The 72,089-nt window shown below is 37.7% G+C and overlaps 1 protein-coding gene and 1 pseudogene across 1 annotated transcript; one reads left to right on the top strand and one right to left on the bottom strand.

Moving 5' to 3' along the window:
• Positions 1-5,317: 5,317 nt before the first annotated feature.
• LOC101411618 (GTPase NRas pseudogene) lies at positions 5,318-5,885 on the top strand (annotated as a pseudogene).
• Positions 5,886-26,865: 20,980 nt separating this feature from the next.
• On the bottom strand, positions 26,866-56,796 carry RAB21 (RAB21, member RAS oncogene family). The gene is made up of 7 exons (XM_004462019.4): positions 56,236-56,796; positions 44,635-44,694; positions 43,768-43,875; positions 41,715-41,778; positions 34,427-34,481; positions 33,871-33,959; positions 26,866-29,712 (listed from the first exon to the last, which is right to left on the bottom strand). The coding sequence occupies exons 1-7, from the start codon at positions 56,383-56,385 to the stop codon at positions 29,570-29,572; spliced, it is 669 nt and encodes a 222-aa protein (XP_004462076.1). The 5' UTR covers positions 56,386-56,796; the 3' UTR covers positions 26,866-29,569.
• Positions 56,797-72,089: the final 15,293 nt, after the last annotated feature.

The following is a 72,089-nucleotide window of genomic DNA, read 5'->3' as shown; positions in this document are numbered from 1 at the left end:
AATGTAGCTTACAGACAACCAGAGCAATGTAAGAAAAAAATAAGTAAAAGCACCCTGGGTCAAAGGATTATCTGATTTAAGTCATACAACTGAGCACCCAGGAGGAGGAAAGGGTTTATTTCATATGGAGTAGAGGGGGCATTTGAATTCATATAAACTGAGGACCACTAAGGCCATAAGCAAGCACAAGCCCCAGAGAAACACAAGTTCAGAAGAGAGGGAGAATGCCCTGTACTTCATATTTGCTTCAGGCTGATCTTGACAGGAGGGCAAAATTCTGAAGGAGGGCACTGGCCAACGAAGAAACAATTTGCAAAGACTATGAAAGGTGTTTATGTGTGTGTGTATATGTTAGTTTTTGTTAGCTCCTGGCACTCAAGGAAATCTCTCATATCACCATCTGGATACAAACTAAAGGAACAGACAATTTGGGGACTAAACCCCAGTGTTAACACTTCAAAATAATAAAATAAACAGTGTCTAATGAAAGATTACAAGACAAACAAGCAGGAAATAACGGTCCTCTCAAAAAAAACAAGATAAAAATCCAGAAACCATCAGCAAAGAAGAGCAGAATTTGACATACCAGACAAAAGATTTTAAAAAGAAACCACTACTTGCCTAGCAACTCAGACTGATGAGAAAGCAGCAAGATGAGCAAAACAAAACTAGCAAAGAGAAAATAATTTATCTTTTGTTCTCTTCAAGAGAAAATGCAAAACTTAGTGGCTTCCTAACATGGACACTGGCCAATGAAAATGTTTATTTCATCTGAGGGATACAGTTCTATCGGGAACCACAGGATACAGCAGTCCTGGCATCCAAAACAAGACAGTATTGCTGTTGAAAACAGTACATACATCAGAAAGCAAATGAGGATATCTCTTGCTGTGTGCAGCAGTTTGATATTATTGATGAATTCCAAAAAGAAATATTGGATTATGTTTGTAAATTGGCCTTTTCCTCTGGGCATATTAGAGTGTATTGGATTCAGAGGTTTTACTTTCACTTGATTAATATGATTAAGGCTTTGATTGGGCCATGTAAGTAGGACATTTAGTCCCCACAGAGAAGGGAGGTTGGAGTTTTGAGCTGGAGCCCTGGGAAGAAAGCACACAGAGGAGCAGAACAGCTGAGCCTGGGGAGAATCAAGCCCTGGAGAGAGAGACAGAGCTGTTCACCTGATAGTCTACAGCTGCCTTGTGGAGAAAACAGAGGCTGAGCCCAAAGAGAAACAGTGCCCTTGGAAGAGAGGAACCCAGGAAACCTGAACTCTTGGCAGACATTGGCAGTGTATTAGTCAGCCAAAGGGGTGCTGATGCAACATACCAAAAATGGTTGGTTTTTAAAAGGGTATTTATTTGGGGTAGGGGCTTACAGATACCAGGCCATAAAGCATAAGTTACTTCCCTCACCAAAGTCTATTTTCACATGTTGGAGCAAGATGGCTGCTGACATCTGTGAGGGTTCAGGCTTCCTGGGTTCCTTCCTTCCTGGGGCTTGCTTCTCTTTCTCCTGTGAGCTTACTTCCTGGAGCTCCAGCTTAAGGCTTCAGCATCAAACTCCAACATCAAAAACCCTGCAACTCTGTCCTTTGCCATGCCTTTTATCTGTGAGTCCCCACCCACCAAAGGGTGGGGACTCAATGCCCTACTGGCACAAGAGGTTTACATAATTACTTAATCAAGTAAACCTATGAATCCAAAATAATCTAATATGTCCAGAGGAAAAGATCAGTTTACAAACATAATCCAATATTTCTTTTTGTAATTCATCAATAAAATATCAAACTGCTACAGGCAGCCATCTTGCTGTAACATGTGGAAATAGACTTTGGTGAGAGAAGTGACTTATGCTTTATGGCCTGGTAACTGTAAGCTCCTATCCCAAATAAATACCCTTTATAAAAGTCAACAGATTTCTGGTATTTTGTATCAGCATCCCTTTGGTTAACTAATACATCATGGTATCAAAAATTTCCAGTCTTGTGGATGCCATCAGCTCAAAAAAAAGAAGTGGGGGCATGACCTGCAATGTGACCTGAGACATCAGTGAATAGAAAGACACATGATTCAATGATAATTTTAAAATAAATGTTCTGGCGGATTTAGCCCAGTGATTAGGGCGTCCGTGTACTACATGGGAGGTCCACGGTTCAAACCCTGGGCCTCCTTGACCCATGTGGAGCTGGCCCATGCGCAGTGCTGATGCACACAAGTAGTGCCCTGCCACGCAGGATTGTCCACTGTGTAGGGGAGCCCCACGTGCAAGGAGTGCACCTCATAAAGAGAGCCGCCTAGTGTGAAAGAAAGTGCAGCCTGCCCAGGAATGCTGCTGCACACACGGAGAGCTGACACAACAAGAGGACACAACAAAAAGAAACACAGATTCCAGTGCCGCTGACAACAACAGAAGCGGACAAAGAAGACGCAGCAAACAGACACAGAGAACAGACAACCAGGGTTGGGGGTGTGGGGGGGGAAGGGGAGAGAAATAAATGAATAAAATAAAATAAATGTTCTGGTCATTTTGTTCTCAGGTTCCCACTAAATGATGTGGCATCATGAGAAATGAAAAGAGAATTAAAATGCAGAAGATGTTTATTTAGTGGGGGAAAAAAAGGAAACAAACAGAAATACTGGAGTTGAAGAACACAATACCTGAAATAAATAATTCCCTACAGAGTTTCAATAGCAATTGAAGCTGGCAGAAGAAAGAATCAGTGAGCTTGGAGAAAATTGAAATATTTCAGACTGGGGGGCAGAATGAAAAACAGCAAACAGCTTTAGAAATCTGTGGGACACCATCAAGCATTTTGATATATATGTATTATGGGACCCCAAGGGAGAAGAAAGAGAGAAAGAAACAGAAGGAATATTCAAAGAAATAATGGCAGATAACTTCCAAAATTTAATGAAAGACCTGAATATGCATATTCAAGAATCCCAGTGAACCCCAAACAAGATAAATTCAAAGTATACCCAGATATAAAGAAGTCAAACCATCGAATGCCAAAGACAAGAAGAGGGTTCTGAAAGCAGAAAGAGAAAAGCTATATGTTATGTACAAGGGAGTCTCAATAAGATTATGTGTTATTTCACATCAGAAACCATAGAAGCAAAAAGGCAGTGGTATGAAATAATTGAAGTGCTAAAAGAAAATAATGGTCAACCAAGAATTTTAAATACAGCTAGACTTTCAAAAAATGAAGGACAGATTAAGACATTCCCACATAAATAAAAGCTGAGGGAATTTGTTGCCACTAGACATGCCCTACAATCAAAGGTAAAGGAGTTCTTCAGATTGAAAGGAAAGAACACTGCACAGTGATTCAAAGTGGCATAACAAAATAAAGACCTCCAGTAAAGGTTACCATGTGGATATGATAAATGCCAGTAACTATTGTCTTGTATTTTTTAGTATGTAATTCCACTTTTTACTGCTCACAGACTATAAAATGCAAATGCATAAAAAGTGATGACAAATCTATAGTTTGGAACTTACAATGTATAAAGATGTAATTTGTTACAAGTACAAAAAAGAGATGGGGGTTTGCAGATATATAGGAATAGAGAAATGTGTGCTCCTGAAATTAAGTTGGTATCGAACTGTGTTAAGTTGGGTCACAACTGTGGCAGGGGAGGATCACTTGTGCAGGGTATCAGTGATGGGGGGATGTGCAAAGAGGGGTGCACCTGGGACATGCCTCTGTGGAATATGAATATGTTCAAGTGATCATGGGATATTGTCTTGGTGGGTGGAGACCCCACAATAACTGAAAGAATACTGAATTCCCATCCTGGGAAGTCCTGCTATATTCTCTATTAGAGAGGCAAGAATCCCCAGAGTACATGGGCAGTGCCTAGCAAAGGAGGACAGACCATTATGCCAGGCCCTTGATATTGAAGGTTGTACTTATGAACCTTTTCTTGTGAAATTGCAACTTAGCCTAGTATTATATATTGTCTAAGAATTACCTCCTGAAAGCTTCCTTGTTACTCAAGTGTGGTCTCTCTCTAAGCCAAACTCAGCATATAAATGCACTACCACCTCCCGGGTATGGGACATGACTCCCAGGGATGAGCCTCCCTGGCACCAAGGGATTATTACCAAACACCAACTAGCGATGCATTTGGGAAAAAACCTAGACCAAAAGGGGGAAATACTAAATACTAATGCATTTTTATGTATTGGAGAGTTCAAAGTGAGTGAGGAGTTCATTCCAGAGATTGCACATATGCACATCTCAGCAGGATCTCATTGACTGCCACAGTAAACAGTGTCTCAAACAGCCAGGTTCCTAAGGGCTCTAGAGATGTCTAGACACTATAGGCAGGACAGACAACCTCAGGAATTTGGCACCTTGTCAGTGGAACTTACTTTGCAATATATGCTTCCCAGTGTAACAGAGTTAGACTCATTTATAATTTCCCTACACATTGCTCTTCTGTCCCTTTTATTTGAACCTAAAATTAGCACTATACTTGTTAAATATTTGTACTAGAGACTTAAATCTTTGGTGTCTGTTTATATGCCAGTTGAGTCCAGAATCTCAGCAGGGTTACAAAACCTACTCTCAAGTTCATTGGATTCACTTACAACAACTAACAAAAGGCTGATGATGGACAACACCCATGCCAAAAAAAAAAGAGTATTTACAACTGCAAGCAAGACAGTTCCATCCATCTTCCTCATGGGATCTAAGCCCCCTCTCAGTCGGAAACAGAGTGGATATCGCCACCCCAAAATCCTCAAGATTGAGGAATGAAAAGACATAAGGGGGGAATGCAACTTTGGATTAAAGTAGACTTATTATTATTGCAACAATGGAAGAACTTGTATAATTCATACAAAGGCAGTGGCTACCAGATGTTCTGAGGGCAGGGAGAGGGAAAAATAGGTGTAACATGGGGCATTTTAGGGGCATTGGTATTGTCCTGCATAACATTGCAATGACAGACACCGGCCATTATATATTTTGTCAAAACCTATAAAATTATGTGGTACAAAGTGTAAACTATAATGTAAATTATAGTCTATGGTTAGTAGCAATGCTTCAATATGTGTTAATCAATTGTAACAAATGTACCACACTAATGAAAGATGTTAATGGAGGAAAGTATGGGAGGGAGAGGGGATGGGTTATATGGGAATCCCCTATATTTTTTATGTAACATTCATGCAATTTAGCTATTTTTTAAACTACTATGATTAAAATAAAGTAATTTTGTTTTTCTTTAAACCATTTTTTCCTGGTTGTAGTCCTGAACCTGTCTGAAGTGGAGGATGTGAAGCTTGAGATTCTTGCTGTTGTGAAATGACTTAGTAAAAACTGGTGGTGGTTGGAGCAGGTGGTATTGTGAAAAGTTCACTGACAATCCAGCTAATCCAGAATCACTTTGTAGATGAATATGATCCCACTATAGAGTATTCTTACCAAAAACAGGTGATTATAGATGTTGAAACCCGTCTGCTGGATATACGGGATACAGCTGGACAAGAGGAGTACAGTGCCACGAGAGAAAAATACATGAGGACAGGGGAAGGTTTCCTTTATGTTTGCCATCAATAATAGCAAATCGTTTTCAGATATTAATCTCTACAGGGAGCAGATTAAATGAGTTAAAGATTCATTTGGTGTTCCCCTGGTGCTGGCAGGAAACTAGTGTGATTTGCCAACAAGGACAGTTGACACAAAACGAGCCCATGAACTTGCCAAGAGTTAGAGGATTCCATTTCCTGAAACCTCAGCCAAGACCAGACAGGATGTCAAAGATGCCTCTTACATACTGGTAAGAGAATTACATCAGTACTGAATGAAAAAACTCAACAGCAGGGATGATAGGACTCAAGGTTGTACGGGGTTGCCATGTGTGGTGATATAACAAAATATCAATACTTATACTTCCACTCATATTCAAACTTGGGTCACACCAAAGAGCTCTACATTTGCATGTGTTCCGGTATTGTAAAAATTTGGAGAATAATAAAAAGAAAAGAGAAAAGAAAAAAACTTGAGTGCACTTTTAATAGGTGTGATCAATTATTTTCAGCCTGAAAAGCAGTATATTAACTAACTAAATTTTCACTGCATGTCATGGTATCTTGATGATGTATATAAATGTTGCCCTCAATCTCTTTCTCATCCCATCCTGTGCCCGTCACCCCACATCAACCAGTACTTGATAATTATTTCAATTGAGTAAAATATGGTGCTAATGAACCAGGGCCAGAGTTTCAAAACTTGAACGAGTCAGTTAGCATACACAAGGAGAAATACTTCCAAAGTAGCACGTTGCACCAGTAATTCCAGCTAGAAGTTTTGCCAGAGGCATGCTGTTGGCTCTGCAAGGAAAGAGGCCAGTTAGCGCAAATCCTTCACCATGACTTGGTATACTAAGGAGGGTCAGTCTAGAATTCTTTATGAATAAAGCATTTAGACCTTTTTTTAAAAGCCACATAGAACCTCTAAATTAAGCCAATAGTTTTTTTCATCAAATTTTTTTTTGAGAATGATGATATCTCAAATCAAAACTAAAAAATTTTCTTTATACATATTGTTCAATGAAGGATTTGAGACAGAATTTTAATTAGTCTCTGCATATCAGGTAATCAAAGCTAATAAGTTTGTTAAAAATAAGTAGTCTTCAAGTTGAAATTGCTGTTTGAGAAAATAAAAAATCAATAAGAGACTTGGATAACTTTGTTTAGATTTTTATTTTACTCTATTTTTCTTTATCCACCCCTCCCCCAAATGATTCTCTCATCTGTCTGCTCATTGTTTGCTCGCCTTCTCCAGGAGGTACTGAGAACCGAACCCAGGACCTCCCACATGAGAGGTGAGTGCCCAATGGCCTGAAACACTTCTGCTCCCTGTCGGTTGCTGTGGGAGCGGCATCTAGCTCATTGCAGTGGGAGGTGGCATCTGCTCATCTTCTTTTAGGAGGCACCAGGACCTGAACCTGGGACCTCCTATGTGGTAGGCAGGCACCCAACTAGTTGAGCCACATCCACTTCCTGACTTGGATAACTTTGATAAAAAGAATAATTCCAAAATGGCCACTCTCTGTTCTGGTCTTCTAAGTCTAAATACTTACTGAAATCCTCCATCTTCTAGTATGAACCCTCATTTGTTAAGCAAACTCCACAATACCTTGAAAGGAATTCAGAAGAGAGGAAGAAACAGATTGTGTCCAGAGTACAATAAACCCAGGGAGTTATGTTCCCTAGTGCTGATTCTGGGAGCTCTCTCAGTACTGTAATCACCTGTGAACAGAAATTCTCTCCCTTGTTTCTCCTCCTTTATGGACATTACTCTGATGTTTTCCTGAGGCTAGATTGAGGCTTACCACCTCAACCAGTCGTTTTTTTAAATACTTTTTAAAAAATTTCTCTCCCCTTCCCTGCCCGGCCCCCCCCCCCCCCCATTGTCTGCTCTCTGTGTCCATTCACTGTGTGTTCTTCTGTGTCCGCTTCTATTCTTGTCAGCAGCACCTGGAATCTGTGTCTCATTTTGTTGTCATCTTGCTGCGTCAGCTCTCTGTGTGTGCGGTGCCAAATCTGGGCGGGCTGCGCTTTTTTTCGCGCTGGGTGGCTCTCTTTACAGGGCGCACTCCTTGCATGTGGGGCTCCCCTCCTCGCGCACATCAGCACTGCACGTGGGCCAGCTCATCACACGGGTCAGGAGGCCCTGGGTTTGAACCTTGGACCTCCCATGTGGTAGGCAGACGCCAAATCCGTTTCCCAAGTCTTTTTTTTTTAAGTGTCCATGTGACAGGTACCTTGGCTCTTCCTAAAATGTCTATTAAATTTAATGTCAAATTAGGGAGAAAGAGATAGATCCTCATCTCAGACTCTTCGCTCATATCTCCTTATAACTTTCTCAGAACAGAAGTATCTAAACAGGGTGAAAATTCAAGCTTGAAAATGTTCTATTATCATCTTAAGAAGCTGAACTTATGTTTGAGTTTTGGCACAATAGGGTAACAAACTACAGTTTAAAAAAGTGCTGAATAACTTCAGTTAGTGTGGTATAAAATGTGGCTTTTAGAATATGTTTGTGATTGCTGAAAACAATTTTAGATTACCTCAAAATCTGAAAGTCTCTTCCCCCAAGTTAAGTGCCTGGTTGGCTGTCAAAAATTATATTATCCCTATTGTACATTTTGTGTTTTTTTTTTAAGGTTGCAAGTTGAAGAGTGAAAATAAGATGTTTTGTCTATCTAAATGCTACCATGACTAATCTGTAAATGAATCTGTCAAAGGCTGTATTTGCTCAAAGTTTACTATAGAATGTTAACTTGGTAATAAAATATCATACTTATGACAGTTAGGACTTTAGGAGTGTAATAGGGAAAATTCATCACTATTTTATTTTAGTGAGCCCCATTGTCTTTCACCATCCTTAAACTGCTGTGAATTTTTTGTCTTGACTTGAAAGCAAGGACAGAGAATCAGTTTAAGGAGATTTTTTTTTCCATTCCTTAAACTGCAAACATAATCATATTTTGCTTCATCTATACAGTCACAAATGCATTAGCTGGCAGCTATTACCAAAAAGCAAAAAATGGTGCATTCTGCTTCTTGTAATTCATCTTTGCTAGTAAATTACAGGAATCAAGAATAATTAACTAGGGAAAATATTTTATTTCAGTGGTGGCGATAAAAAAGGGACTATAATTCTAGTACATTATTTTTCATCTTTGCTAAGTTTCTTTATGCTAACATACCACAAAATTATTTTAAGATATTTTGTTTGCTATATGAATTGTTTTTAAAATGTTCTCATTATCAGAGTAGTTGTAGAGATATTTCAAAGTCTAACATGAATTTTCAAAGTCTAAAAAGTAATTGTATGAATTCTATTCTGGAGGGGAAGGAGGCTCTCAATGGAAGTTGTTTATGACTCTTATATTTCTGGGCCATCAAATGTAGGTAAAATATCAGGTATGCAATTCTGTTGTTTAAATGGAAACAATTGGTCTCCTTGGCCCCTGTATTAGTCAGCCAAAGGGGTGCTAATGGAAAATACCAGAAATTGGTTGGTTCTTATAAAGAGTATTTATTTGGAATAGGAGCTTATAGATACCAGGCTATAAGCATAAGTTACTTTCTTCACCAAAGTTTATTTTCACATGTTGGAACAAGATGGCTGCTGACGTCTGCCAGGGTTCAGGCTTCCAGGGTTCCTCTCTTCCCAGGTCCTGCTTCTCTCTGGGCTCAGGTCCTCTATTTTCTCCATGAGGTGAGCTGTAGACTCTGAGGCACTCTAGGCTTTGCCTCCACAAGATCAGCTGTATACTATCAGGCAAATGGCTCTGTCTCTCTCTCCAGGGTTTCTGCCATGTCTAAGGAACCCTCTCTATTCCTCTATATTTTTCTCCTGGCATACGTCCTTTCTTCTTGGAGCTTGCTGCTCTTTCCTCTGTATGCTTATTTCCCAGGGATCCAGCTTGAGGCTTCAGCATCAAACCCCAACATCAAAACCCTCAACTCTGTCCTTTGCCATATCTTTTATCTGTGAGTCCCCACCCAACAAGTGGTTGGGACTCAATGACCTAATGATGTGACCCACTCAAAGCCCTAATCATAATTTAACCATGCCCAGGTACAGACCAGATTACAAACATAATCCAATGTCTATGTTTTGGAATTCATAACCATATCAAACTGCTATACTCCATCCTCTTATGTCCAAAAAGACATTACAATATTCAAAAAAACCTTAGTAACAATGCAAGTACTAAATCATATTGTTGTGAAAGCAGAGAGATTCAAGGATCACGTATTGAAGGCCAGGATTCAGGAATATTCTGGAGAAGGAAAAAATTTATTATGACCAGCCAGGCCTGGGGACTCCTGTCCAAAAAGGCAAGCCCTGAATTGGATTTCTGGGTTCCTTTTATACAGAGATGTAGGAGCGGGAGAATCAAATGGTGCTTTTATGGAAAAAAGGACTTTACTTTGTTAGTTTCTTAGAGTTTTAAGTGTTTGAGTAGCAGATAGGTTTTGAATGAACATGTCTCCCACATTCCAGGTAAGCTTGAATTAACATATCTCCCACATTCTGTCTGGATGTAAGTTCGAATACACATTCTGTCTGCATCTTCCCTGATTATCCAAAGCCTATAGAGCCTATATCACTTAATTGGCTTTCTGGAAACTAGGCATACTTGGATATAGAATAAGATAAGTTTGAATTCATGCACAGGTCATATTACTTCACCCCTTTGAGGCAAAGATTAAGTTCATTAAGCTTTGGCATCTCCAGTTCCAGAGTTATGAGGTGGGCCACTGTCTGTGTTTTTCCTGTATTGTTTATGAGTAAGTACTCTAGTTATGATCACAGGGAGGAAGGAAGGATGTATTATGAGAGCATGGGAGGAGTTTTGGCTGTTTGCTGTTTTGATTGATTACCTATCAATCCCCCAGTGAGGGCCCAACGATAAGTTCCTTGGGGAATATCTGGGGGCTTTTCTTTGCTCTCAGAAGTCTTTGTTCTGGATAGCAGAATCCTGGGGGTGGGGTCTTCCAGCAGCCATCTTGGGGGTTGCTCATGTCCACGTGGACTCTCTGCCAGGTTCCGGATCTGTCTATTGATTCTCTATCTTACTAGCCTGCTTTATTCCCCCCTTCAGAGAGTTTTTAATTTTAAAGGGGTGCTGAAGGGAGATGATCTTTCTTCTGTAGCTACTTCCTGCTGGTTATGGGCTATATTCCCTACCTGACAAGGTGTAAAAAACCCTGTTATTCTGTTTTGATTGGAGGAAGATAGATCTGGCATCCTGCATGAAGCTGGATAAAGTTTTCATATGGCTAACAAGATGTTGTTTCTGAAAGAAATAAACTTGATTAGTATTTTGAGAATATATGGTTCTTCTAAGAGGACACTGGACCACAGAAGTAGAAAAGGTCAGGTGCCTGCAAAGGTGGCAATTTCTTAAAGTTGGTGGGAATATATATATATATATATATATTTTTTTTAAGTTACTTTATGCTGTTGGTCAACTTCAGAGAGAAATTGCAATAGACAACAGGGTTAGGTACAAATTGTCAATATCAGTTTTTACAATAGAGGAAAGGAATGAGAAGAGGCATTTCTCTTTTCAGTTAAGCTAAAGTAGATGAAAAAAGGAAAGGTTTTTAAAGGGAAGCCTGGTTTGCCTTTTTCCTAGCAATAGGCATTTGGGCTAGAGTTAAAGGAAACAGTTGATTTTGACAGACACTACTTAGCTTTGTCTTTTGAAGAGTATCTCAGGCTGTCCAATGACTGGCACTCATTGTTTTTCATCAGGTGCTTCTGGTGAACTGGCACTCTTGGGTAGTTGACTTTATTCAGGATTAGTACAACAAGCTGGACATTCCTTTAGCCTTAATAGCTGTGGGAGTGATCAGAACTACAGAGTAAAGTTTTTCTATTTTGGCTTTAATTGAGCAACTCCTGATAAATTTTTTTGACTGTTTTTACCAGGCTTTATCTTTTGAAAACCTATTTGGCTAAGCTGGTTAGGGCATTCCTCCCAGATGACTGCCTTGGTGAAGTTCATGAAGGGCTTTTCACTGCACTGCTCCTGGCAGGTAGACCTGAGCATTTCCAATAAGCCACTCATCAGTTTCTAGGGTGAACCCCAAGCTAGCTGCCCTGGTTTGTCTACCCTGGGTACACTGTGGAACTTTAAGTACTAGTACAGGTGCTGGAATAAGGGGTAGGAGACAAACCTGGGTTGAGATTTTGACACACCCTTATTTGCACATCAGGGGTTTCTAGTAATTGAGCCTGGTATTAATTAACCAACTACCTGTAAGCCACTTGTGGCCTGGGCTCAAGCACATTCTTTACCTGGTGTGGGGTGAAGACTGTGCGAGGTTACCCTCAGGTTAATTTGGTGGCTTTTTCAATTAAAAAGCTGTTGACTCACTGCTTTTAGGTAAGGTAGCCATTTTTTTAATCTTATAGACATGTTCATTAACTACTCAGAAAATGAAATTGATCAGGACTTTTAATACATGTTCAATGTTTTTCTGCATATGATTTACTAGAAGTATTACCATAGTTATCAGACAAATATCTAGAATAGGGTATAGGTACAGTATGTAATACTAATTAATGTACTACTCAATGCATAAGTCTTTTCTTGAGCTGCAATTAATAGCTTTAAGCTTCAGGTTTGCAATACCATGCAGGTTATTTCTCCATGGGAGCAAGCTATAGCAGCAACTGTGTTTAAGTTCTGCTCACAGTACTCTGGTATTCATTGCTCCACTTAGTATGTTCTTCACAGAAGCTGCAGCACTGTTGACCCTAGAGAGAAACTAGGAAAGTAAATTTTACCAGCCTGGTGCATAGCACTCTCTGGCACTATGAAACAGTGCCAGTCTGGAGAAAATATCCATTGTACATTTGGCTGTACTGAGCCACAGTTGGCTGCTGCAGGAGTTTAAAACTACAAAATAGTTCCCATCCACTTCAGGAGCATTACTAGAGATATAGAAGATACTTTGATTGTTTTAGGGGTGAGTGACCAATCTAGCCAATAAGTCACATGAAGAAGTACCCTGCCGTGTATTGTATGCCTGGTTTGAATGCACAAAAGAGTTTGACAATACTGAAGTTTATCTCTTGATTTTTATATATCTTTTAAACATTTTTAGTGCAATATGTTATATATTAAATGAACTTTTAGTACTTTGCTTTTAACTTTTACCATGAATACATTAATTACACAGGTATTTTATTTTGGCAGTAGAGGAAAAACCACTGTTTTCTATTTTTAAAATGAAAAATAAAGACTCCCAATGGAATCAAGGTAACTTTTTATTACTACCACTTGAATATGCACATTGAGGTGACTTCTAGACAGGTTTTATTGTTATGAAGTCACTTTTTGCCATTAATACTAATTTAGATTTTTAATTAATAATGGTTTTTTAGAACTAGCCATTCAAATGCTTTAATTTGGAAGATACTCTTACAAACTTTATATACTTAAACACAATTACATAGACTGGTTAATTTACCTTAGATTACAATTAGTAACCAATGGATTTTACTTTATACATTTAGAAGAGAGCAGATTTACATTTCTTTAACTCAATTTCATTAAACATGAACCTACAGTCTTTATCATTTTAAGAAACCAATACATATAATGTTAACCTATTAACTGGTATCCCATAAACCAAAGAGGTAACACCCAAACTAAATAAGTTGAAACCGTTATTGTTTAAACAAAGAATGTTGGGTTTTTTTCCCATTTTTTCTTTACAAGGGCCTAAAACCTCTTGTTTTGATAAAATTCTAAAACTGTGAATAGTCTTAAAAGCATACTGACTTCTAGGCTCTGTAATATAATTACTTAATTTGCTTTAATTATAATTTAGTAAGGATTTTTTTCATAGCTTTTAAGGACTTTTCCTTTACTTACTGAAATTTGGTAATAGATTAGTAATTACCCTTATTTAAGGCTGTTAAAAGGTTTAAAATGGGGAACTACAGGAAAAATCGACTTCGTTTCCCAGATTAGAAGACAGAGTTTTATTCTGCCAAAACTGGCCATTCCCTCAGAGTTCTTGCAAAGAGAAGGCCCTGGGGACTAGGCAGGTCAAAGAGCTCAGAAAAAAAAATTTTTTTCTTTCCCAATAGCTTTTATATTCAGATTTCTATATGATCTTTCCATACCACTTAGCCTAATTTGGGTTCTAGGAATATTTATTACATATATAACTGCATATCCTAATATATATGAAAATATATGCTGAGCAAATAGGCAGACATGAATAGGTTGACATGGAAACACAACTTAGTTATTTAAAATTTTATTTTTGTTTTACAAAACAAGTTTAACTGTAAAGCAACACTTGAAAGAATTTCCTGAAGGCTTTCCTTTGCTGGCTTCTCCAGTCTAAGGGTTCGCAGTTTCTCCACTTTGTGGCTTTCTTAATTAATGGCTTATAACTAAAATATTTCCAATGCTATGATACAATTTTTCTTTGATTTAAACAGAGGCAAGGGGTGGGCCCAGACTTGCAGTAACCATAAGCAAAGGAAAACTCAGTTTATAATTACCATCAGAATAGTTGAAGTCTAGGGGTAGGTGAAGTTACTTATAAAATAACCATAATAAAAGGTAAGTTTAAGTTATAATTACCATTACTATAGTAAGCACTAGATAGATTTGAAGTAGCCATACACAAAGGTAAATTAGTTTAAGATTACCATTATAATAGCTGAAATCCAGGCTACATCTATTGTAATAATTTCAGTTATTATTTTTTTTTACTGTTTTATATATAAAGGTACTTATACAGTGATTTCAACTCTTAGTTTCTAGAAAGTTTTTACTTTAAATTAATTTGGGCACCTTTATTTATCAACTATGCAGTCAAAACAATTTTATTAATAACAACTTTGTGCAGTTCTTCTCCTTTTCCAACAATTAATAAATTTCACTCATGAGTTATGCATTAAATCCACTAGCAAGACAGTATTGCCATTTAAAGATTCATTTTTCAGTTACCTTTCACCGTTAACCAACTTGTAACAGGTGAATCCCAAATCTGATTTCCTAGGCACAAGCAAACTGACAAACTTAAATATAGATTTCAAAGTTGAACACAAGGTTATGCAGAGATTAAAACAGAGGAATTTTGTATATTTAGCAGTTCTAGGAATTCTTTGATCTTAATTGATGGCACATGAGGTTTTTTTTAATTGATCACTATTCATACCTTTTATAGGCATGACTGAGATTAAACTGAGAAGTTTGAGGTTTATTTCCTCTTTTTTTTTAAGGAGACAGGACATGAGGTTTCTATGTTTCAGATCTAGCTGTTCCCCCTCCCCCGCCTTTTTTTTACACCGGTTTAACTGGAGTTTAGGGTTACACAGAGGCTGCTCTGTGGCCATGTGGACCAGCAGCAGGCAGAATTTCCTGATTCCTGAGAAGAGACTCCCATGGGGAGCCCACTGGCCTGCCAGAAGCCATGCTTATCATTCTAGAAAGAATGAAGAGACACCTTTTAGTCAACTGACCTAGCGTTCCAGAGTTCCAGCCTAACCAAAGTTCACCATTTCACATAATTCAGTACCACCATCCAGAGGCATGAAAACATGCACTGGCATTGAATAATCAGACAAACACTAAAGAGCCACAGCACACAGACAGAAACACAAAGCCCATCAATTTGAGTCATAATTTCCATTTCTCTGGTAAGGCCGTTTTTGAGCTACAGCTTGTTAATTATTGCAACCTTAGCGAGGGGGAACTTCTAACAGGACTTTTTTCCTACCCTTGCTGTTTACAAAACAAGCTCATTTGCAATCCAGCACCAAAATAAAGACCTACTTCTGGCCAAACCTTTTCACTGCTCAACTCATAATCAGACCAAGCTTCATTACAAAAACCAATCCATTTTTCTGTAACCAAGATCTTCCAAATCCAGACCAATTTTTCAGGATGCATCCCAGTGGAAAGCACTGGGATACTGATGCCTCACTTCCTATGGTAATGGAAAGAGAGAGGAGGAGAGAGAGCAGCCAAAATAAAGGTACAAGAGGCAGCAGACTTTTTTTTCCTTTTTTTAAAGTGAGGTAGGGAGCATGACTTAAACCCATCAATGCCTCTCCCACTGTAACAAAACCTTCACTGTCTTAGTGAAGACAAAACCAGATGCCAACCCACAGTTAGCTAGAATCAAACATCAGGCTTTTTTTTTTCTTTTCTTTTCAGACCTGGAGAGGATGGCTTCCCACCCCCAACTTTTGGGGTACTAGGGTCCTCTTTGGGAGCTGATCAGGCCCCTCTTCTAACATTTACAGTTAGACTTTTCTTACACATTGCCCCAGGGGTTTTACCTGGCGTGATGAAGTTATGATTAGGGCTTTGATTGGGCCATGTCATTAGGGCATTGAGTCCCCATCTCTTGTTGGGTGGGGACCCAAAGATAAAAGGCATGGCAAAGGACAGAGTTGAGAATTTTGATGTTGAAGTTTGATGCTGAAGCCCCAGGAAGTAAGCACACAGAGGAAATAGAAGCAAGCCCTGGGGAGAGAGGACCTGAGCCAGGAGAATGCAGAGGAATAGAGATGGCTCCTTATACATGGCAGAAACCCCAGGGAGAAAGACAGAGTCGTTCACCTGATAGTCTACAGCTGACCTTGTGGAGAGAGGCAAAGTCTGGAGAGGCTCATAGTCTACAGCTGACCTTGTGGAGAAAACAAAGGAACTGAGCCCAGAGGAACCCAGGAAGCCTGAACCCTCACAGACTTTGGCAGCCATCTTGCTCCAACATGTGAAAATAGACTTTGGTGAGGGAAGTAACTTATGCTTTATGTCCTGGTATCTGTAAGCTTCTACCCCAAATAAGTACCCTTTATAAAAACCAGCAAATTTCTGGTATTTTGCATCAGCACCCTTTTGGCTGACTAAAACACCACGCATATAGTAACCAAAAAGAAAGCTGGGGGAGCGGATGCAGCTCAAGGGTTTGCACGCCTGTTTTCCACAAAGGAGGTCTGGGGTTCAGTTCCCAGTGTCTCCTAAAAACACACAAAAAATCAAACAATAAGCAAATAAATGAAAAAAATAAAAATTAAAAAAAACCAACCAACTCAGGGGAGCTGATTTGGCTCAGTGTTTGAATGCTGGCTTCCCACATACAAGGTCCCTGGTTCAATCCCTGACCCCAATACCTAAAAAAAAGGAAAGAAAGCTGGGGTAGCTATACTAATACCACACAAAACAGACTTTCTTTCTAAGTAAAAGACTGTTAAAAGTGACAAAGAAGGTCACTATATACTGATAGAAGGGTCAATTCAAGAAGAAACATAATTATAAATATATATGTGCCTAATGGCAGAATCCCAAAATATATGAAGCAAATGTTGACAGAGTTGAAGGGAGAAATAGATGGTTCTATATTAATAGTAGGAGACTGTCTAGGAATAAAGACAGAATATCAAGTCAATAAAGATTTGAATAACACTATAAGCCAATTATTCCTAACAGACATATATATAGAACACTTGACCCAATAGCAGCAGAATACATATTCTTTTCCAGTGTACCCAGATCATTCTCCAGGATATGTCATATGTTAGGTCACAAAACAAGTCTCAATACATTAAAAAATATTGAAATCATACAATGTGTCTTCTCTGACCACAATGGAATGAAGCTAGAAATCAAGAACAGAGGAAAAACTGGAAAATTTACAAATATGTATAAGTAAATGACATACACTTAAACAATAAATGAGTCAAAGAAGAAATCACAAGGGAAATGAGAAAATATCTTGAGCAAATGAAAATGAAAACACAATATACCAAAAGGTATGAGACATAGCAAAGGGAGTGCTGAGAGGGTAATTTATAGGTCTAAATGCTAACATTAAAAAAGAAGACTTCAGATCAGAGACCTAACTTTCCAACTGCAGGATTTAGAAAAAGAAGAGCAAACTAAACCCAAAGTGAGCAGAAGGAAGGTAATAGCAGTTATTAGAGCAGAGATAAAAAGCGAATTAAAAAAAAAAAAATAGAATCAACAAAACAAAAAGTTGGTTCTTTAAAAAGATCAAGAAAGGGGAAGTGGCAGTGACTCAATCAGTTGGGCTCCTGTCTACCACACGGGAGGTCCTGGGTTTGCATCCCGGGGCCTTCTTGTGAAGGCAGGCTTGCCCGCACAGTGCTGAGTGCCACCTGGTCCACAAGCGCCATAGAGAGACAAATCAGCAAGGCGATGCAACAGAAAAAAGCAGGGAGACATGTAAAAACACAGAAGAGTGCACAGTGAATGGACACAGAGCAAAAAAACACCAAGCAAGTCGCAAGAGGGTGGGGAATAAATAAAAATTTAATAATAATAATAAGTATAAGAGAGCATGGAATTTATTTTTTTAAAAAGATCAAGAAATAAACAAATCTTTAGCTAGACTGACAAAGAAAAAGAGAGAGGACAAAAATAATTAAAATCATAAATGAAGGGGGGACATTACTATCAACCTCAAAGAAATAAGAAGGATTATAGGAGGATACTATGAACAACTGTGTGTCAACAAATTAAACAACCTAAATGAAATGGACAAATTCCTAGAAATACACCAACTACCTAAATTGACTCAAGAAGAAAGAGATCTTAACAGACCAATAACAAGTAAAAAGTTTGAATAAGTAATCTAAAACTTCACCAAAAATAAAAGCCCAGGACCATAGATAGCGTCACTGGTGAATTTTACCAAGCATTCCAAGAAGAATTAACACAAATCCTGCTGAAAATCTTTCCAAAAAATTAGAGAAGTAGGAATACTCCCTAAATCATTCTGTGGTGCCAACATCAACCTATTATCAAAGCCAGATGAAGACATCACATACACACAAAATCATAGACCAAAATAGACCCAAATGTCCTTAATAAAGCACTAACAAACTGAATCCAGTGGTAAATTAAAATAATGCACACTGGGAGCAGAGGTAGCTCTAGTGTTGAGTGCCTGCTTCCCAAGTATGAGGTCCCAATTTCAATCAAACAAATGAAAAACCAACTCTTTTTGGGGAGCAGATATATCTCAACAGTTGAACACCTGCTTCCTATGTGCAAGGTCCTGGGTTCAATCTCTGGAACCTCCTAAAAAATAATAATAATATACAACATGATCAAGTGGAATTTATCCAAGACATTTAAGGACATTTAAGTTCAACATAAGAAATTAATAACAAAATCAATTGATATAAGAAAATCAATTAATGTAATACATCCCAGTAATAGAAAAAAAGAAAAAACACATCATCATCTCAATTGACATAGAAGAGGCATTTGACAAATCCAGCATCACTTCTTTTTTTTTTTTTTTATTTCTCTCCCCTTCCCTGCCTGCCCCCTCCTCCCCCGTTGTCTGCTCTCTGTGTCCATTTGCTGTGTGTTCTGTGACCGCTTCTATCCTTATCAGTGGCACTGGGGATCTGTGTTTCTTTTTGTTGCATCATCTTGTTGTGTCAGGTCTCCATTTTTGGTCAGGCTGCACTTTCTTTAGCATTGGGCGGCTCTCCTTACAGGGCGCACTCCTTGTGCGTGGGGCTTCCCTACGCGGGGGACATCCCTGTGGGGCACGACACTCCTTGCGCACATCAGTACTGCGCATGGGCCAGCTCCACGCAGGTCAAGGAGGCCTGGGGTTTGTGGTAGGCGGATGCCCTATCCATTGGGCCAAGTCCACTTCCCTCAGCATCACCTCTTGATAAAATCACTTAGAAAACTAGGAATAGAAGAAAATTTGCCCACCCTGATAAAAGGCGTGTAAGGAAAAACTCACAGCTAACATCATATTCAATGGTGAAAGACTGAAAGCTTTCCCTCTAATATCAGGAACAAGACAGGTATGCTCACTGTTACCATTGTTATTCTACATTTTATTGGAAGTTCTAGCCAGAGCAATTAGGCAAAAAGAGAAATAAAGGCATCCATCCAATCTGGAAAGAAGTAAAACTTTTCCTATTTGTAAATAGGATCCTATATATGTTATCCTGAAAAATTCCCATGAAACCTACGAAAGCTAATAAACAAATTCAGCCAAATGGCCCTGTAAGGAGAGCCACCCTGTGCAAGAAAAGTGCAGCCTCCCCAGGAGTGGTGCCGCACACACACATACCTGATGCAGCAAGATGATGCAACAAAAAGAGACATAGATTCCCAGTGCCACTGACAAGAATACAAGCAGACACAGAAGAACACACAGCGAATGGACACAGAAAGCAGACAATTGGGGTGGGGGGAGCATAGGGGAAGGGGAGAGAAATAAATAAAAAATAAATCTTTAAAACAAACAAAAAGACTTATGCATGGAAAACAGCAAAATATTGCTTGAGGGAAGTCAAAGAAGACATTCTGAGTTCATGGAGTGCAAGGTTTAATATTGTTAAGATGTTAATACTATCTAAAGCAATTTCCAGATTCAGCACAATCCCCACCCCACCCCCCCAAAAAAATTCCAACAGCCTTTTTGCAGAAATAGAAAATATAAACATCAAATTTCTGTGGAAGAGTAAGGGGCCCAAAATAGCCAAAGCCATACTGAAAAAGAAGAATGAAGGTGGAGGACGCACACTTCCTAATTTTTAAACTTATTACAAAGCTACAGTAATCAAAAGAGCATGGTACTGGCACAAGGACAGACATAAACCAATGGAAGTGATTTGAGAGTTCAGAAATCAACACTCATATTTATGGCCAATTGATTTTGTAAACCAAATCAATTTTATTGATACATATTAATAAAGCATAAACCCATCCAAAGTGTACAATCAATGGTATTTGGTATAATCACATATTTGTGCATTCATCACTTCAATCATTATTACAGCATTTTCATTATTCCGATACAAATAATTTTAGAAAACAGGCAAACATAAAAAACCTCTTCACCTATCAATCTGTTTCCCCTGCCGTACATGGCTGCTATTGTCTCTCTAGTTTGTTTGTATTTATGTTTTGTAAAAACAGCCTTATATATGCAATATTACCCTTATTAATATTTCACATGAGGTGTCGCTATGTTATACAGTCCCATTTACAGTTTAATAGCACTGCTAGTTAGAAACACTATGACATGCTTTCACCATTTCTATTCATTTCCAAAGATTTTCAAATAACCGTTTTACCAATTCTGCACAGATTAACTCTCAGCTTTCCATTCTCTACCTTCCTACTATTTTCTGGTGACCTATATTCTAGTTATTAAGTCCATGAGTTTTCATACATTGTATTTAGTTCATTCAAGTGCACTCATTCAGTATTTGTCCTTTTGTGTCTGGCTTGCTTCACCAACATGATGTCCTCCAGATTCATCCATGTTGTCATCAACTTCTTGACTTCATTTCTTCTTACAGCTGCATAATAATCCATTGTGTGTTGTGATGGTTAGGCTAATGTGTCAACTCAGCCAGGTAATTGTGTCCAGTTGTTTGCTCAAGCAAGCACTGGGCTAATTGTAATACAAGGACTTTTATGGACTTTAGTCATCAATGAGTTTATTGCATAAATGGCTGATTACAAGCAACCAGGGAGATTACTGTCAATAATGAGTGACATTTTATCCAATCAGTTGAATGCCTTAGGGGGAAGCGATTGCAGCACTCAGAATTTCCAAGCTAGTCTTTGGACAGTCAGTCTCCCAGAAACTCATCAGGGATCTTCATTGGTCTTTCATTGGAACCCCTGTTTTGCAGCCTGCCTGCAGAATCTGAACTTGAGTATCCCCACAGTCACATGAGAGAATTTTATAAAATCTCATACTATTTACAGATATCTCCTGTTGATTCTGTTTCCCTAGAGAACTGTAATACATATGTATAGACAACAATTTATCCATTCATCAGATGATGGACATCTGGGTTGTTTCCCTCTTTTGGCAACTGTGAATAATGTTGCTATGAACATTGGTGTGCAGATGTCTGTTTGTGTCACTGATCTCAGTTCTTCTGGGTATATACTAGTAGTGGTATTGCTGGGTCACCTAGCAAGTCTATATTCAACTTCCTTAGGGACTGCCAATCAGTCCTCCACAGTAGCTGTACCATTTTATATTCCTGCCATCAGTGAACAAGAATTCCTATCTCTCCACATCCTCTCCAACACTTGTAGTTTTCAGTCTTTTTCATAGTGGCCATTCTAATAGGTATGAAATGATATCTCATTGTCATTTTGATTTGCATTTCCCTAATTGCTAGTGATGTTGAACATTTTTTCATGTTTCTTTGCCATTTGTATTTCTTCTTTGGACAATCGTCTTTTCAAGACTTTTGCCCATTTTTAAATCAGGTAGTTTGTTTTTTTATTGTTGAGTTGTAGTATCTCTTTATATATCACGGATATTAAACCCTTATCAGATATATGATTGCCAAATATTTTCTCCCATTGAGTTGCCTGCCTTTTCACCCTGTTGAAAAGGCCCTTTGAGATGCAAGTGTTTAACTTTGAGGCAGTCCCATTTATCTATTTTTTGTTGTTGTTTCTCATACTTTGGGTGTAAGTTTTAAGATATTACCACCTACCACAAGATCTTGAAAATGTTTTTTCCTACATTTTCTCTAGGATTTTTATGGCTGTAGCTTTTATATTCAGGCCCTTGATTCATTTTGAGTTAATTTTTGTATAAGGTGTGACATATGGCTCCTCTTTCTTTTTTTTAGATATGGATATCCAGTTCTCCCAAAACCATTTGTTGAACAGACTGTTCTGGCCTATCTGGGAGGGCTTAATAACCTTGTCAAAAATCACTTGAATGTAGATGTGAGGATCTATTTTTGAGTTCTTTATTTGGTTTCATTGGTTAACCTTTCTTTATGCCAGTACCATGCTGTTTATACCACTGTAGCTTTGTAATATGCTTTAAAGTTGGAAAGTGAGAGTTCTCCAACTTCATTATTTTTAAAGACATTTTTTGGCTATTTGGGGTCCTTTACCCTTCCAAATAAATTTGATAGTTGGCTTTTCCATTTCTGCAAAAAAGTCTTTTGGGATTTTTATTGGGATTGCATTGAATTTGTAAATCAGTTTGGGTAGAAATGACATCTTAACGATATTTAGTCTTCCAGTCCATGAACATACATAGAATGTCCTTCCAATTATTTGTCTTCTTTGGTTTCTTTTAGCAATGTTTTGCAGTTTTCTAAATATGGGTCCTTATATCCTTGGTTAAGTTCATTCCTAAATATTGGATTCTTTTAGTTGCTATTGTAAATGGAAATTTTCTCTGACTTCCCCCTCAGATTACTCATCAGAAGTGTATAGAAATGCTACTAAGTTTTGCATATTAATCTTGTGTCCCGCCAATTTGCTGAGCTCATCTATTAGTTCTCGTAGCTTTGTTGTGAATTTTCCAGGGTTTTGTAGATATCTGTTCATATCAGCAAATCAAAGTTTTATTTCTTTCTTTCCTATTTGGGTGCCTTTTTCAACATAATTGCTCTAAACTAGCACTATATTGACTAATACTGGTAGGCACATGAAAAGATGCTCAACATCATTAGCTATTACAGAAATGCAAATCAAAACCACAATGAAGTACTACTTCCAAGTCAGAAAGTTAAGTATAGAATTATCATATGGCCTGGTAATACCACCTCTCGGTATATAGCCAAAAGAATTCACAGCAGGGGCTTGAACTAATACTTACACATCTATATTCATAGCTGAATTATTCCAATAGATGGAAGCAACCTAAGTGTGCATCAACTGATGAATGGATAAACAAAATGTGGAATATTCTTACAACAGAATATTACTCAGTTGTTAAAAAAAGCTCTAATACATGCAATATGTAAGGCATCATGTTGAGTGAAATAAGCTAGACAAAAATGACAAATATTGTATGATGTCACTAGTATGAAATAATTAGAATAAGCAAATTATATAGAGTCAGAAATTAGAATACAGGAAACCAGGGGCCAGGGAGAGGGTAGGGGATGGGGAGTTAATGCCTAATTGATGCAAAATTTGTTTGGGGTGATGGAAGAGTTTTCTAGTGGATGGTGGTAATGGTTAAGACAATATTGTTAGTGAAATTAACACCACTGAATTATATATTTGGTTGTGGTTTGAAAGGAAAAAATTTTAGATTGTATATGTTACTAGAGTGAAAATTAAAAAGACTGTACAAGTTACTGCTGATGCAAAGGAGATAGAGTTAATAGTATTATAATAATATTCTTTCATCAATTTTAACAAAGTTACCACACTAATGCAAGATGTTCATATAGGGAAAACTTTGTGTTTGGGTAGGTATAAAAGAACTCCATATTTCCTACATGATATTTCTATAAACTTACAACTCCCATTTTTTAAAAAACTACGAAATTAAAAAGAAAAAAACCTAGCTATTCAAATAAGCAAAAGGTATCTTTCTTCACTGCTACCATAAAATCTGGAAAACAATCTCAGCTAGAAGGCCACTTAACTGCTTCTTTTAACTAGATAACAAGTTATTCCATTTTAATCTGGCTTGGAAATTTATTATTTCCCAGCTTTCCCTCAAATGCACTGTCAATTTCAACTATTGTCATTCTCACTACTATCACCCCAGAAGTTTCACTGGTACATAGCTGATCAAATATAAAGTACATACACAGTGGACATTATGAACAGATAAAGATAATTTCACTTTTAACTACTTACAGCTTGGAATATGGCCAATAGTCAGTTCTCCATCTCTAAGCTCTAACTATATAACAAGGCGCTTAGGCTGTCTGGCTCCCATTGTATCTGCACTGGGCACACAGCAGACAATAAGTAAAACTGACAGAGCAATTGTGATAAATAGAACATGGCTTACATTCTTTAAAGGACTGTATTAACAAAATAATGTAATTATATGCTTAACTGGCTCTGTGAGTTTTCATTAAATCAACTTTGAATAGACTCGTTTATCCTGGAACACATATATTTACCTTAGTGTCAAGGCTCTCATATGCTAAGCTATAGCTTTAAGAGTGTGGAGGCACTCCTATAAAGTAGTTGTTGAGGACACTACAATGCTTTCTGAGTAGGGAAATAGGCCAAGAGAAAGAGCCCACGCCAGAGTTACATGGATATTACAGAGCTTAGAATTCCAAGCTCCTCTATCCCAACCTTATTTCCACAGGATATAAAGCAAACAATCTGATATGACTTTCCCAGAATGTTACAATCACTCTTTAAGCTTGATTTATGATCAATACAAGGTATCTAAGAGCTAGGATTTGTTTAAAAAAAAAAAAAAAAATTATGCAGTTAGCTTCTAGTTCCAGAAGAGTCACCACTGAATTTAACCGTCTTTAAAGATGTACAATCCTAGTTTCTTCTTGCTAAATTGGTCAGTTGATTGAGGATGGAATTTAACATAAGGTAGAATTTTCTTTCAGGGAACCGAAAAGTTCCAAAGGCCAAATATAAAACATTTATTATAGATACAGATTACAAACCAAATTTTTAACACCACTGCTAGGTGGGATGTGGAAATGGGAGGGAGCTCTGAAAAAAGACTTGTATTTTTTACTATCAAATGCAAAAATCTTTTAACAGAAGTCTGAATTTTTTGGTAGCATGAAGTCCAGAGTTATGTGAATAACATTTATGACTACTCAGTTATGACTTTTTTTTACTCTGCACTCTTTACGCATCAACTACACTTACCATCTTTTTCCTTATTCTCTCAAATGAAAAGTATTTTGAATAAAGACTCTGCTAAAGTTAATCCCTGGATTTTATAATCAGCCAACCATAGACCGAAAGTAATGAACTTCAAATAACTGTAAGTGGATCCCTTTTTGCTTTCAATCAACACTGCGTAAGGGAGTCCCTGATTCTTTCGAAGGTATGCACTGGCTAGCATTGAAATTCTATACTACTGAAATCCACATCCGCTCCCCCTCTCTTAATGTGATGCATTTGGAAGTATGTATAGGCTTCTGAAGAGAAGATACTTTAAGGCTAAGGTTCATGCTGGGTGTGCTGTGTAACATTAACTTGTCCATGTTCACATTTGTCTACTGCAGAGAAAACATTGCAGTAGAAAAATTAATACTCAAAAGCACACTGAGGGGAGCTGGAGTGGTTCAAGTGGTTGAACACCTGCTTCCTATATGGGAGGTCCCAGGTTCTCAGTGTCTCCTAAAAACAAGCAAGCAAACACACGAAAAAATCAACTCAGGGGAGTCGATGTGGCTTAGTGGTTGAGTTCTGGCTCCCCACATACAAGGGTCCAGGTTCAATCTCTGTCCCCGGTACCTCAAACACACACACACACACACACACACACACACACACACTCTCTCTGAACTCCTTCAGAAAAGAAGTAATAGATAAATCCTGGACAGCAAAGCAGTACTAAAGGTCTATTAAATTAAAGCAGTATTTGTTCAGAAGAGAAGCATTTCTGCTTCAAATTGGAAACTCTTTTTAAGAGTATTTCTAAATATTTTTCATGACATATAATACTAAAGTACTTACATGTAAATTTTGCTCTAAATATATGACGGTCATCTTGAAAAGGCCAAAATCAGACCACATGAATGAAATTTTGTCCACAGCACCTAACACTGTTATGATGATTAAAAATATCAGCAACACCTTAGAATCAATGCCTACTATGAAATACTTACTCAGTGAATCCCAGCTTTTAATTATTAAAATGTACATAATTTTGCAATTCAGTAGAGTCCTTAGGATCTACTCAGTATCTAGACATGATTGTAAGGCTCCTGCTGATCTCTACTACTATCCACTTTACCAGTTCTCAGTAGCTCAAATGGGCAGATTAGGTATTCCCTCTGTCACAAGTATTACCTATAAAGAAAACTGAAAATTCTCGAATGTCAAACAGAACTTAAATTTCAAAAGTTAAAGGCACAAACTACTTCTGGAGACAAGGCAAGTGGTAATTATAAAGGTGAATTATTTTATCTAAAGATACTTTAAGATCAACATTCTAGACTCAATACATTTGTAATATTGAAAATTGAAAATTACCTAGTAAAAGAGTATCACAATTTCACTTACTTTTCAAAATGTTCTAAATATTTGGCACAATGAATAGCTTGTCTTATTTAGAAACGATCTGATAAAAGCAAGGTATTTTTCAAAGTGTTAAAAAAAACCTTCAGGTTGTAAGGTTTTATATCTTCATTCTACTCACAACCCTCCTTCCTTATTTCCCCAATTTTGTTATCACTGCAAATCTAAAAATTATTCTTCTTCCTCACTCTAACGCCAAATAAAAACATTCCACTAAAAATATATGACTAATATTAAACAAAAGATTTCAGTTTAGTTGTAACAGCCATAACTTTAGGGTATTCTAGGGAGATACCCCAGAAGGAAACAAATTCAAAGACACAAATTTCATAGAATAACGTGATGTTTGTTTACCCCAAACTTGTTGCAATACATTTTTTAAAACAATATTCTTCCCATGTAATCACAAAACCAAACAAGAAGCAGAATACCCATCATTACAGAGGCAATGATTGTATAATTTAAACAATATTCAGGTATTTTTTAAAGACTATCTTAAACCAATTTTCAATTATATGTTAAATGTATACACTTAATAGTTGAAAAAATACCTATTTACTACTTATATTTCAAAACATGGTAACTTGTGTCTTTTAACAGCACAATTGTTAAGGACGGAAACACAAAACAAACATTAGACTGAAGAAAATGAGAAAAATTTCCTCAGCCTTGGTTTATCATGTCTTTATTCTTTTTTTGTTCATACTGCAGTTAATTGCTTCTTTCAGTACCCTTTCACTCTATTCCTGTCTAAAGACCTTTGGGGCCTCAGGGCAACAGCAGGTATACCATATGATGAGGTGCTACTGAATTAGCCTAAATTACGAGTAAAAAAAAAAAAAAAAGAAATGCTTTAAGACACAGAATCCAAGGCAAGAGTATAGAAAAAATATGCATAAATATGGAGTGGTTACACCCCACCAATAATTATCAGACACCTCTAGAGCAGAGGCTCCTATCTGGATTTTATTCATTAAAATAAGGTAAAATTTTGAGTGTGTAGCTCTCCAACTTTCGGGCTATATGACTTTGGAATAAAACTCAATTTCATCTCTAACTAGTTTTTTGGTACCCCCACCCCCCCACGACTAGTTTTTAAAAATGTATTTCACTACAGTGGAGAACTTACTCCCACCTACACCTACAGCAGTAGAAATAGCAAAGCTCTCTTTACTCCCTCTTAAAGAACCAGGGGGGGTAAAAACATTTTTTTTTTTTGCATAAAGTTTTGAATCTGTACTTATGATGCCAGCTGCCTCTCCCCACTAACTTCACAGAAAGCCAAGAGCATACGCAGAGTAGTCAACTCATAAAAGAAGACAATTTTAACTTACCTCCCTGACTTCCAACATTGATCCTCCCTAAGCATACAGGACAAAGGTCAGTGTGTCGAGTTTGGCAATGACAATAATTAATAGTAAAGTAAGGGCTTATTGAACACTTAATACAAAGTTGAAATTCTGACATCATAACACCAAGGTGTCCATTCAATTTTTAACCCGTTTGAGAAAATTTAAGCTATTAATTCTAAAATATGTAATACCTTCTCAGTAACTTTAACCTCTTAGTTGCTCATGCTAACAGCTTTATTGCATACTACTACTTCTTATAGAAGTAAATCCAGGGACCATTCCACTTTATCTTAGACATAACATTTACCAGTTTTCCAAGCATGACAGAAATGGAAAAATATATATATTAGAACAAGAACAACTTATGTTAATTTCTACAATCTGTGTTCCTTCTGTAAGCAGTGCCTGATTCTATTAAATCAAAGTTCACTCCTATGCTATAAAAAAAAAATGAGGGACTACTTTACAAAGTATACAAGAATATAATTTTATATAAATTTTTCCAGTGTTCACTATAACTGCATTACATGAAATGTTTCCCTTCACAGAAACTCAAAAGGATAGTGCCTATAAAATGAAACTAAACTTTCTGTGGTCATCTCTGATCTAAAAGTGCTACCTCAGGAGCATAAGCTATCACACTGTGTGCATGAGTCTTGGTGAGTGGTTACCATCTGGGACCTCTTCCTCTCTTCTCACACCAGTGAACCCATCTCATAAAAAGCCTAAGAGAAAACTAAAGTTGTTGCAGAAGTAAAACTCAGAATGCTCCACTTACACTTCTAAGGTAACCAATGTAAAGCAATATCAGCAGAAGTCATCTCTTTTATTCCCCCAATAAACAAAAGCCCAAACCAAAAAGCAAATGCTGCTACTTAGTCATCAGATGGATTTACAGAGGCAAAAAATGTGAACAGCAGTAGTTCAAGTAAAGTATGTGTAGAAATTTAAACACACCCACTTTCAAGTTAAGACAAAAGTGAAGGGGACCTATGATCTTTTTATAAGAGTCAAAAAGCTCAGGCATTATCACCAAATGTTAATTCACTTTACAGTCATCAATGAGACTATTGTATATAGTTTTGCACCTTGCGCTTGTAAAAGCAGATAAAATATTTAATATGTAATTTACAACATATTTTACCAGCTTAGCATACAGGATGTATACAGATTATATCAAAGTAGTAGACAGTTAGGGACCTGTGCAAACCCTGCAAAAATAGTACTTCAGGTATCTGCTAATTAAAAACAAAAACAAGAACAGTTTGCTGTTTAGAAGTGATACAATTCAAACTACCACAAAATACAAAGGGCTGCAAAATGTATACCATTCCAACGACATATATAAGTTATTAAATAAAGATTTGATTTAAAAGAATATAAATGAAGCCTTTAAGTAGGTCTTTTCTACATGCATATTATTCCTCATTAAAGAAAAAAATATGTAAAAAGGCCATTGGTAATTGCTTTAACATTTGTAGAAAATGCCAATTCTCTGGTCACAAACTCACTAAGTTTAGCACTTAAGGTCTCTGCAGTGTTATAAATGTAATTTAAAATACTGTTAATTCTATAACTCCATTGGTAAAATAATGTGACTTGGAATATGGCAGTCTTCATGTTGACAGCAATGATCCACAGTTTATTTCTATTTTTAACTTTCTTATGCATGAACAGTTATCCAGAAGAACAGCACCCTCCGCCACCGCCCTGGGCTTGAGGTTCATCATCGATAATCTGCACACCTCGCCTTGCAGCTCCCGGCTGACTGGAGCCATTGCCCTTTGCCCTCTCATCCACCTGTGCTGTTTCGATCATCCCTATAAGGAAAAAGCAGAAATTATTAGTACCATAATCTTTTGAGTTTTCTCTTCCTATAATTTCAGTATACCACTATGATACGGAGATTTCTGACTTCCAACCAGCAAAGAAACTATTTTAAAAATGTAATAAACATTTTGTCAGGTCACTAAGTAGTTTTACCTGAAAGTTTAAAAAATTTAGAATCAACGCAGCAAGTGCATTTGTCCGCTAGTGTAATGGCCACAGTGACATTAATACAGAGTAATATTTTTTGCTTTGGGGAAAAAAAACAATGTAGAAGTATAAACCTTAAGAATTTCTTACCCCAAGAACAAGTGATTTTAGGGTTCATAATGTTTTTCTTCTACTAGAAATTTAACTTTCAATTGAAAAGAAAGAAAGAGTTAAAATGAGGTAGGAAGAACAAAGCTGAAGGACTTATATGATTTGAAGGCTTAGTATACATATAAAGCTTCACTAATCAAGACAGTGTGATCATGATTAAAGGAGAGACAAAGAGATCAGTGGAAGTGAGAACAGAGTCCAGAAATAGACCCATATATATAGTTACCTGATTTTCGACAAATGTACCAAGACTACTCAATAGAGAAAGCAATCTTTTTAAGAAATTGTAATGAAACTGGACATCTATATGTAAAAATGAACCTTGATCCACACCTTATACCATGTACACAAATTAACAAAAATGCATTATAGACCTCAATCTAAAATCTGAAACATAAAATTTCTAGGAGAAAATCTTTGTGACTTTGGATTAGGAAAATATTTCTCATATATGACACAAAAACATGAATCATAAAAGAAAATTTACCAGTGAGACTTCATTAAAATTGAGAACTTCAGCTCTTTTGAGACAGTGTTAAGAAAAATGAAAATATAAAACAAACTGGGAGAAAACAAATGCAAAATACATTGGAAAAGCAGTACTAAGACAGGATAATGTTTCTTAAATTTGGGTAGGGACTGCTGTCAAACAATTTTTTTAAATTGAGGAATGCACATCAATCCACTGAAATGAAATAAATATTACAAATAAACATTACAAATTCTATTTCTACTTATTTTTTCTCAAAATTTCTTTATATGTTTTATAACAGAGAAAAAACTAATACTTGTATAAATTATATAATTTTTAAATAAAATATAGGCACACAAAAATTTTTCAATGAAGATGTGAGATTTGTAACATTTAAAATCAATAACCTAGAGCCTGGCTACTACTCTAAGTCTAATCTGAGAACCAGTATCATCACCACCAGGCAGCTTATTAAAAATGAGACTTTCAGGTATCACACCAGACCTACTATAGCAAAATCAGCATTTCAACAAGTTCCCGAAGTGATTCATATACACACTAAAGTTGGATAAGTAATGATCTGTAGCAGTGGTTCTCAAATTTTTTTTTTAATGGTAAAGTCCCCCCCTTTTTTTTTATTTCTCTCCCCTTTCCCCGCCCCCCCCCCCCCAGTTGTCTGTTCTCTGTGTCTATTTTGCTGCATGTTCTTCTTTGTCCGCTTCTGTTGTTGTCAGCGGCATGGGAATCTATGTTTCTTTTTGTTGCGTCATCGTTGTGTCAGCTCTCCGTTGTGCGGCACCATTCCTGGGCAGGCTGACCTTTCTTTCATGCTGGGTGGCTCTCCTTACGGGGCGCACTCATTGTGCATGGGGCTCCCCTACGCGGGGGACACCCCTGTGTGGCAGGGTACTCCTTGTATGCATCAGCACTGCACATGGGCCAGCTCCACACGGGTCAAGGAGGCCCTGGGTTTGAACCGTGGACCTCCCATGTGGTAGACAGACGCCCTAACCACTGGGCCAAGTCCGCTTCCCAGTTCTCAAATATTAGTGTGCATCAGAAGCATAAGGAGGGGTTTGTTACAACATAGATTCTGGCACCACCTGCAGAGATTTTGATTCAGTAGGTTGAGGGTAGGGCTGAAGAATGTGCAATTCTAACATGTTTTCAAGTGATGCTGATGGTCAGGTGACCCTTAGGAATTACCTTTAGAAATTCATAAAACTCTTGCAATTTACTCCAAAGTTTGTGTATATGTACATTTTTCTGGAGAGAAAAACCACAAATTCACAAAAGTGTCTGAGGTTCACAAATTTAAAGAACACAATTTAACAAAGTCATTTTAATCCATTCCTCTGGAGACTAGGATTTCCCTAAATATGATAAGCATTCTATTGATGATATGAAAGATGATTTTCAGGCTGTATATAAACAAACTTATTTCTTTACCCCATAACATCTACACCACTATTTTGAAGCAAATCCCAAATTTTTTTTAGGTATCAGAGCCTCGTACATGGGAAGCAGTGCTCAACTGATTGAGCTACATCCAGACATATTTAATTTTATTTGGAAATTATTTTAATGTCTAAAAGATAAGAACTCTTTTTAAAAAGCATAAACACAATACCAAAATCACATCTAAAAAATTAACTATAATTTCTTAATATCAAAAGTATGCAGTCAGCATTAATATATTCTCAATTGTTTCATACATGTTCTTTTTCACTAGTTTGTCAAATCAAGATCCAAATAAAATCCATCCACTGCAGCAGCTTGTTACATCTCTTAAATGTGTTTTAGTCTATACGTTCCCCTTCCATTTTTTACTTTTAATAGTTATGCATTTATTCTAATGTGTATTTAGAATATAGTTGTGGTAGTCTGAATTTGGTGAATCCCTAAAAAAAGAAAGATTCTGTTTTGGACTAATCCATTCCTGTGGGTATGAGACCTTTTCAATTGGACTAAATCAGTAAGGCACAACTCAGTTGGAGTCTCAGCCCTCTTGCTGGGTCCGATAAAAAAGGAAACACACACAGGCACAGAAAAGGAAGCCACCATTTTTTTTCCTGCCATGTGAAAGAAGACTAGATGATAGCTTAAGCACAATGTCCTCAGAGGTTGGGTCCACAGAGCAGCTCAAGAAGAAAGCCCTGCTATATGCCTGACAGCTTACAGCTGAACTTGGGGGAAAAGTGGAGCAGCTGAGAGCAGCCCAGAAAGGGACAAGCTCTATGCCTGGTTGCTCACAGCTGAGTTCCAGGAGCTGCGCTCTGAGAGAGGCTGAAACCTCTGTAGAGATGGGTGGCCATCTTGCCTTGCCACAAGTCTGGACAAAAGGAGCAAGAGTAGCTGACTTTGGTGAGAAAAAAACCTCTCATGGTACATCAATTTGGACTCTTCAGCCTTGGAACTGTAAATTCTTACCCCAGATAAATCCCCTTTATAAAAGACAACCCATTTCTGGTACTTTGCATCTGCACCCCTTCTGCAAACTAAAACAGTATGATTTCATAGACATTAATTACTGCTTGAAACAAGGGCTAAAGTATTTAAGCTTTAAAACAAGGGTTCTTAACTTTTTTTGTTCCATATACCCCTTTGCCAGTCAGGTGAAAGCCACAGACCCCTTACTTAGCCGCAGTATACTGTGTATTATTATTATTTTTTAAAGATTTATTTTTTATTTATTTCTCTCCCCTCCCCCCCCCCCGCCCCACCTGTCTGCTCTCTGTGTGCATTCACCGTGTGTTCTTCTGTGTCCGCTTCCATTGTTGTATTGTTGTCAACGGCACCAGGAAACTGTGTCCATTCTTGCTGCATCAGCTCTCCGCATGTGTGGGACCACTCCTGGGCAGGCTGAACTTTCTTTCACGCTGGGCGGCTCTCCTTATGGGGCGCACTCCTTGTGTGTGGGGCTCCCTACGCAGGGTACACCCTTGCATGGCACAGCACTCCTTGCGCATATCAGCACTGTGCATGGGCCAGCTCATGGAGACCCTGGGTTTGAACCGTGGACCTCCCATGTGGTAGGCAGATGCCCTATCCATTGGGCCAAGTCCTCTTTCCCTGTGTATTATTTAATAACTACATCACACACGCACCAACACCTCCCCAAAAGAACGATTTTTTAAATTTCAATTCAACCTCACAGACCCCTTGTTAAGAACCCCTGCTTTAAAAAGTGAGTTAATTTAAATTTTTAAAAATAAGTAATTATAGATAAACAGATATTGATACTAAGTAAAAATTGATCAATGTGATCATTAACAGAGATTGGAAAAACGACTTTAGAAAGTACTGCTGCTATTTTAAAAAGAGCAATTCTAAACATACTAGATCTGAATTTACTTACTTTTACAAAGGTCAAGAAAGAGTTCCTCAATTCCTTTGTTCTGTTTGGCTGAAGTATGGTAATGTTTTGCCCCTACAGATTCTGCATACCTAAAAAAAAAGTGACATTAGTGAATGACATAAAATTTTTTGTCAAGACTATCTGAATTTTTATACTAGCAATTTTAGTGACTGATCACTAATTATCCCAAGTTTAATGAAATTAAGATTATACAGCTGCTTAATATCTGCAGCTAATTTTATGTAAGAATACAAATCTAACAAGATGTGAAGTTCTTACTAATTGGAGTAAAAATACTTTAAAAGTTTTTGAGCCTATTTGATCATCATAGTTTACTATCACTCATATTTTTAACTGAAACCAAAAAGAGAAGTGAGAGCAGAATGTCTTTAAATTTGTCAGAATTCCAGAAATTACTGATGTAAACAAGCTTCACTGAGTCTGATAGCTCATTCTACATAATGGTTTGAAAAATATCTAAATGGTAAAGCTTACTGTAAAAAGAGGAAGATCTCAACTTCTACTAGGGAGTGATTGGGGGGAGCATAACACTTACGATTCTGCTTCTTGAATGGAAACATGTCTCTCCTTTTCCAAGTCTATTTTATTACCTAATTTGAAAAAAATACCCATTTTAAATTTTCATTTTTGTAATAAAATTTTAAATTTTAATTTTTATAACAAAATTAAGCCAAGTCACAACATACAACTGCCATTTTGATCACACAGGAAATGAATACAAATCCTCATTCAACTTCTAAATGTCCTGAAACCGTAAGTTAACCCCTATGATATGAGGGTTGATCATGGTTGTCAAGATGAATGTCTCATCCTCCCTCAAATGATTTAATGCATATCCCCCCTGAAGTTGCAACTTGTGTCAGAGAAAAAACTTTTCCAAAAAGCAGGCACTATTCTCTGATTTCCCTAGGGAACCGAGGAATAAACCTATTTTTTTTTTTTTTAAGAAACTTTATTCCCCTCCCTGCCAAGATGGCTCCCTCATCTGTTTGCTCATTGTTTTCCACTTATTGTCTCCTCATTTTTTTTTTCTTTAGGCGGCACTGGGAAATGAACCCGGGACCTCCCATGTGGGGGGTGGGCACTCAACTGCTTAAGCCACATCTACTCCCTGCTCATTTGTTTTTCTCGTTGTCCACTTGTTTTGTGTGTGTATGGGAGGGTTTTGGCTGGATGTCTGCTTGTTGTTTGTCTGTTTTCTTTACGAGGCACTGGGAACCAAACCTTGGACCTCCAACATGGGAAGTGGGCACTCAACTGCTTGAATCACATCTGCTCCCAATCTATGATTCTTGAGCATGTGTAAATGGTCAAATGTTACTTTAAAACTTTTCCTTAGTTCCAATCAATAGTTAGAGTCAATAGTTGAAGAAGAGTATCTTACTTATTACTAAAATAGGTTAGTCTTGGATCTCAAGATTATTTTGGTTTCCTGGCTGATTAACATAAGAATTAAAATGCATGATTAAGTACTCCACCACCATGGTGGGTGGGGGGGGAGGGGAACTGTTCTGTTTGTAAACATCCAATGAAAGAAGCAGTATCGAGAATTGAGATGCACATACCCAGAGATTCTATAAATTGAAGGTCTCAAAAATTTCAGCTGCTAACTGCTGGCAGCTGCAGAACTAATTGAAAAGTATAGCCTCAGGATATGAGGGAAGAAAGTGGGCTATACTAAAACTCAGTGAGTACCAACAAATTCAGTAATGAACTGATCTTCAGTAGACAGCTATTTGTTTATCTCAGCATGTTCCATGTTTTTATTTCCTACATTATACTTTGTCAATAAGATTTTTAATTTGCTAAATATTTATAGCCAATGGATCTGACAGTTAAGAGAGGAAAATAAGTTGTTTTATGCTATGAAAAATGCAAAAAGCACCACCTAGTGGCCAATGGCTTGAGCAAACCAAGTCACAAGATATTGCAACTTTAAAAGACGCATGATAGGGAGCGGATGTGGCTCGAAAAGTTGAGCACCTGCCTCCCACATGCAAGGTCAGGTTCCCAATACCTCCTGAAAACAAAAAGAACAAGCAAACAAATGAAAAAAAAAAACAACTCAGTTCAAACCCCCGATCCTGGTACCTCAAAAAAAAAAAAAAAAGATAAAACAGGCCAGTAGATAGCAAGAAGATTTCTGTTCCAATTAAAACCCTATGACTTTTTTTTTAAAGATCTGTAATTCCTCTTTTTCCAAATTCCACCAGAATCACCTAAAAAGAATAATGACAGCGAAAGTAGATAATCAGTTTACTGCCTCAAATAAATATTTAGGGGAATATTTCAGACACAAGTTTATTTAATAATGTTTTAAATTTAGCTATTTTAACAACTCACCAGTTTATTAAAATAGCTCCATTAATAAGTTATTCTAAATTTAAAATTTTTAATCCATCTACTAAATGATTATGATTACATCTTTGTACAATCCAGTGTTCATAATAGATTGCTAGCACAAACTAAACCACAAAAAACTTATTAGTAACTGACATTTTTTTCCAAATCTCAAAAACTTTTTAACTCCATATTCATTTAAAAGCAAGGCATTTAATGGCGATTGAGGCTCCATTAAAAATGTTTCAAAACTATTCAATAGTATTGTACAGCTACATAAGGAAATTTCTGATAGGTTTTAAACACCTGAAAACAACGACAACCACCAAAGGACGGACCTACTTGAAAGTACAGTACTATACAGTACTATAAAAAACCAAATAGGTTGAGGTTATGGGATGGGGAAGAGAGCCTTCTGCCAAGAAGAACAAAAACTTCACCTTCTATAAATCATAGATGTTTTGGGAAGTGGAGTGGCTCAACTGATAGAGTGTCCACCTACCATATGGAGGGTCAAAGGCTCGATACCCAGGGCCTCCTGACTCGTCTGGTGAGCCAGCCCACACGCAGGGCTGCCGTGCACAAGGAGTGCCACACCACGCAGGGGCACCCCAGCACAGGGGTGGCCCACGCGCAAGGAGTGCACCCCATAAGGAGAGCCGCCCCGTGTGAAAAAAGCACAGCCTGCCCAGGAGTGGCACCACACACACAGAGAGGTGACGTAGCAAGATGATGCAACAAAAAAGAGATGCAGTTTCCTGGTGCCATCTGACAATGCAAGCGGACGTAGAAGAACACACAGTGAATGGACACAGAGAGCAGACAATGGGGGGAAAGGGAGAAAAATAATTTAAAAAAATAGATATTTGAATTAAAAACATGAAAAGAATGCACCCATGGATAAGGGCAGATGACTTAACAGTATAAAGAGAATGATATTTTGCCGAGACACAGTAGAAGGAAGCTTTCAACAGGCTTTTAACTCTGACAAAACTTGTTAAGTCTGGCTTACTTCATTCACAACTATGAGATTTTGGGCAAGTTACTTAACCTCTTTTAGTCTCACTCTGTAAAGCTGTAGCTAACAAACCTTGCAGGGTTGATATTAAAATAAGATACAACAAGTGTAAAAGGCCCAGCATATAGTATATGCTCAATGAAGAGCAGTTATTAATATCAGCCATATTCATCACAGTGAATGATCAAAACAAAAAGCAATAATTTATTGTTATGTGATTTAAAATCCATAGAACACATCACCCAAAAGCAGAATAATACATTATCTTTTCTAGTACACACAGATCATTATCCAGGACAGATCATATGTTAGGTCATAAACAAGTATCAATAAATTAAAATATACTGAAATCATACAATGTATCTCCTCCAACCACAAGCAAATGAAGCTAAAAATCAATAACAGGAAGAACTGAAGAACTCACAAATATGTGGAAATTAATAAAACACACTCTTATTCAAGCAATGGGTTAAAGAAGAAATTACAAGGGAAATTGGGAAATATATTGAGGCAAATAAAAACAAAAACACAACATACCAAAACTTATGAGATGCAATAAGAGCAGTGCTGAGAGGGACATTTATAGCTCTAAAAGCTTACATTAAAAAAGAAGAAAGACTTCAAATCAGAGATCAAACCTCAAAACTGAAGAACTATAAGAGAGCAAACTAAAACCTAAAGCAAGCAGAAGCAAGGAAAGAACAAAGATTAGAGTGGAAATAAATGACAAAGAAAAACAAAAATTAAAAAAACAATGAAAGACTCAATGAAACCAAAAGTTCGGTTCTTTGAAAAGGTCAAGAAAATACACAATGCTTTAGCGAGAATAACAAAGAAAAAAAAAGGATAAAAACTAAAATCAGAAATGAAGTGGAGGCATTACTACTGACCGTACAGAAATTTAAAAAAAAGAAAAGAGGATACTATGAATTCCATGCCAACAAATTATATAGCCTAGAAGAAACAAATTCCTAGAAACACAAAAATATCTACATTGACTCAAAAAGAAACAGAAGATCTCAACAGACTAATCACAAGTACAGAGAGTGAATCAATAATTTAAAACCTTTCAACAAAGAAAAGCCCAAGACCATATAACTGGTGAATTTTACCAAATATTCCTAACAAAATTAACACCAATTCTGCTGAAAATCTCCAAAATAACAGAACAGATCGGAACACTGCCTAACGCATTCAATGAGGACAACATCACCCTAATATTCGATACAGATTTAAAAAGCCAGAAGAAAAATACAGACCAATATTCCTTATTAATATAGATACAAATATCCTCAACAAACTACTAGCAAATTGAATTCAAAAGCACATTAAAAGAAATATCCAAGATCAAGTGGGATTTATTCCTAGCATGCAAGGGTGATTCAATATAAGAAAATATAATAATATAAAACATCACAGCACCACATTAGCAGAATGAAGGGGGGGCGGGATTCAACTGTTGCAGAAAAGCACCACTTCTTGATACTTAGAAAACTAGGAATAGGAGGAAACTTGCTAACATCTCACTCAATGATGAAGGACTGAAAGCTCTTCCTCTAAGATCAGGATCAAGACAAGGATACTCACTGTCACCAGTGTTATTCAACGTTGTGCTGGAAGTTCTAGCCAGAGCAATTAAATAGGAAAAATTAAAAAAAGGTATCTAACTTGGAAAGGAAGGGTAAAACTTTCCCTAATTTCAGATGACATCTTCTTATATATAGAAAATCCTGAAAAATCCAAAACATATCTACAAGAGCTAAAAAATGAACTAAGCAAAATGGTGGGTATAAGATCAACATTCAAAAATGAAGAGTATTTCTATGTACTAATAATGAGCAATCTGAAGGGGAAATCAAGAAAAAAATTCCATTTATCAATAAAAGAATAAAATATCTAGGAATATATTCAACAAAGGAAGTAAAGGAAGAGGTTGCTGATGTGGGAGGAATGGGGTGAGGGGTAGTGGGGGGTATATGGGAACCTCTTATTTTTTTTAATGTTAACACTTAAAACAAAAAAATAAAGAGATCACAGAACCAAAAAAAAAACCAAGGAGGTAAAGGAACTAGAAACTAGAAAGCACTGCTAAAAGAAATCAAAGACCTAAATAAATGGAAGGAAATTCTGTTTATAGACTGGAAGACCAAATACTGTTAAGATGTCAGTTCTACCCAAAGTCATTAATAGATTCAATGTAATCCCAATCAAAACTCCAAAAACGTTCTCTGCAGAAATGGAAAAGCTGATCATCTAATTTATATGGAAGGGTAAGGGGACCTGAATAATCAAAGCCATATTGAAAAAGAAGAAAAAAGGGGGAGGATTCACACTTCCTGACCTTGAAAATTATTACAAAGCCACATTAGTCAAAACAACATGGTATTTGCACAAACTGACATAAAGACCAAGGAATCAAGCTGAGAGTTCAGAAATCAATCCTCACATTCATGGCCAACTGATTTTTGACAAGGGTGTCAAGTTCACTTAATGGGGGAAAGAATGGTCTGTTCAACAAATGATGCTGGGAAACCTGGATGTCCACATGCAAACAAATGAAGGTAGACCCCTATTTCACACCATATACAAAAATTAACTCAAAATGGATCAAAGACCTACCATGCACCATAGACAAAAATTAACTCAAATGGATCAAAGACCTAAATATAAGAACCAAAACTATAAAACTCCTAGATGAAAACATAGGGAAACATCTTCAGGATCTTATGTTAAGACAATGATTTCTTAGATTTTATACCCTAAGCACAAGCAACAAAAGAAAAAAACAAATGGACCTCATCAAAATTAAAAACTTTTCTTCATTAAAGCACTTAATCATGAAAATAAAAGATGCCTTACTTAATGGGAGAAGATATTTGGAAACCACTTCTCTGATAAGGGTTTAATATCTAGAATATATAAAGAGATCCTACAACTCATCAACAAAAAGACAACCAATTAAAAATGGGGAAAAGATTTAAGTAGACATTTTCCAAAGAAGATATACAAATGGCCAATAAGCACATGAAAAGATGCTCAACACCATTATTCATTAGGGAAATGCAAATCAAAACCACAATAATATACCATTTTACATCTACTAGAAAGACTACTATTAAAAAAAACAGAAGATATCAAGTGTTAGAGAGGATGTGGTGAAATAGGAACACTTTTATTGTTAGTGGGAATGTAAAATGGTGCAGTCTTTGTGGAAACCAGTTTGGTGGTTTCTTCAGAAAGTTAAGTATTTAATTACAATATGAGCCAGCAATCCCACTTGTAGGTGTACATACCCTCAAAGAATTGAAAGCAGTGTCTAGAACAATGATGTTCATACTGGTGTTATTCACAATTGCCAAAAAGAAGGAGGAAACCCAAGCGTCTATAGAGATGAATAGGTAAACAAATGTGGCACATATATACAATAGAGTATTATCTGGTGGTAAAATGAAGTTCTAATTCATGCAACGATATGGATAAAACCTGAAAACATCTTGTTGAGTAAAATAAACCAGACATAAAAGGACAAATATTGAATAACTTTACTGATATAATATAATTAGAATAAGCAAATTCATAGCCAGAAACTAGAATAAAAGATATCAGGGGCCTGGGTGGGGAAGCGAATGGGGAGTTAGTGCTTAATTGGTGTAGCATTTGTTTGTAGTGATGGAAAGGTTTTGGTAATGGATGATGGTGAAGGTAGCACAACACTGTAAATATGAATGACACCACTGAATTGTATATTGGAATGTGGTTAAAGTGGACATTTTAGGTTGTATATATGTTACTAGAAAAAAATTATTTAAAAAAATAACTATGTCAAAACCTATAAAATTGTTATACTGCAAAGTGTAAACTATAATGTAAACTAAAGACCATGGTTAGGAGAAATGCTTCAATACATGTTCATTAATTGTAACAAATGTACTACACTAATGAAAGATGCTGTTAATGGAGAAAAGTGTGCGAAGGAGAGGAGGTGAGGTATATGGGAATCCCTTATATTTTTGATGTAACACTTATATAATCTAAAGCTTCTTCAAAATAGAGTAAAATAAAAACAAAACCAAAAAAACAGGACTCTATAACACAGGGAACCCTAATGTAAACTATGGATAATTAATAACACAATTTTAATAATATTCTTACAGCAATTTTAACAAAGGTACCACATTAATGCAATGTGCTAATAGTGGGGGTGTATGGGAACTCTCTATTTTCTGCATGGTTTTCCTGTAAATCTCCAACTTCTGGTTAAAAAAAATTTTTTTTTTAATTAAAACAGAATTACCATATGACCTAGCAATTCTGTCAAGAAGCAGATCTCCAAAAGAACTAAAAGCAGGGACTTGATATTTGTATGCCAAGATAAAATATTAAATATTAAATGTCACTCTTCCTCCTTTCTTTAGTAAAATATTAAGAAAACAAATGATGTGTCTTTTAAAAAAATAATGCTTACCAACTATACATAAACAGATTTCGTTTCCCAACATTTTCCGTAATTCTTTGACCCAGTTCTTCACCTGTGTACGCAAAAGAGCAAGTATTAAGACAAATCTTGTTACATTTACCATTACAATATCCAAAACCTTAAAATTGTCAAAATACCCCAGACTTTTGCCTAATAGCCTGAATATTTAGTTATTACTAGTAATAATTCTTTATTGCCAGATTATATTGCAAACCACACACACACACACACACACACACACAATGAAAGATTTCTATCTCCATATGGAAATATACAGAAACACTTCTAATGACAAGTCTTCGTTAATCTTCTATAAATCCAAGCAAAGCCTTTGCCAGAGCAAAAGCAAGTCGACACCAGCCTCTAATAAAAAGATGCTTGTATAGTCACTTTTTTTTTTAATATTTATTTCTCCCCGCTCCCCTCACTGTTTTGCAATTGCTGTGTCTGTTTGTCTTCCTTGTTTCTTTAGGAGGCACTGGGAACTGAGCCTAGGAACTTCCATGTGGGAGGAAAGTGCTTAATCGCTTGAGCCACCTCTGTTCCAGACTTTGTACTATCTCTCATTATGTTCTTCTTTCTTGTGTCTCTCTTGTTACATCACCTTGTTGCATCAGCTTGCCATGCCTGTCTGTCACACCAGCTCCATCTTCTTTAGGAGGCACTGGGAACAGACCCAGGGACTTCCTATGTGGTAGGCAGGAGCTCAATTAATTGAACCACATCCACTTCCCTATAGTCACTTTAGATTCAGGAACACATGGACTTAAAAACAGTGTTTGAATCCTAAATGGATGATATAGGAGTTTCTGTGCCTTATGTGTGAGCATCACAAAAGACTGACAATAGAAATTTTCATCATTTAGTGTACAACAGGATTTCTCAACTGTGGCACTACTGATACTTTGGCTCAATTAATTCCTTGTTTTGGGGAATGAATTCTGTGCAAGGTATGATGCTTAGCAGCAGCCCTGGCCTCTAGTCAGTAGATACCAGTAGTACTCTTCCAGCTGAGACAACCAAAAATGTCTCCAGACAATGCCAAATGTCCACTGGGGGATAAAATCACCCACTGGCTGAGAACTGCTGGTATCTGATATCTCCATTAACAAACTGATTCCCACTAAGGACCAAACAAGACAGCAGGCATGGTTAGGAGTAAACTGTGATTAAGTAAACTGATCTTTCAAACTAATGATTTTTAAAACACTAAGTACAATAAAATTCCAAGATAAAGAACAAACATGAACATCTTTCATTTTTCATAATGGAATTTAATCTTCATGTAATCAAATCAGAAAGAAATCACACACCTTCCTAAAACAAAACACACATCCATAAATTACAAAAACCACATTAGATAAGTGGTAAACACTTACTGTACATCTGGCTCTATGGTACAAATATAACATTTCCACACTCCTATGCTCTACAAAAATGCAGAGGAACTGTCTTTAGTAAATCCAAAATCCTTATGATCCTTAAAATCATTTTTAAGCATTTTCATTATTCCAGTAGTAAAAAACAAAACCAACCAAACAAAAGTTATCACCTCACAATCTATGCTTCCCCTCCATACATAGATACCATTCTGTTTCCTTCTCTCTAATATATTCTAGCCTATGCTTTTTAAATGTATACCATAGCCTCCAGAATATTTAATGAGAAAGAGCTTAAATTTGATTCAGTTCTCCTATTTTCATCTTAAAAATAAAGGAGCCCATGCAGCCACATCAAGTTTTCAGATGCCCAGTGTAAACTGAATCAAATAAATGAGTTTTCTCTAAGGGAGAAAAAAAACCCTGTTTTTCTGAAGCTTTACTTCTAAATATGATTATTTCCCTTTCCTAATAAACGATTAATAACTCTAATATGAAAAAAATACACCATTAAAAAAATATGGGTAGACACCACTTATGCATTAACTATAACTTTACCTTTAAAACCAAGATTATTCACTTTAGTGAAAAAAGCATGTTAACAGAAACTTGAAAAATCAGTGTTCTTCTGATTAAGTCCTCTACACATAAGTAAACAATACCTTTTGAAAAGAATCTTCATCTGTTATGTCATAAACTAAAATAGCTCCATTTGAATCTCTGTAGTAAATTGGACCCAATGCATGGAATCTCTCTTGACCTGCTGTATCCTAAATAAAACAACAAACATATATTAGATCAGAAGAAAAAAATGCACCTAATATTGCAACTACTATGAACTTGTGATTAGCTGGAAAGTGTGGCATCGAATCACAGATAACTCCAAAACACTGTTAAAAGAAACAAAAGAAATACAAAAACTTTTTAAAAAGTCAAATTATAGTTGATATTAATACTCAACTGTGGCACAAATGTCACTTCTTCCCTTCCACCCTTCCTTCTCCACTAAAAACCAGTTGAATTGCCAGAGGGTAAGACTAGCCAACACAGCATTATAAACCAGTTGCCCATGGAATACACACTGCCCTAACTTAGGTTCCCTGCAGAGAGAGGAGATAAGGAAAGAGAGATGCCTCAGAGACTATCTGACAACAGGTACCCTATTGCATTATCCTTGCCCTACTCTCCACAACCCACTTCTTGGGATGGCTGGAACGTGGAGACAATGGGAAAAAAGGCCAGGCAGGCTGGTCACCCACCCTGTCCTCTCTCTGAAGTGGAAGGTCCTATGAGTTGACCCTTCCCCTGCTGAAAAGTTATGATAGCAATATTCAGTGTTAAACTGTATTCAAGATATAATGCTTAATCAGATTTTAGAAATGCCTTTTTTAATCAAAAAATAAAAAGTTTTGACTTATGTTAACTAAAAAATCCGAAAATTCAAATCCCTATTCCCTGAACCTATTAGTTATTAGAGTACCAAGAAGAGGCAGAGACCTCCACTCCTACAGTGGAAAAGGTTAACTTACCCATATAGCAAGGTTCACTCTTTTCCCACCAATATTTAACTTCTTTGTTAAGAAAGATGCCTAAGAAAGAGAAAGATACCATTAAAAGATGTTTCATATAAAGTGTTTTTTATCTTGACAACTATATATAAATAAATCATCTCAATGTGAAATTTAATTCGTCTGGGAGAAAAAGCAATTGTTGAGTTTTCACTAATGTCCAAACATTATTTTCACTGACAATATTATTTATATTATCTAAGAAAAGGATATTTTGTTCAATGAACACACTTCATGAAAATCTCAAGTGCTTCTTCTTCATTTTCTTCCTATATATAAAAACCAAAATTTTTCTTAGAGCATTTATTTAATTTCATGTTACCTCATCTACTCATTACAGAAAGGAAAATTCTAAGAAATTTCTAAGATAAGAAACAAAAAATATTTACTGGTGATTTACTTAACTGAATGAATACCAATTGTATTCAAAATGTTTCTGCAATCATTTTATAATTCAAATATCTAATACATATTTAATAATTGTCCTAGGTTTTAATCCACAGAAATGAAAGGAAGAGGCTCCAGCCTTTAAGAAGCTTAGTGTCTATTAGAGAACTAAAAATGTAAAGAGGGGGAAAAAGACTTGGCCCAGTGGATAGGGCATCCGCCCCACATGGGAGGTCCAAGGTTCAAACCCCGGGCCTCCTTAACCCGTGTGGAGCGGTGTGAATGCATGCAAGGAGTGCCCTGCCACGCAGGGGTGTCCCCCGCGTAGGGAAGCCTCACGCACAAGGAGTGCGCCCTGTAAGGAGAGCCGCCCAGCGCGAAAGAAAGTGCCAACTGCCCAAGAATGGCGCCACACACACGGAGAGTTGACACAGCAAGATGACACAACAAAAAGAAACACAGATTCCTGGTGCCGCTGATAAGGACAGAAGTGGTCACAGAAGAACATGCAGCGAATGGACACAGAAGGCAGACAACTGGGGGGGGGGGGTAGGCGAAAGGGAGAGAAATAAAAAAATCTTAAAAAAAAATGTAAAGAGGGAAGCAGATGTGGCTCAGGCAGTTGGGCACCTGCCTACTACACAGGAGGTCCCAGGTTCAGTTCCCAGTGCCTCCTAAAAAAATAAATAAAATGAAGATGAGCACACAACAAACAGAGAGGAGAAGACAATGAATGCAAACAATGGGGGTGGGGAAGCAATAAATAAATAAAATAAATCTTTTAAAAATATGTAAAGAGAATTATAATATCATGTGGTAACTGTTAAAATGAAGAGTCTTGCCAAGTATGAGGAGAGTGCTAAGAAAGGAAGTGCAAAGCCTGCCTGAATGAGTTAAAGGTGAAAATCTCCCCTTTAGGAGTAGTAGGGGTTTTCCTGACAGAACGCCGAAGCCACTGAAACCTGAAACAGATGTTCTCCCACCCTACGGGGAACTCCAAGTTGCTACGGTCAGTGCCAGAGATGAGACCACAAACACAGGCAAAGGCTGAATAAAAAAGATCCTAGAATTCTATGACCAGAAGTGTAGACTTTACCTTGTGGGTCTTAATGAAACCTGTTTCAAGACACCAGACATGTTTTTTTTAAAGAAGTGTACAACAGTGAGATATATTTGGGAAACATTGCCTATTGCTCAGTATCACCCTTGTAAATTCACATTACCACATTAAGGTTCTGTTGAGGGTCTGTCAAAAGGAAGCCTGGCTAATTATTTTCATCTCTGTATTTTCCAACTCATTTGATCACAGAATATCTTTTTCCCAGGAGAAATACCTATTGCACACTAAAGAATAACCATCAAGAAACAGTACTGTTGGCAATGTAGAATCATTAAGGGTTTTAAGCAGTGGGGAAATAGAAGATTTCTATTTTAGTAAAATGACTCTGGGATAGGAAGGGAGGTTGGACCTGAAAGGACAGGCAGAATGCTACTACAGATGGATAGAAAAACAAAAGAGCCTGAAAGACAGACTAGAGGGAACAGAACAAGAGCTATTAAAGAGGAAATACTGTCAGATTCCAAAGAGTCAGTTGACATGTTTAAAAAAGGAAAAGAGAGCCAAATTCAGAGCTATGTTGAGATAGTCACATTTAGGAGTATCTGTTAGAAGAAAGTATAGAGAAGTTAAGACAGTGAAAAGCTAGGATGGTGGATTACTACTGAAACACAAAGGAAATGACTTCAGGAAGGGCTTTTTGCTATGGCTACACTAAAAATGAGAACTAAGAAAAAGCTACTGGATTTAGTGATTGAAGAGTTCAGAGACAGATAAAAATGGCGAGAGTTAGGATCAAATCCAACAATGTCTGCCTTCAAGGAGATTTTATTAAATGAAACAAAGAAAGGGTAAAAAAGTAAACTGAACAGCCAAAGGAAAAATTTGGAAAACAAGAAGACCAAATAAATGTTATGACAATTTAGGTGAATAAAGGATTTCTCCCATTCATTACAGTATAGGGGCTAAGAATAAGAATTTTGGAGTAGACACATCTGGACTTGAATCTCAGCTTTGCCATTTACTAGCTGTATAATTTATTTGACCTCCAGTATTTTCATGGTTTCAATAACAATGCTATACAGAATTCCACCCAAATATTAAACATAGGTTAACTTAAATGCCTCTCTTCTTCCAAACATATTTAAAACTGAACTGATCTTCCCTTCAAAACTGGCTTTCCACTTTGACTCTAGTATTTTGATCACATTCTCCATGTCACTAAGGTTTAGAATCTTAGAAATTCTATCACTGAGTCTTCTTCCTTATTTGTCATTCCATACTCCCAATACACCTACAAGCTTTGTTTAGTTTTCATATTTTCTCTGGGCTTCTATCACCACCAGCCTCATTTTATGTCATAATATAAAAACATTTGGTCTCTCTCCACACTCTGCTCTGCCTTTAATGCCAAACAGTCAAAAGGCTGAAATTACCTTGTCTTTTTTTCTTTTTCTTTATTTTTTAAATTTATTTCTCTCCCCTCCCCGCCCCCACGGTTGTCTGTTCTCTGTGTCTATTTGCTGCGTCTTCCTTTTTGTCTGCTTCTGTTGTTGTAAGCGACACGGGAATCTGTTTCTTTTTTTGTTGTGTCATCTTGCTGTGTCAGCTCTCCGTGTGTGCAGCGCCGTTCCTGGGCAGGCTGCACTTTCTTTCACGCTGGGCGGCTCTCCTTACGGGGTGCACTCCTTGCGCATGGGGTTCCCCTACGCGGCAGACACCCCTGCATGGCACAGCACTCCTTGCGCGCATCAGCACTGCGCATGGGCCAGCTCCACACGGGTCAAGGAGGCCCGGGGTTTGAACCACGGACCTCCCATGTGGAAGACAGACGCCCTAACTACTGGGCCAAGTCTGCTTCCCCCTTTTCTTTTTTAATCACCCCTATGAGACATAAGGCCAGACCTCTTAGATACCATGTGTAGTTATAATATTTATTCTGAGGCAGTGTTCTTAATTCTGTTACATGGTAGTGGAGACAGGGTAATGATGAACTTTTTTGAGAATCTAATGAAAACTATGAACAAAACTACTTCCAAGAAAACTGCACATGTATATACCAAAAACAATATCCACATACTTTCAAAGCATTTAAAAATCCCTGGCAACCAAAAAATGGAAACAACATAGGTGTCCATCAACTGATGAATGGATAAACAAATTGTAGTATATACACACAATGGAATATTATTCAGCTCTAAGAATAAGTCACGAAGCACATGAAAACAAGGATAAACCTGAACGACATTATGTTGAATGAAGCAAACCAGACACAAAAGGACAAATATTATATGATTCTGCTATTACGAACTGAGTATAAGGAGCAAACTCATGGAGTTAACAGCTAGAATATAAGTCACCAGAAGATAGAAGAAGGTTAGAGAATGGAAAGCTGAGGTTCAATGTGAGCAGAATTGGTAAAAAGGTTGTTCGGAAATGTTTGGAAATGAACAGAAACATGTTGAAAACAAATCAGAGTGTTTGTAATTAGCAGTGCTAATATATGTGTATGATAGTGGCTAAAAGGGAAAGTCTAAGGCTGTGTAAATCACTAGAAAGGAAAGCTAAAAAAAATGAACATGGGAACTGTATAGCATAGTGAACCCTCTTGTGAAAAAATGAGTATGGTTAATAGTAAGTGAGTGTTTTTCTCTGAAACAGAACAAATGTATGTAAATGTTTCAAAATGTTAATATTAGGGTGATATTTGGGTAAAAATACAACCAAAGCAAACTATGGACAGTAGTATACGTAACATAAGTAACCTTCTGTCAATAAAAGAAAAAGAAAAAAAAGGCTAAGTAAAAAGAAACTAGACAAAAAGTACTACATATTGTTTGAGTCCATGTATACAGAATGTAAATACAAATAAATTATAGAGATGGAAACAGACTAGCAGTTATGTATGACACAAGAAGGACAGAGAGATTGAGAGGTGACTACTAAGGGGTAGGGGTTTTTGTTATTTTTTTCGGAATAAGGAAAATGTTCTAATGTTGATTGAAGTGATGCACACACAACTCTATGATTACACCCAATGTCATTGATTGTATACTTTATGGATTTTATGGTTTATGAATAAGTTTAAATAAAATTGATTTATAATTTTTTAAAAATCCCTGGCAACATCCCAGTGAAGAATCCCTCGTTCTAGAAAGGGAAGAGGAAATTGGCATTTTTATATCAATTGAATTGATATCACTTCAAAGTGTTCTAGGAAAATAGGAAGAAAAAAACAGTACATATTATAAGCCAACTAGTGTGGTTGGGGCTTTCTCACTTAAACTTTACAATAACCCTGTGAAATGGGCAATTTGCTCCATTTTATAGTTGTAAACCTGAAACTTAAAAAGAACCAAGGTCATACACTTCAGCCTGGTGCTACAGTGGGTGGAAGCTTGTCTGAACCCACAGTGCTCTTCTCACTGCACCAAGCAAACAATTTACACATTCCCTAACCTGACACTCCTCCCCTTGGACACCAAGTGTTCCTGGACACCAAGTCACCTCCCAAAATATTCTCAGGTAAGGTACAAAGTGACAAGGATAGGTAATGGTATATTTTCTACCCAATACCTACAAATCCTGAGAAATGGCACCACTATCTCTTCTAATCCTAATGATTGCATCTTCCAAATTACAGGAGGTATTAAAAAAAAAAACCGCAGGAGAATCACATCCAACAGCCATGTGGGATCTAAGTCCCCTCTCAATTTAGAGGTGGAGTGGACATCTCCATTCCAGGGTCCACAAGATGGAGGAATATAATATGGATTGGAGTAGACTTGCTGGTATTCTACTATGGAACTGTTGTGACTCTAGCAGTGGAAAAAATTGTATCGTTGATATGGAGATGGTGGCTACCGGAGTTGCTGAGGGTTGGGAGAGGGAGGAAGAGGTGTGATATGAAGCTTTTTCGGGACTTGAGTTATCCTGAACAATACTGCAGGGACAGATGCAAAAGGCTGTTTATCCTGCCATAACCCACTGGATGGGGGGGGGGGGGGGGAGTGTGAACTACAATGTAAACTATGGTCCATGCTGTGTGGCAATGCTCCAGGGTGTATTCACCAAATCCAACTTATGAATGTGCCTCACTGATGAAAGGGGATGTTGTTGATATGGGAGGAAGGAGGAGGTATATGGGAACCTCTTATGTTTTTTAATACAATGTTTTGTGAAATCTATTTATCTTTTAAAAAAAGACAATTAAAAAAAAGATTTTTAAAAAATCAACTAACTTATTGGCTCAGGCTATCATGAGTACCCATGCTTATTTACCTAATATCTGATCCAAAATTACAGTTGATAACTAAAAAATAACAATAAAAAAATTTTAATTGTTCGGAAAAAAAAGGATTACAAGAGAAATATAATAGGAACAAAAGTATTTGCCAAAGAAAAGGCTTTTCATAACTTGTTTAACTGATTTTTTTAAAGGTTCTTTGTTAATAGGGTGACTTGCTATACTTACTAATGGCAAAGCAAACTAACACAGAATCTTATAACTATAAGGAACTTGTTGAAAACAATACTGTTACTGAATTATGGACAAATACTTTCCTGTCTTTTTCTAATATGGACTGGGGTGTGTGTATGTGTGTGAGTAATCAAACAAAATATGTTTGCTAGATTTGCTAACCCTACTGCAGGTTTAAGTATTTTAAAAGTATCTATTACCACTTCTAAATGTAAGGTATGAAGGGATTAGATAATTTATAAAATTATTCTCTGTAGCAAGGCAATAAAAATTATCAGAAAACCAAGTTGGTGCTTAAGTAATTCTACATTTCTTGTCCTTAATTTCTAAAAAAAGAGGTATTATAATCAGTTTAGAGTCTAAACAAAGCTTTTCAAAAGAAGAGTCAAAGTCATTTCTAAGAAGTAGCTCAAATCACAAAGCAAAAAAATGGCAGTCAGATATGTAATACTAATATATTAAGAATTCACAGCCACAATTCAGAAAAACTCTTCTTAAAAAAAAAAATCACCCAACCTTCTACAGCCCGTATGTACAACTAGCTAGTAAAATACTGGGGGGAGGAAGGCGCCAAAGACTTTACCTATTACATTTTTAAAAGATATTGCAATGAATTGGCTCAATCAACATTGATGGGCTTCCAGAGCTATTTAAAAGGTATTCCAGGCATTCAAAATATTAATCTTCAAACCAGGAAATGAAGATTCTTAGATGCAAAGAATAAAATTAACTCCTAGAACCTGAATGCTGGGTTGTGCTTGGGAGATTAAGGTGTTTAAAAATAAAATATAAAATTTTTTTCTTGGCTTAAAGAAAAAAATGGCACACCATAACTATTTGCGGACTTCAGAAATTTAATCTAAGTCTTAACTTCCTCATTTGCCAAACTGTCAGGATACTACCTGTCCAGTCAATCTTGTTTTGCTAATCAAATGAAAGGCATCCATGCTAGACTTCAGGAGGCAGAATGGTAGAATTCCACAGATAGAACTCTAAGATGGAACATAATTGTTGGCTTCTCTTTTTATATAGGAAACTGTCAAAAGGGATACAAAGCACTTAAATATGACTACATAATCTTAAAGCACTTTAAATAAGAAAAAAAGGGGTACATCTAAATAGAAGGAAGCAACAAGCACCAATCTAAGGACACACAAAAAAGAGGAGGTAGTGACAACCAAAATGACACAATCATGTAAGATTAAAGTCTGAAAAGCTAACTGATGGCTAAAGTATGGTAACGATAGGATAAATTTTGAATAACAGCCCCTCCCTGCCAAGTAATGTTTCGAAACAAAAAATTAAAGGAGTCCAGTGCCCCTATTAAATTGTAAGCCTTTACTAAAAGCTTCACATATATCTTCCAGCTAGCACAATGTTTGATATATAACAGGTAATAAATGTTTCTTCAATTTAATTGCTTAAATTCAGTAGTATTGCCTTAATAAATGTCAAAGAAAACGCAGTAACTCTTTCACTCTAATTGTCTTTCTTGTCTCCGTCAAGTTTATTGAAACCTCAAATCGAAAGGGAAATCACACAAGACAGCATAAGTACTCTATATAAGCTCAACTTTCCCAGGCCAGATAAATGATCTTCACTTTACAGAAAGCTAACGTACAAGATTACTCCAAAACCTAAGTAACCTAAGGGGAACTAGGGAAAGTGGCAGGGCTAATACATGGCTAATGTCAAAATTTTTCAGAAAAGAAGGGGATTTTAGAAATATAAATTCCAGACAAAACTCTAGACTGGAATTTTTTTTTAGTCATATAACCTATAAACAATTTTAAAATGTACTCATCCCTCTGAGACAGCATGGGTTCTTAAACGATTCATGCCAAATTAATCTCATTACCTTTCTTGGCATAGTTAAGATGAAAGATGAAAAAAAAACAAATTAAGCACAATTTATTCATCCAACAGCAAATATTTATCAAACATACCAGGCACTGTGCAAGATGTTTTACATGACTTCAAGTCCAAGTACTTTCTCTACCACATCATATGGACTCCTAATATGAGTACTGCATAAACAATGTACAGCTTTTCTACTGCAAAACATCTCATTATATCCCCTATGGGCAAGACTGATGTGACTAGGGCAAAAAAATTATGAGTTTGTTATAATGGAATAACCATTTTCATTAAAGGATTCGTGTCCACTTGATAGTGGCCTCTGCAAGTCCATCTGAAGCTGTTTTCTGCTTCCACATCATTAATATGCATAGCACGCTTTTAAAATGTTTCTCACTCAAGGGGAAAAAAGAGGGAATGGACTGTGACCCATGCAAAGCCTGAAAAAGCCACATTCTAAGATTCTGCATTCCTAAGGAAAAAAATGCACCATTGGTCATGCATCTTTGGACTGCAGTGAGACTTGCTACAGATCTGTACTTGACCTTCAGCCTGTTCTTTCAACATCTTCATTGAAAGAAATGACACTGAAGACATTCTTAACCGAACTTCCAGGTAACAAAATTAAAATCCAGAAAATAGAAACTATGCCTTGTTCCCTGCATGCCCAGGACTCAACCCAGTACATGGCCTACAGGAGTTCAATCAATGTTTCTTGAACTACAGAATTAAGATTTAAAGGGATATTAGCAGGCATATCTGTTGGAGCAAATCTAGCATGGCCAAATTTAATGGGTCAAAATACTAGGGACAAAAAGACTTAAGTACAAAACCTGAGAATAGAATATGTGAGGGATGTAATGCCTTAAAAAAAAAAAAGCAATTAAGACTAAAGATGGTTTCGTTGACAGCAAGCCCAATATTAACTGATGTGACAGCTAACCAAAAAGCTCACAGAATTTTTTCTACTTCATCATTAGAAAAGGATTCTCAATAGAGGAGGTGACAGCAGGAACTTTCCTGCTCAGTTCAAACCACTCCCTGAATCATTTCTACAGTTCAGAGCATCAAACTTTAAGGAAAGAACAATAATTATATATCAAGTGTCTAGAAAAGAGATGTCAGAAAAGTGAAAGATTTAAAACAATGTCTTAGGAGATCCAAGTTAAAGCAACAATAGTTGCTTACTCAAGAGAAGACAAGACTCAAGAGGATATGATAGCTGTCTTCAACTATCAGAAGGGATGTCATGTGAGACCAAGATTCAGAGGGCAGAACTACAAGAGGAAAGGTTTTGGTTTTACTAATGGAAAAACTTATTGGATATTAGATGTGTCTGACAACGAAATGGGCACCTCAGGGCATAGTGAGGAATGTCTATGTATCAATTCATCTCACCTACAAGATATTCAAACAAAAGTGGACAATCACTTAAGTGGGATATTAAAAGACTGAAGCAGTGAACCATAAACGATCTCAAGTTCCTGTCACAATTCTTTGAAATACTAATGCACAAGAGTGTAGTGTGCAAAACACAAGGTATTTTACAAAGATGAGTCATTTTGTTAACAAGAAAATAGAAAAACTCTTCCTCTCATATCTTCTGATGGATGATATAAAAACAGATCTTCCCTTCATTTGGAAACAAAAGTATACAAGGCTATTTTTATAGGTCACAATGAAGTCAAATTTCTCTGAGAAAGATGATTAGGAAAAATGGGATGAACTGATATCTAAGAAAAAGAGCTTAGATACAGTGTTGACTCCATTCATTGGTATGTAACAAAATCCTCAATTCTGTAATATAATCCATATACTGTTTGTAATAACATATATGATTATTAAAATTATGACTGCCTTGGCTTTCTTATACTGGAGATCTACTATAACTTCACCCTCTCCTGTATAGATGACAGTGTTTTCCCTCAGATACTTAAAAATCTTTATCCTGCTTTTCATTTTAATGATGTTTTAGAAAATGGTAATAAAGGTATAATTTTTAGGTTGAAGTATTAAATTATCTTTAAAAGAAAACATTGAGAGCTCAGTTATACCGGTTTATCTCTGATTTGAGACCTGTAGGACAAAGGAAACCTAAGGGATTGTTTACTAATATCCAGAAGCAGTGTGACAATTGCTCAAGATCTAAAGTCAGACCTGGGTTCAAATCCAAGCTTGGCCCACTTAAAGTACCAGGACTTGCTGCAATGCAACCACCAGCAAATTACTCAACTTAACCAAGCCTGTTCCCTCAGCTGTAAAAGGAGCTGATCCACCTCAAAGGCTAGTTTAAGAAATAAAGTACTTAGCACAGTAAGAACTCACTAAATCCTAGTTATTGTTATTACTTTGCCTAAATTTTCTAAACTTCCAAATGATCATAAGTATTTATTCTACAAATTTCCTCAATCCAATACACAAGAGTCTTACTAGCCACACCCAACAATGACAATTCACTATTAAGAAAAGAAGTGTTTTTGGAAAAGCATTTAAGAAGAAGGAAAAAAGAGTAGTGTCCTGAACATTCACTGTTTGAGATACCATGCTTTATACAGAAGAAGTATAAACAGAGGAGTAAAAATAGAACATGGAATCAGAACCTGAGCATCTCTGACAATTCTGGCTTCCACAGTTTAATAATAGACCAAATATCAACTGTCACAATTAGGAGATTGTGCATTCTCTTAAATAATGCCCATGTTCTTGCACACTACATAATTACTAATTAAGATCTATTGCGCAATTTGGAGCAATAATAATAAAAGAGTTTACACTGGGACAGGTTCTAAGTGCTTTTACAAATATTTATTCTGACAACAGCCTTATGAATTTAGACTATTATTATCGCAATTTTAACAGAGAAAGAAACTCAGGCATAGAGAGGTTAAGAAACTAGCTGAAGATACACCGCTAGTTAAAAGACGGGAGGTGGGATAGACAGGAACAAAAATCCACCAGACTTTGTCTCTGTGATCCAGTCAGATTAGGATTTTTTTCCTTCTAACACGTGCAAACTAATTTCTTGGGGGTAGATTACAGCTCCCAAAATATCTTGGTTTCACACCCAATGAAGGATTACATATTAACACTTTTCGGACTAACCATAAGGTAAGTGCAGAAGAAAGCAGGGGATTAACTGTAAGGAAGTTATTTACATGACTTGTGGGTCCTCACAGAATTTAAGTGACCCACAAGTCAGACCCACGTAGGCAACAAAAAAAATTGCGTAACCCGCACCAGCAAGCGGTCATTTCAAAAACCCTCTAAAGACGAATGTTTTGCCAATCAGAACATTACTGTAAGACAGGACAAAATGGAACTTGCATAAACACTTAGTCATCAATAAGCGCTGAAGTTATAAATCACCTACTTTCGTGAAATCAAGTCCACAGCTAAGTTCCTAATTCCGAAAAAGAAAAACGGCTGACAGTGACTGTGGGATAAAGGCACTAGGGCTCTGGCATCAAAGGAGGAAAACTAGCCCACCGATGGGGATTCCCCACGATGAGCGCAGCCACCACGGTGAACGTTGGGGATTTTAAGAGGGCGCTTCTAGTGCCCTCGCAACAGCCTGTCGTCACGCTTACAAGCTGACCCCGCATGGCCCCAGGGTGAGTTCGGAAAGGCAATCCGAAGGCGGATGTGACAGGTCTGAGATTTGCAAGCCCAGCTCCAGAGGCCCAGGGTAGAAAAGTCCTGCCAACCCCAAAGGGGCAGGGGCCGCTGAGGCACCACCTCCCGCTCTCGGGGGCCGCCGCAGCCCGCCCCTGGGGATCCGCACCTGCAGAGTGGTGATGTGTTTGTCGTTGAACTTGTTCTCACAGTAGCGCAACACCAGGGACGTCTTCCCCACGCAGCCTTCCCCCAGCAGCACCACCTTGAAGGAGTAGGCTCGACCCGCCGCCGCCCCGCCGCCGCCGGCCGCAGCCATCCCGTCGCTTCCTGGCCGCCCGAGACCTAGAGCCGCGCCGAGCTTCCCACAGCCGCCGCAACACCTTCACAACAGAGGCCGCCGCAGCCCCCTCCACCCGGCTCCGCCGACCCGGGGCGCCGCGTCCACTTCCACCTCCCGGCGAGGCCTGGAAGGACGGAAGGAAAGTCCGAGAATGAAGGGCCCCAGCCAACACGTCAAGAACCAGAAGAAAGGCGAAGAGCACTCCTTCTCCGCCTCCTCTAATGGCGTCTCCTTCCTCCTACGTCACACTTCGGGTCATGTGATCGCCGCGGCCGAGGGCGGCCCCTGGGCCCCAGGCCCGAAGACTTGCCCGGACGTGGGCGGGGCTTCTGGGCCTGTTCCCGGGGCCGAGGTGAAGGCGAGTCGGGTGCCTACGCGCAGTGTTCCACACACCGAGGCTGCCTGCAAGACACCAGCCCTGCAGTTAGTGGAAGCCTCCGGAAATAGGAAACCAGTAATTTGGAGCAAACTCAGCTCAGGTAAAATGTTGAAATACAAGCTATTGAACTCCCACACTGAGAGTCACTGTAAACCGAACCCAAATCCAAGCATAATTATACAGGTGAAATCGAGTTAAAATAAGCATGTAGAACAGTTCAAATGGGAAAAGCTACCACAGAAAGGTAATGTGAAGCTCTCAAAGTTTGTGTAAGAGAGGAAGAGTAACCCTACCAGTTTTGACGGCGTTTGTAAGGTTAAGTTTATCAACTACATTTAATATATGTGAGTCTTGGTGCTTCGAATGGCCCGTCCTTTTCTCCCCCTGTTCTCCCACCATTTTTGTGGATTTAGACTAACCTCATGATCTCCAGTGTGACTGCCTGGGGCCCCTCAGTTGCTGGATTTTGATGAACCATACGGAGTTGAGAAGTCAGATGATGCTTATTTGTTCATTTCAGAGGGAAAGTTGGTCAACGTCTTTTTTATCTCTTTGGTTCATTCATTCATTTATCAGTAAACAAATATTCACCATCTACAGTATGTCAGGCACCGTCCCACAAATGTGATCCAATCAAGCATGGCCTCTGTCCTCATGGAGCCTACAGTCTAATGAAAACCAGAGATAATTAAAACAGTGACAATGAAATATGGCAAATGGTATGATAAAAACATGTGCATGGAACTGTAGCATCACAGAAGAGTAGCACTTAATCCAGTCTTTCCAGGGAAGATAGGTCAAACCCAATGGACACACTTCTTTGTCTTTAGTTTTCTTAACATTTCAGCAGATTTGACTCAACTGACTATGCTGTCCTTCCTGGCACATGTTCCTCCCTTAGCCTCCAGGTCATCATTGTCTTCTACTTTTCTCCTATTTCATCTCTTTGCTGAATCTCCCTTCCCTTCCCAATCTCCAAATGTTAGAAAGTTCAGTTCTCGTCTTAAAAATTCTCTCCCTAGGTCCCATGGCATTAAATGTCCTCTAGATGTTAAGTGATTTTTTTAAAAATTTATTTATTTATCTCCCTTTCCCCATGGTTCCCTCCTCTGCTCATTGTTTTGCTCTCTGTGTCTGCTCATCTTCTCCAGGAGACATGGGGAACCAAACCTGGGACCTCCTGCATGGGAGGCAAGTGCCCAATAGCCAGAGCCACATCCGCTTACCGTGGGCTGCAGCATATGCTGGGCTTGTGGCATCTAGCCTGTCGTGGCAGGTTGTGGTGTCTAGCTGGTTGTGGTGGGTTGCGGCCAGGTGCAGCATCTACTCATATTCTTTAGGAGGCACCAGAACCCAAACCTGGGACTTCCCATGTGGTAAACAGACGCCCAACTGATTGAACCACATTTGCTTCCTATTGATTTTTTTTTAAGATTTATTTTATTTATTTCTTCCCACCCCCTTGTTGTTTGCATTTGCTATGTCTATTTGTTATGTGCTGGTCTTTTTTTTAGGAGGCACTGGGAACCGAACCTGAAACCTCCCATGTGGGAGGGAGGCACCTTATCACTTAAGCTACCTCCACTCCCTGCTTTGTTGTATCTCTCACTATGTTTTCCTCCTTGTGTCTTTTGTTGCATCACCGTGTTACATCAGCTCTCTGTGTCTGCCTGCCAAATCAGTTCACTCTCCTTCTCATCTTCTTTAGGAAGCACCAGAAACTGAACCCAGGGCCTCCCATGTGGTAGGCAGGAGCTCAACTGCTTGAGCCACATCTGCTTCCCCCATTGATTGTTTTATTCTTTTAAGATTTATTTATTTCCCCGCCCTTCTCCTCCTCCCACCCTGCTGTTTTTGCTGTTTGTGTTGTCTTGAATTCAATCCTGGAGACCTCTGAGAGGTTCCCTGTCAATTGCACCACCTCAGTTCCAGGTTTCTGCTGTGCTTCACCTCGACTCTCCTCTTGCCTCTCTTTTGATGTGTCAACATCTTTCTGCATTACTCACTTGCACAGGGCACTGGCTCACCACGCAGGCACTAGTGCAGGCACTAGCGCAGGCACTGGCTCACCACACAGGCATGCTTTCTCTTCTTCTTTTTCACCAGGAGGCCCCAGGGAATGAACCCAGGTCCTCCCATATGGTAGGCAGAAGCTCTATCATTTGAGCCACATCCGCTTCCCCCCATTGATCCTTAAATTTATATTTTCCATTCTTCATCTCTCACCTGAGTACCAGACTTGTACAGGCAACTGCCCATTTAACAACTTCACCTAGGTGTCAATAGACATTTCAAACACAATGTATTTAAAATGGATCCTTCAAATTCCCTCCAAAAACTGTCCTTCCTCTGGTTTTTCCTATATCAAAAAAATACATTGTATGTTTATTTGCTGGAGCTAAAATCTAGCAGATATCTTTCAGTTCTCATTTTCTCTTACTTCCAATTCATCATTATGTTCAGTCAATTCTATCAAAATAGAACTTAAATCCATCAACTTCTCTCCATCTCCACCACTACTCTAATGCAAGCCTCCATCAACTCTTTCCTGGGCTACTTGCAATATCCTTCTAACTCATCTGCCTGCTTCACTTTTGCCCCATTGTCTCTGCAATCTATTCTCTAACCAGCAACTGGAGTGATTTTTCAAAAATAAATCACATCACTCCGATGTTTAAGATACTTCCATAGTTTATTGACCTTAAAATGAAATTAAAAATCCAAATTCCTTACTGTTGCCTATAAAGGATGATTGATCATGGATGATCATGATATTGCCTGTTTTCCCACCCTCATTTCATACCATTCTCCCCTTTGTTCACTGTGCCATCCTCACCTGCCTGTATTCTCTTCCTCTTATTTGTCTCGTCCTTTCCCAACTCTGGGCTCTTAAATGTAGTTTCTTCTATCTGGAATGTTCTACCCTCAGCATTTCTCATGGCTAGCTCAAACTTATCCGTCAAAATTAGCTTGAATATCACCTCCTTAGAAAGGCTACTCTCACCACAATTTTTTAAGTGACCTTGGTTTCTTCACATTTTGTAATCACACTCCTAACATTTATTTGTTCCCATGTTTATAAACTCTGTGAGACAGATTCCTTGAAGTCTGGTACACTCTTGAGCCTCCAGAGCCTATCACTGTGTCCAGCACATAATGGGCTTTCAATAAACACTAGCTGAATAATTGCCATGGGATAATATTTTGATATTTTAACCTATGGGTATTCCTCCTAGTATCCCCTATTATTTCATGACCCATAAGGCATCTTTCTTTCAAAGGAGGATTATTACAGCAGAATGCAGTGAACAATATGTTAGTTTTTGGATTTGATTTTCATAAGTCCAAGTAAGTTTTCACATAACATACATTTGGTAGAATATATAAGCAATCAGAGTCACTACTTGACTAATAAATATTAGTTGAGAATTAGAGGGAAAACAAGAGAGCTAGACATTTGTGGGTATTCCTGTGGCAGATTCCAACCTCTTCTACTTTGCTTTCCTCTACTACAGAGATAATAAGAGAAACACTTGAATATATAGCTTAGAATTACAGCAGTTATCTTGCATCTATGAAGATAAACATCACATGCTAAGGGTGGCAGGACAAGAAAACAGAAAGTAGTAGCCTTGAGTAAACACCTTAATCCTGTACTGGCTATCCCTGAACTTGCTGGATACAACAGACACCTAAGTTATTTAATCCACTGTAATAGGGTTGTCTGTTATTTTCAGCCCAATATATTCATAATAAAAATACCCCATATAATTTGCAGGCCCCAAAGGTCAAAGGAAACTTTTTTCCTTTCCCTCAGTGAATTCCAAGAAGGAGCATACTTTGTGAAGTTCACATGTGCCCAGCATGGACCAGAAGCCATACCGTAGAGGTGACTGCATGGAGTATTCAAGCAGAAATCTTGCAATTAGACTCACAAAGTGTGATGGTTAGGCTAATGTATCAATTCGGCCAAGTAATTGTGCCCAGTTGTTTGGTAAAGCAAGCACTGGGCTAATTGTACTATCAGGACATTTATGGATGTTAGTGACTTTACTGCATAAATAGCTGATTACATCTACATCAATCCGGAAGATTGCCCTCAGCAAGGAGTGAAGTTTTATTCAATCAGTTGAATACCTTAAAAGGGGGAGGTGATTCCAGCATTCAGGGAGAATTCCCCAGCTTGTGTTTGGACAGCCACAGTCTCCCAAAACTCATCAAGGACCTTCACTGGACTTTCATCAGTGCCCCTGGTTTGCAGCCTGCCAGCGGAACCTGGACTTGAGCATCCCCGTGGTTAGATGAGAGACTCATAAAATCTCTTACTATTGACAGATATCTCCTGTTGATTCTGTTTCCTTAGAGAACCCTGACTAATGCACAAAATTTCCCTCATGCCAATGATAGAGTCTTAAAACGTTTCTCATTAACTGATGAAGAGCATTGATAAAGCGGAAGAAAGAGTTAGAATTGGAGAGAGGGTAACCAACCATCCCAGTTTGCCTGAATGTCCTGCTCCAGGACAACCTCTCAGTCCTGGGCACATTGGGGCAGTTGGTCAACGTATTTGAAGGGACTTTATTGCTGGGACAAGTAGAAGACACAGTTCCCTGAGAATCTGTTGCTAAGACAGGGAGGAACAAGAAGGTCAAGTGGGTATGAGGGTGTGGATAGATGGTAGATGTTGGGTGTAGAGATGATAACAACTGAGCCCCCACTGACTACCATCTTAGAACTTCTTAGGTCTCTGCAAACATAGGCACAACCTGAGCAAGATGTTAAAGGGACTCTGAATTGACTGAAATTACCCAAATTGAGATTTAGTTTCTATTACCCCATGGAATTGGAGCCAAAAAAAATTTAAGTTCAGTTTTAGAAAAATAAAGTTTCTCACATACCTGAGTTTGTGGACCAATATTTTGTACCCTCTATAAAGTAAGTATATAATTTGAAAGCCAAAGGAGAAAGATAAATCAGCCAAACCAACAGATCGGTATTCAGCTTTCAGGGCAGAACATACTGTGAAATAAGTATGAGAGATAAGATAAGCACAGTTGAAAAACTGAAAGTATGTGAGGATGCATTGTAAATAAAAGGGAAGTGGTGAGAGATGAACAGAAAGAGGAAAACAAGATTACATAGTTGAAAATCATGTTAAGAATTTTGGACTTTATCATAAAAGCAATGAGAAATTCCTTAGGACAGTACTGTTCTAAGTGTGACCTGCAGACATTAGCATCAGCTGGGAGCTTATTAGAAAGATAGTTTCTCACACCTCACCCCAGACCTGCTAAATTAGAACTTCTGGGGTGAGATCCAGGAATCTGTGTTGTAACAAGCCTTCTTTGTAATTCTTTTTTTTTCCCTCCCCCCTCCACACCCTGCTGTTTTTGCTGTCTGTGTCCATTAGCTGTGTGACCTGTATCTATTTATCTTTTTTTGTCTTCTTATCTCTCTCCTCTAGGATTCACCAGGATTTGATCCTGGGAACCTCTGATGTGGAGAGAAGTTCCCTGTCAATTGCACCACCTCAGTTCCTGGTCTCTGCAGTGCTTCACCTCGACTCTCCCCTTCTTCTCTCTTTTGTTGTGTCATCATCTTGCAGTGTGACTCATGCAAGTACTGGCTCACCACACAGGCACTCACACAGACACTCGGCTCACTGTGTGGGTACTCGGCTTGCCATGCGAGCACTCGCCTGGGCACTCGGCTCACCGCATGGGCACTTGGCTCACTGCACAGACATTTGGCTCGCCACATGGGCACTGGCTTGCCACTCAGGCATGCTTTCTCTTCTTCTTTTTCACCAGGAGACCCCAGGGATCGAATCCAGGTTCCCCCTATGGTAGGCAGAGGCCTTATCACTTGAACCATATCCGCTTCCTCTTCTTTGTAATTCTTACCCATACTTAAGAGATAGGGTTACCCATGCTTAAGAGATAGAGTTAACAAGACTTGGGAGATGAGAAAGAGAAAGGAATCTACGTTGAATCCTATATATCTGGTTCAGGAAACTAGTAAATGTTAATGCCTTTCACTGAAATGGGAAATACAGGAAAAGAAAGTTTTGGCTGTATTTTTTTTAGTTTTGTATATGTACATTTTGAAGTGCCTAAAAGGTACCCAAGTGAAAAATATCTAGTAGGCAATTGTCTTTATGGATCTGTAGTTTGGGATAGAGGTCTGGGCTTGAGAGAAGAACCAGGGATTCATCAATGGAGAGAGGGAAGTTGATGCTAAAAGAGTGGATGAGATCTCTAAGAGAGTGCAAAGTGAAAAGGTCAAAGGGTCCAGGTCAGAGCCCTGTAGACCTTAAGAGATGACACTGACTTTCACATGGACAGAGGACTTCAGGGGAGATGGTGGACTAGAAAGACATGGGATCTCTTTTCTCCTGGAAAAATAGCTAGAGGACATGCAGAAACAGCATGGGAAAAAAACTGTCTAGGGTTTAGAACATTAGGGGAATGCTGGACACCACCCAGAAGAGAAAGGGACAAAGGAAAAGAATTGTGATGGCAAAACTGAGGTAAAAGCAGCAGCTGCTATTGCTGCCATCCTCCTCACACTATAGGAACCTTTGAATTCTCAGGTTTCAGGGACAGTGGCTACAGACAAAGAGGGTACCAGGGATCCACCTCACCAGGAAAGGGGAGAGAGAGGGACATTGTCTAAGACTGACCCAGCTTTTGACCCACAAATTTGGTCTGCTGGGTCCCACAAGCTCTTCCAAGCTGGGTGGGGCCATGCCATAGTTTGCTTTGGGAGCCAGTTCAGGACTAAAGAGATCAAACTCTCTCAACCTCCCACTCTACTAACTGGGACTGGTTGTTGAGGATGCAGAGGGGAGGGGAATTATCTCCTACTCAGGAAAAGGGAGGGGACTGCCAGCAAAGGTTGGAGAACTGCCTCTGAGAACATTTGAAATATGAAACTCTTAACCTCCAGGAAGAAACCTCTCTCACATTAATCCAAGATGTGTTGTAGGAAACACATTGAACTGAGAGGGCTTCCAAGAGCGCCATCTTCTGGCAGACCAAGGAAGTGCATGTGAGGAAAGTCAAAGTAAAGAAGAAAGGCTTTTTCCGGCCTTTCCAGCCTCCATCCCCAAGGCCCATGGAAGCAGGTCTGCAACCCATTACTGGGTCCAGAGCCCAGTTTTGAGCAACTAACAGGGACAATCCTAAAGACCCAGAGCAGATTGAACCCAAAATCAAAGAACACACAACCTCCTGCCACTAAATCCCTACAAAACAAAGAGAAATTGAGCATCTGAGTAAACTTACCATCCTAATCAGATACCTAGACAGCAGCAAAAAATTATGAGCCATACTAAGAAAATGGAAGACATCAGGAAAAGGAATTTATCAAAGCCCCAAAAGAGACACAGAATTTGAGACAACTAATCAAGATGCACACAAATTTCCAAAATCAAATTAATGAGCTGTAAGACAAAGTGGCTAAAGAGATAAATTACATCAAGTAAACATTGAGAAAGCACAAGAAGAATTTGAAATCTTGAATAGAAAAGGAACAGAACATGTGGGAATGAAAAACACAATAGGTGAGATAAAAAACACATTAGAGGCATACAATAGCAGATTCTATATGATAGAAGAAAGAATAAGTGATACCAAAGACAGACAGCTGAAATTGAAGACAGAAAAGAACAGCAAGAGAAAAGAATGGTAAAAATTGAACAGGGGCTCAGGGAGATGAATGAAACCATGAAATGCAATAACATATGTGTCATGGGAATTCCAGAAAGAGAAGAGAGAGGAAAAGTGGCAGAAAGAGTATTTGAAGAAATAATAGCTGAAAACTTTCCAACTTTCATGAAAGAAATGAAATTACATATCCAAGAAGAATAATCAATCTGCCAAATCAGAATAAATGCAAATAGACCCACTCTAAGACACATACTACACCAAACGTCAAATGTCAAAGATAAAGAGAAAATTCGGAGACGAGCAAGGGAGAAGCAAAGCATCACATACAAGTGATGCTTAGTAAGTCTTAGTGTGGCTTTCTCATCAGAAACCATGGTGGTGAGAAGACAGTGGTATGATACAATTAGGATACTGAAAGAGAAAAACTGCCAGCCAAGAATTCTTTATCCAGCAAAATTGTCCTTCACATATGAAGGTGAGTTTAAAATATTCACAAACAAAAAGAAACTAAGAGAATTCTTTGCAGATATATTAAAGGAAACCTTAGAGTCTAAAAAAAAAAAAAAAAAAAAAAAAAGACAGGAGAGAGAAGCTTAGAGAAGAGTATAGAAGAAAGAATAGCAGAAAGGATAACCAAAAAAGTAAAAAGACAGACAAAAATAAAATATGACATATGAAAGCCAAAGAATAAAATGATGGAAGTAAATAATGCATTTACAGTAATATCATTGAATGCGAATGGAGCAGGGGCACAGGGAGATGAATAAAACTATCCAGTCAAAAGATATAGGCTGATAGAATAGACAAAAACACATGAGCCATCCATATTCTGCCTACAAGAGACTCATCTTAGACCAAGGGATACAAACCAGCTGAAAGTGAAAGGTTGGAAAAAGATACTCCATGCAAACACTAACCAAACAAGAGCAGGAGTAGCTATACTAATTACAGACAAAGCAGATTTTAAATGCAAAAAAGTTATAAGAGATACAGAAGGCCATTATATATTAATAAAAGTGACAATTGGGAAGTAGATGTGGCTCAAGCAGTTGGGTGCCTGCCTATCACATGGGAGGTCCCAGGTTCAGTTCCTGGTGCCTCCTAAAGAAGACAAACAAGATAGCGAGCTAATGAGACAAGATGACACAATGAGGAAACACAGTGAGAGACACACAAGTGGGAAGCAGAGGTGGCCCAAGCCAATGGGTGCCTCCCTCCCACATGGGAGGTCCTGGGTTCACTTCCCAGTGCCTCCTAAAAAGAAGACGAGCACACAATGAACAGACACAGAGAGCAGACTGCGCACAAACAATGGGGGAGGGGGAATAAATAGATCCTAAAAAAAAGGGGGGGGCAATTCACCAGTAAGAAAAAAGACTAATAACCAGGGTCCCCCAAAATACATGAGGCAAACTCTGGCGAAACTGAAAGGAGGAATAGACTACAATGATAGATGGAGACTTCAACATACCACACACATCATTAGATAGAACAACTAGACAGACGATCAACAAGTAAACAGAGAACTTGAATGATTTGAAAAATGAGTTACACCTAACAGACAGACACAGAAAGTTACGCCCAAAACTCAGCAGTGTGTGCAGTCTTCTCAAGTGCTCATGTGTCTTTCTCCAGGATAGACGTTCGGTCACAATGCAAGTCTCAATAATTATAAAAATATTGAAGTTATAGAAAGCACCTTCATGGATCATAATGTAATGAAATTGGAAATCAATAATAGAAAAGAAAGAGGTAAACTCACAAATTTGTGGAGACTGAGCAACACACTCCTCATCAGCAGGTCAAAGAAGAAATTGTAAGTGAAATTAGTAAATATATTGAGACAGATGACAACAAGAACAAACTTACCAAAACTTACAGGATACAATAAAGGTAGTCCTGAGAGACTATATTTAAAAAGAAGAGAGCTAAAATCAAAGATCTAACTGAACAACTAAAGAAACTAGGGGAAAAAAACAGCAAACCACTCCCAAAAACAAGCAGAATGAATAATAAATATTAGAGCAGAAATAAATGAAATTGAGTAATGAAGGGAGGGAGGGAGGGAGGGAGGGAGGAAAACCAATGCTGGTTCTTTGAGAAGATAAAAAAAATTGACAAACCCCTAGTTAGAGTAACAAAGGAAAAAAGAAGGTTCAAATAAAATCAGAAATGAAAGGGTGAATTTACAACTGTCCCCACAGAAATAAAAAGGACCTAAGAGGATGTTATAAGAAATTGTATGCCAACAAACTAGACAACCTAGATGAAATGGACAAATCCTAGAAATGCACAACCTACACTGACAGTACAAGAAATACAAGAACTTAACAAATCATATTTAAAGAAATTGAATCAGTCATTAAAAATCTCTCAACAAAAAAGTCCAGGACCAGATGGCTTCACACGTGAATTCTACCAGGCATTTCAAGAAGAATTAACAAGAATCCTGTTTAAACTCTTCCAAAAAATTGAAGAGCAGGGAAAATTATCCAACACATTTTATGATGCCAACATCATCCTAATACCAAAGCCAGGTAAAGACACTACAAGAAAAGAAAATCACAGACCATTTTCTCAAATGCACATAGATGCAAAAATTCTCAACAAAAGACTTGTGAATCAAATCCAGCAGCGTATCAAAAGATTTACACATCACTACCAAGTGAGATTGATTCCTGGTATGCAAGGCTGGTTCAGCATAAGAAAATCAATTAATGTAATATACTACATTAACAGATTGAAGGAAAAAAAAACACATGATCATCTCAATTGATGCAGAAAAGGCATTCAACAAAATCCAGTACCTTTCTTGATAAAAACACTTTAAAAGATAGGAATAGAAGGGAAATTCCTCAGTATGAGAAAAAGCATAATATAGAAAAACCCACAGCCATATTTGATATCAATGGGGAAAGGTTGAAAGCTTTCCCTCTAAGATCAGGAACAAGACAAAGATACCCACTGTCACCATTGTTATTCAAAATTATATTAAAGTTCTAGCTAGAGCAAATAGACAATAAAATAAATAAATAAAAGGCATCCATAAAGGAAAAGAAGAAGTAAAACTCTGTTTGTGGATGACATAATCCTATATTTAGAAAATTCTGAAATGTCTACACCAAAGCTACCTGAGCTAATAAATGAGTTCAGCAAAGTGGCAGGATACAAGCTCAACATGCAAAAAGTACTACATATTGTATGATTCCATTTATATAAAATGAAAATATAAATCAATTTATAAAGATAAAGTTAAAAGGTAAAGGTAGTGGTTATGTAGGGCTGGGGAAGGCCTGCTAAGGGGTGTAGAATTTCTTTTGTTGTAATAAAATTGTTTAAAAAATTTTTTGTGGTGATGATTGAACAACATTGTGAATATACTAAAAGCCATTTATTATACATTTTGGATAGATCATATTATATATAAATGTATCCCAATAAAACTGCTTAATAAATAAGTATTTGTGCAAGAATAACCAGAAATAGCAGCTATGTACAGCAAGGGAAGCATAGAAAGATCAAGGGGTGAATAATTTTCTTGTTAGTTTATTTATTTATTATTGTTGACATAATGAAAATACTCTAATGATGATTATATTAGTTAGCCAAAGAGGTGCTGATACAAAATATCAGAAATTGGTTGCTTTTTATAAAGGATATTCATTTGGGGTAGGAGCTTACGGATACCAGGCCATAAAGCATAAGTTACTTCCCTCACTAAAGTCAATTTTCATGTGTTAGAGCAAGATGGCTGCCAGTGTCTGCAAGGGCTCAGGCTTCTGGGTTACTCTCTTCCCGGGTCTTGCTTCTCTCCAGGCTCAGCATTCCTCTCTTCCCAGGGCTTGCTTCTCTTTCCTTTGTGTGCTTACTTCCTGGGGCTCTAGTTTAAGACTTTAGCAACAACCTGCAACATCAAAACTTCAACATCAAAATCCTTCACCTCTCTCCTTTGCCATGTCTTTTATCTTGAGTCCCTACCCACCAAGAGTTGGGGACTCAACATGCTACTAATATGGCTCAATCAAAGCCCTAATCATAATATAATTATGTCCAGGTACAGACCAGTTTACAAACATAATCAATATTTATTTTTGGAATTCATAGCTACATCAAACTGCTACAATGATTGAAGTGATAAATGTAAAACTATCTGACTATCAAATACCATTGATTGTACATTTTGGGTAAATTGTGTGCTTTATTAATATGTATCAATAAAATTGATTTGTTAAAAAAAAAAAGGGGAGATAGACAGAGGAAAAGGAGCTGCCGACAGATACCCAAAGAAGTGAAGGAAAACCAAGAGAAATCAATATCAAGGAGAAAAGAAAGTCTTAAGAAAAAAGGAAGTGGGAAGTAGATTGGCTCAAGTGATTGGGCTCATGTCTACCATATAGGAGGTCCAGGGTTCAATTCCCAGGGCCTCCTGGTGAAGGCAAGCTAGCTCACCGCTCACTGTGGCCCAGGCAGAGTACTGACCCAAGCGGTATGCTGGCCCACGTAGGAGTGCTGGCCCACATGGAGAACTGGTGCAGCAAGATGATGCAACAAAAAGAGACACAGAGGAGAGACAATAAGAGGCGCAGCAGACCAGGGAGTTGAGGTGGTGCAAGAGATTGAGTGCCTCATTCCCACTCCAGAAGTTCCCAGGATTGGTTCTCAGTTCCACCTAAAGAGAAGACAAGCAGACACAGAAGAACACACAGTGATGGGCACAGAAAGCAAACAGTGAGCACAAAAACAACGTGGAATGGGGGAAATAAATAAATCTTCAATGAAAAAAAAAGAAGTCATGACATGCTGCGAGAAGCTCAAGTTAAGTAAGGACTGGTAAATGTCTATCGGTTTAAATGGTAATTGGAGAACTTGGATAGAAGAGTTTCAATAGGGTGGTAGGGATTGAAATAAATAAATATGAAATAATTAAAAATAAATAATAAATAGAAATAAACCTGAACGTTGGTTTACTTAGTCAAATGGTTCTCAACCAGGGGTAATTTTGCCCCCCCCAAGGGACATTTGGCAATATCCAGTGCAATTTTTGGTTGTCACACACATTTAGTGGGTGGAGGCAAGAGATGCCTCTAAACATTTCACAGTGCACAGGATAGTCCTCTACAACAAAGAATAATATGGCCAAAATGTCAACAGGGCCAGAGTTAAGAATCCCCAATTGAGTATAATTAAGTATGCATATTTTTTGAAGCCAACCATAATTATAAATTCCTTGGGTGTGTTGTAGAGGCCAGCTAAACAAGTAATAAGAGAATGAGAAAGTCGAGAGCTCAAGAAATTCTATTTCCAATTTACCACTATTATCTCTGTATATCTTTTAAATAACCATTTAAATATTTTCTCAACTCCCTTTTTTCCATGTACAATCATCTTATATCCCCAAGGCATTTATAATTCTCTGTTGAACATGGTTCCTTTTAGCAACTGTCACAGGGAATACGTTCTTTTTCTAATTATGTTTCTCCCGAGGGACAAAAAAGGAATTCAAAAGCACTTCTATAACCACTTACAGAAATTCTGATACTTGCTGATGTAATGTTTCTGCATATATTTTTTTTAAACAAATACAAGAAATTTGGGTTGAGTATTCTGGAATGTACAATCATTTGAATAAGAATAAATTGAGTATTGGGAGATAAAGTAGATTTTTTTAAAAACCCACAGGATAGACTAAGAGATAAAGAAAGATGAAGAAAAACTAAACTAAACATATGACTCCTGCAGTGGCCAGAGGGGCAGGAACTGAAACTTGAGACAAGGCAGCAATACAAGGATTTTTTTATACAGTCTGATGAGCTCTCCACTGGGGACCACATTTTTGTTTCTCCAGGTCCTAGAATGAAGTGCTCAATTAATGTTTATTAAATAAAAATGAATGAATGCAGCCATGTCTATAAAATTCTGTATATAAGAAGTGAACTTTGAGAAATGCTTTTGAGCATATGGGGCTTTGTTAAATAAGATATACTCAAAGCACTTTCCATCTTAACCATCTAATAAGAAATTAACCATAGAAATAATAACACCTATTATCTACTGCACACTTTCTATGAACTAACCCCTTTCATCTCTCCATTCATTGTCCTTCAACAACTTTTGCTGAGTGCCAGGAGAGACTTCTCTGTCCTTATGGAGCTCACATTCTAGTGGGGGAGGCAACACAGAAACAATTACAATACTCTAGAGTGGCCTTGGTCAATGCCATCCCAGCCTCCACACCCCCTTCTCCTTTCAGTCAGAATATGGTTAATTTTCAGGTATCCACCACCTCCCCTGTGTCGGTGGTTCTCTTGAGCATTCAGAAGGCACTATTCCTCCATCTGTAGCAGCAATTCAAATGCTTCTCACTGGTAGACAAAACTGAACTGTAATTGTAAGCAGTGGCCACAAAGAGGCACCAGCAGCTCAATGAAACTTACCAAGTTAGCCAGCACTCATTCAAAGCCCTGTATAACTCAGATAAGCTATGCTATGAAGAAAGCGAAACCATTAGAAGACTTTCTTCTCAGTTGTAGAAAGTAATACTATTCCAAGAGACAACGGGGATGGGGAGATGGGGAGAGGGATAGCTCCCAAGCCATTTATCCCTAAGGTGATAGATATGAACTAAAAGTGTCTCAAGAAACCTATATTCATTCTCATCAAAGAAGGAATTGGAGCCAAACTTTCAGATTCTCAAACCTTACCAATTTCTCCTAAAAATGTACCAAGAGTAAAAGGGGGAGGGGAAGTAAAGGAGCCAAAAACTGTTTAATTATAAAATGTGTATTTTATATTTGTATTTATAAATTGTATTTTTGAAATAACTAGTACGGAAGGCCTACCTGTTTGTATCTGGCAGAAGCAAATGCTTGACATGGTTGGCAAAAGATTTGTGTACCAGCAAGAATTAATAAAAAGGTTCAGTCCAGAATGGTAACATTCCACTAAGTCAGCTTGTGCTACACCACACTTTTAAAAACTGGATATCAGTAGGACCATGGAAGTGGAAATTCTAAAGAGCTGTCAACTCAATAGGCCTGAATGATTATACTTTTCCATTTTGAGAAATAACTCAGTGCAGAGGATGGAAAAGTCTCTTAACAGAGAAATTGCTTTGCCTTGGTGAAATAATTTGGTTGAGAGTTCCTATGGGAGATTTGTGGTATTAAGATTGGAGAGATTTTAATCATTTAATGGGATCATTTAATGGGAGGTTTATAAGTGTAGATATATAATTAGGATTATGGCACTAAGTGCCACTTGTTTTTTTTCCTTCTACTGGGTGACAGAATTTTCATTTAAAACCTTACCACTCCTCTATATCAATTTCTAAGTATTTCTTGCAATTGTCCAATTATCTGTTTATTTATTAGTACTAAAGCTATATGCTCTATGTTAGTAGAGCTCTGTCTGCCTCGGTCATCATTACATATTTTCTGTCTAGGATACTGCCTGGTACATTGTAGATACAAAATAAATGACCCAACCTCCTAAGTATAAGGTTTCTTATGCCTTCATTTTCAATATTTTTTTATCTTCATAGAAACTTCAAATTCCTTTAATATCTATCCCCCAGACAATCTTTCAGCCTTCTTTTGGTCTTTCTCCATCTCTCCTATGTCTAGCTCCACCAG

The sequence above is a fragment of the Dasypus novemcinctus genome, chromosome 12 (assembly GCF_030445035.2).
Source record: "Dasypus novemcinctus isolate mDasNov1 chromosome 12, mDasNov1.1.hap2, whole genome shotgun sequence".
Classification (NCBI taxonomy): Eukaryota; Metazoa; Chordata; class Mammalia; order Cingulata; family Dasypodidae; genus Dasypus; species Dasypus novemcinctus.
This window is presented reverse-complemented; position numbering and strand designations above follow the sequence as displayed.

What these genes read in the sequence shown, in the direction of transcription:
- RAB21 (XM_004462019.4), bottom strand. Translation starts at nt 56,385, where the DNA reads ATGGCTGCGGCCGGCGGCGGCGGGGCGGCGGCGGGTCGAGCCTACTCC. An exon ending in AACACATCACCACTCTGCAG is followed by an intron (nt 44,695 to 56,235) that starts GTGCGGATCCCC and finishes TCTCTTTCTTAG; the next exon opens with GCATCTTTCTTAACAAAGAA. An exon ending in CTTTCTTGACCTTTGTAAAA is followed by an intron (nt 29,713 to 33,870) that starts GTAAGTAAATTC and finishes TTTTCCTTATAG; the next exon opens with GGATGATCGAAACAGCACAG.